Source organism: Zosterops lateralis, assembly GCF_965231275.1.
Source record: "Zosterops lateralis genome assembly, chromosome: 7".
Lineage (NCBI taxonomy): Eukaryota > Metazoa > Chordata > Aves > Passeriformes > Zosteropidae > Zosterops > Zosterops lateralis.
In genome coordinates, this window is record NC_139767.1 from 11,262,169 (window position 1) to 11,334,257 (window position 72,089).

At 40.0% G+C, this 72,089-nt stretch overlaps 3 protein-coding genes across 3 annotated transcripts; 2 read left to right on the forward strand and 1 right to left on the reverse strand.

Moving 5' to 3' along the window:
• Positions 1-1,833: 1,833 nt before the first annotated feature.
• On the forward strand, positions 1,834-7,516 carry LOC310911816 (mitochondrial protein C2orf69 homolog; the record flags this gene model as incomplete). Its single annotated transcript, XM_083865799.1, has 2 exons — positions 1,834-2,142; positions 3,808-7,516. The coding sequence occupies 2 exons, from the start codon at positions 1,834-1,836 to the stop codon at positions 4,645-4,647; spliced, it is 1,149 nt and encodes a 382-aa protein (XP_083721925.1). The 3' UTR covers positions 4,648-7,516.
• A 4,631-nt stretch (positions 7,517-12,147) lies between these two features.
• On the reverse strand, positions 12,148-21,534 carry TYW5 (tRNA-yW synthesizing protein 5). The gene is made up of 8 exons (XM_083865370.1): positions 21,439-21,534; positions 20,437-20,591; positions 17,398-17,467; positions 16,754-16,798; positions 16,137-16,274; positions 15,459-15,546; positions 14,868-14,984; positions 12,148-13,166 (listed from the first exon to the last, which is right to left on the reverse strand). The coding sequence occupies exons 1-8, from the start codon at positions 21,523-21,525 to the stop codon at positions 12,910-12,912; spliced, it is 957 nt and encodes a 318-aa protein (XP_083721496.1). The 5' UTR covers positions 21,526-21,534; the 3' UTR covers positions 12,148-12,909.
• Positions 21,535-22,290: 756 nt separating this feature from the next.
• MAIP1 (matrix AAA peptidase interacting protein 1) lies at positions 22,291-29,676 on the forward strand (the record flags this gene model as incomplete). Its single annotated transcript, XM_083864820.1, has 5 exons — positions 22,291-22,602; positions 24,521-24,592; positions 26,379-26,505; positions 27,482-27,632; positions 28,908-29,676. 5 exons carry the CDS (start codon positions 22,291-22,293, stop codon positions 28,984-28,986), a joined length of 741 nt encoding a protein of 246 aa, XP_083720946.1. The 3' UTR covers positions 28,987-29,676.
• Between the last annotated feature and the right edge of the window lie 42,413 nt (positions 29,677-72,089).

The window sequence follows — 72,089 nt, forward strand, 5'->3', positions numbered from 1 at the left end:
CTTCATATGAAGAAAGCAGAGCACTAGCTTCTTGTGTGTGTGCATTTAATAGATCTTATTTAAGTATTTCTTCAGCACGGTACCTAACAGGGGACAGAAGTGAGAAGGTTCCATTAGCCCACCTAACTAAATTTTAGTATCAGCATGGACCTGAACTGCTCAAAATTAGACTGAGAAAATCTGTCTGCATGAACTGAAATAAATAGTTAAATGAAGGAGCCAGAGATTTTTTCCAAAAATAATTTTGCTTCAATAGCAGAGGCATTGTGAAAGTTTCCACTCGGATCACAGCCTTAGGGCGCGCTCACAGAGAAAAATCTAGAAAATATTCTACAACAATATCTCAAAAATTCAAACCAGGAGAAAGAGTACGTGCTTAGGAAAATTCCAAAGGAAACACCTGAACTTTTCTGGCTGTTCTGAGTCGGACTTTTCAAACCCCGCCGTACAACGCCATCTTCTGGTGACCGAAAATTGGATTTTTTCCTAGTCTTCGAGAAAAAAGCTGTAACCATATCAAAGGTAATTTTCATACAAAAAAAATTAGTAGTGTTAAGCTTTGAAAAAAACCTATTTTAATAAATAACCTATAAAACTTAAATCACCAAAAAATTTAATTAATCTCTGTAATCCCCACAAACGTGCGAAGTGAAAAAAAGTTTGAAAACGTCTTTCTCCCTTAATCAATAGAGCCACACACCAGCCTTGTTCTGATTTCTACAACTGAAGAGAAATATGTATTTCTTTCACAGCAAAGGGTGAAATCTCAAGTATGTATCACAACACAAGTTCCTTCTGGGCTTCTAAGGGGACCTCAATGACACGGTGCAGCTCCACTCTCTGGAAGAGCATTTGGAGGAGCTTTGGGATATAAGAATTATTGACCTCCATGAGCCCAAAGACATACTGAGTGTGCCAAAGAGACCATGAGCACATCACAGCTGGAACTGAACCTCCACGGGCAGTTCACACGAAAACACACGGACTAGAATTTACACTTCAAAAAAAATGAGGCACTCTAAAGTATTCTGCTGTTTTATGGCTTGCTACACTAACAATTGACCTTAATGCCACTGTGTTTCCTTTAACTCGTTAAATTTTCCAACAAGAACAAACCAGTCAATGGTTTGGTTAGTTGACTAAGCCTCTCTTGAGTGGCTCGGCTAACGGGACACAGGCCTGGTGTTCGGTAGGTTTTTTTAGGTTTTCAAGCTTTATTTGGGTCATAGAGTGTTTTTAAATAGAAAAGGAAAATAGAATAAAGGAATAAATAAGCGAAATATCAAAATTCTAGAAAAAGGAACTGTGAATGCTTAGAAATAAACTAAAAGCTCTGTTTCGTGCTTTGTTTGCCGTATAAATACAGAGTTCTCACCAGCACACGTGAAAGCTTTTCTTCCAATGCAGCAGAAAGTGTAACCAAGGCTAGTATTTCAAAGCTACCTTTTTATTTACTTTTTTAAAAATACATCTTCAGGAGCCAAGGGAAGACACGTACCTTCTGGATTGGAAATTAACTGCTCCTACTACTACTGTAATTTCTACAGCTCCACACTGAGGGGTTTCGCGGCCCCGCTCCCGGCTCCCCTCAGGCTTTGGGGCCCGGGGACAGCGCTGAGGGCGGCGCGAGCGCCCCCGCCCCCCACGGCCCGCGCGCTTCCCGCCGCCGCCTTTTGAACGGCCGCGTGACGTCATCGCGGGGCGTGCGCACCGTGCCACGCCCCCTGCCGGGACCCCCCGAGGGGGCGGTGGGCGCGGCTCGTGGGCGGGGCGGTGCGCAGGCGCGGCGTGCGGGCGGGCGGCGCTGGGAGCGGCGCGCGGAGCGGCGTTCCCATGAGCCGGCGCTGCCGCTCGGCCGCCGCCGCGGTGCTGCGGGGGCTGGCCGGGCCCGCCGCGCTGTGCCTGGGCAGCGCCATGAGCCTCTGCGGGGCGCCGCCCGCCTGCGCCGCGGGGCCCGCGGGCGGCGGCGGGGGCGGGGGGGTCTCCGCGGGGCGGCCGAGCCCGCCGTGGGTGCGGCTGGCCGAGGTGCCGGGCGCCGAGCCGCACCGCACCAACGAGCTGCTGCTGCTGCCGCCGCCCGCCCCGCGCCAGCCGGCCCCGCCGCCGCAGCACCACGTCGTGTACTTCCCGGGGGACGTGCAGGTACGTGCGGGGCGCGGGCGGGCGGCGGAGCGGCCGCAGAGGGAGCGGGTGCAGGGACGCGTCCGGGAGGGCTGTGAGGGTGGGCACTGCCTGCTCCCGCCGCGGCCGCCAGAGCATCCCCCTGCCCCGCACGGGCGGGCACAGCGCGGAACGCGCCTCCCGAAACCTCAGGGGAGGAGAGTCGTGTTCACAGAATCGCTTGGGCTGGAGATCACTGAGTCCAGCCTATGACCAACACCACCGCGATAGACGCTGGCGATGAGTGCCGTGTCCGTCCAGTCTTTCCGTAAACACCTCCGGGAGCGGTGCCTCCACACCTCGTGGGCACGCCATTCCAGTATCTAATCACCTTTCTGGGAAGGGTGCTTCCTAATGTCCAGCCCTAACCTCCCCTGGCACAACCTGAACTCTGTCCTGTTCTGGCCGGGACAGAGACCAGCCCCATCTGCTCCAGCTCCTTTCGGGGACTCGCAGGGAGCGATGGGGCTCCCCGAGCCTGCTCTTCTCCAGGCTGGGCCCCCCCAGCCGCTCCTCACAGGACCTGTGCTCCAGCGCCTTCAGCAGCTCATTGCCCCTCTCTGGACTCGCTCAGCCCTGTGGCCCTGCCCGAGGGGGACGTCTGTGACAGGAGGGACGGCAGTGTCCGAAAGCAGGCAGGGAGTGTCGAGTGGAGACAAGACAAGACAACCCCGAGGTGCCCGGTTGTCCTCCCCGGGCAGAGCACGGTGTCTCTGTGCAGGTGTATGGACATCCCACACACCGTCCTGTGGGAATTCCACAGGCACTGACGCTTTCTCAGCCTGTCCTGGGAAGGCACTTGTCATCTCTTGAGTTGGCAAGACACTGCAGACGCTGAGGTGCTGTCTCCGAGTGTGTGGCCGTCCTCTCTAACACAACGTGCTCTGGTGGCCAGCTGACCTCAGCTGTCATTACTGCTTCTCAAAAGCTGGGTAGTGCCTTCTTCAAGGGAAAAGCCTTTCCCTTCTGTCAAGTGAAGGTGCAGAATTTTGTGTGTTTTTATTTTAAGGATTGGGATGGCCTACAAAGACTTGTCTGATTGCCATTCTTGCATATGGCTTCATTATTCCTTAGTAAAATAAGTGAACTAGTATTCTTTGCCATTAAGATTTCATACATGAGGTTCATTCATGACTTGGGGGTTAATTTCTTTCCATCTATGCCCTGTATGAGTGTGAATAAGGCAATAGAAATTTTCTACAGCTGAATGAGAGGGGATATTTTTTTTTCTGTATAAAATCCAAAAAACTTGCTACAAAGTTTTAAGTGTTTTTGTTTTGCAGTAAGATAATCAGTATTTCCGTAGATGGAGATAATACAGTAAAATTATGTATTCTGTGTCATACTAAGTTGAATAATATTTTAATTTTATTTTTGTGTAAAGTCAAACTATTAGTATTTTCATGTGCTGATTTTATTGTATTGATCTTGGGGGTATTAAAAACATGTGGTAAAAAATATTAAAGTAAGCAAATCAAAATATACCAGTTTCTTTAACGTGTTTCTTGTTCTGCAAACCTAAAAAGTGAGAGCTTTTAATGCATGTTTTTCTTTTACAGTCCTTTCTTATAAATATGAGTACATTGGAGCTGAATCTTTTCACAATGTAGTAATGCATCTTTTCTATTTTGTTTTCTAATTTTTCAGAACTATCATGACGTCATGTCTTGCCACCCAGAAAACTTTCAGTGGGAGCACTGGAGTTTTGAAAACGTTGCTACCATACTTGCTCGCCGATTCCCTAATAGCTTTATTTGGGTCATAAAGTGTTCTCGAATGCACCTGCACAAATTCAGTTGTTACGACAATTTTGTGACAAGTAACATGTTTGGAGCACCAGAGCACAGCACTGACTTTGGAGCTTTCAAGCATCTCCATGCTTTGCTGGTTAATGCATTCAGACTCTCTCAGAATATTCTGCTGTCCCAGAAAAGTGTGCATGGTGTCAGCAAGGATGCAAAAATAGCTGCTTGTAAATCACAGCCCCAGTCTGTTCCAACAACAAATGGCTGCTCATCCAAAGAAAGGGAGAGAGATTGTGAATGCTCTAATAATTCTGCTGTGAACTTCATGGTACCGTCTGCTGTAGGTGCAGCGTCGTTTACTTTGATCGGCTTCAGTAAAGGTTGTGTGGTTTTGAACCAGCTGCTTTATGAGCTGAAGGAAGCCAAAAAAGACAAGAATACAGATGCCTTCTTAAAAAACATAAAAGCAATTTACTGGCTGGATGGTGGTCACTCGGGAGGAAGCAATACTTGGGTTACTTACCCTGAAATTCTGAAAGAACTTGCAGAGACAGGAATTGAAGTTCATGCTCACGTTACACCATACCAAGTGTTTGACACAATGAGGTCATGGATTGGGAGAGAGCATGAGAAATTTGTACAGATACTTGAAGAATTTGGCGTGGAAATAAATGATCAACTGCATTTTGCTGATGAAGTTGCCTCCTTAGACAACCATTTCAGAGTTCATGAAGTATTTTGAGACTGTATGTATATGAACAGTATATTCTTTGTAGAAGCTCTTTTAACAATGTTGTCATCTAGATTTTCAGCTTTGAGCAGATGCTTTCTAAACAGAATACTAAATCAGTTCTGTGTTGCTAATAGATACTATATATAAATTTCTGTAGCTTAAAAAGGCATATTGGGACCCCATAACTATAACAGATGTTGTTTTTTGATTCCTGGAAAAAAAGTGTTATGAAGAACAATCCTATACATGTTTTTTTGTTAAATGTGAATGTTTATTCTTAAACTGTTGGCAGAATTTTTAGTCCTGGATTTCTAATATCGTATACTATATTTAATGGGACTTTAAAGTACTTGAGAATTTCTGATGTGTAGATACTTCAGTGGAGTGGCTTCCAGGGCTAAAAGTATTGGGTCTTTATCAATCGCAGGTATAAGTTTAGTTTTTTGGCTTAAGGAAATTGATTGTAAAAAGAATGTTAGTTATATATTTTGCTGAAACCTGTTTTATTAGGTAATTAAATCTTCCAGTTTTGTAACATTTCTCCTGTTTGAAACAAAGTCACAAATACTCACCTTTGGAATAATAGTGCCAATGCATTTCTCTTCCTTATGTGCGCCTTGCCATTTCTGTCACTCTGAAGCTTGATTAATTAATTGTGTAGTATCTGTTAGTGAACAACCATTTCACCTGGGGGCATGAAATTTTTGATTTAGCCATGTTAAGTAACCAAGAATGTTGATTAGGGTGTAGCTTGTTCCTGTTTCAACATACCTTGCTGTTGCTTTGCTAACTTCTGTAAGGAGCAGCAGTAATACCTTTATTATTACATCAAGAGGTGATGTCCCTGCCTTGGGGTGGCAAGGTTTTTCTTAATAATTGCTGCACTGATATTGCTCTAAATCGAGCCATAAGCACATGATCTATTACAAGTTGCATAAAAAATTCAGACTGTTGACTGCAGGTCTTTCAAAATGTCTCACTTTTAAAATCTGTTATCTCCTTTAAATCTACTGCAGTAATTTCTTCTTGAGCCATCCAAAAATCTTATTTTTGGAGCCTAATTTTTCCTACAGAAAAAAAGAACCTCTAATTAAATAGAAAGCCAGCTAGATTTGATACAAAAGATGTAATCTGATTCAGACACCAAACCTGAGTGTTCATAAGAAAGAAATACCAGAAGAAGGACAATGACGGTATTAATGGAACTCTTCTACTGTTGTGAGCAACTTCCCATTTATCTACAAAGCTTAGAATCATTCTTAAAGACAACTGCAGCTATTAACAATGAACCAGTAACTCCAAATGGTTTTGGATTTCCTGGAAGTATAGGGATACAAAAGCAAGTTAGCAGAACACTGTGAAGACTACACAAACAGTTTTGGCTAAGTTCTGTAAGGAGGCATTTTATTCAACTTTGTTTCTGTGTTTGATGGCTTAGTGACATCTCTACCCTGCTCCTTGTTTCCTGTGACTTACACAGTGAAAGTCCTGCGTGATCTTTCTTCTGTTGGCATCATTAAAATTTAGAAGGTTCCCTGTAGACAACTTCTAGGCAGAAATTGTGCACATCAGTGATCACTGAACAATGAGAAAAGTGTTTTGTACTCCTAAGAAAATTTTCTTAACTCTCAAAATATTAAAGGTGATAGAAAGGCTTATGCATACAGTATGCACCTTACAATTTGAAAACTCTATCACTAATAATTAAATTAATGTACCTAGTTCATCAAAAGAAATCTATTTTAATTGATGGAGAAAAGTGCAACATGCAAACAAACTCTAAAAAGCCTAAAATTTAGTTCCATCTGCTTTTTTTATTTAAGCTGTTTCTTGGAGATTTCATTCAATCCTATTTGTTGATTGCCATCTTAATAGGCTTATAACAACTTTTTACAGTGTTTCAAGGAACATTTTTCCCCTTTTTGGTCCTTTTGATAACATTTGCAGCACATGTGATGACTTTTTTCTGTAAAGGAAATATGGGTTACCTAAAGAAGTGGTTTTAATAGAAAACCTGCAAATGGCTTGAAATATATTTAACCATCCACTTATAAAATAAAATTTTGAAAAGTAAACCAACAAAACCCCCAGAATATTCTATTGCTTTTGCTCCCTCAGTTTCAGGCTGACTAGGCTAAGTTGGGTGGCTAACACTTGCCCAATCCAATAACACTGCAGATCAGAGACCAATTTCTGAACAATTCTGTGCCTGCCAAAACAACAGGACTACGTTGCTGCAAGCTTTTGGAAATAGCTATTAAAATATTGACATTGTCTTCAAAAGTTTCTGGATGGCTGTCCTATGAAAATAATACTAACCTGTTTGATGGAGGCTGCCTACAATAACTGTTAAATGGGCTCAAGTGTTGCTGCATTACTTTGAAGAATAGGCACTTTGTTGTAAAACTAATCTTGTTATGAGACCTCCTGTTGTGGAGGGAAAACTGACTGGTTGTTTTTCATTCTTTAAACAGCTGTAGTACTCTGTTGGAATGTGCCTCTGTCATTCACTACAATGCATGCTAAAAATAAATTTTGCAAACTATGTAGAAAATAAACTATTTCTAATGGGTGAAACCACTTTGATGTGAGTATAAAGCCATTAAACAAGGAATGTGCAGTTTTGTGGATTAAGCTTTATCAGGTGCTTGGGGAGACCTAGTTTAAAAACTCAGTTTTATTTGATAACTTTTCTTCAAGGAGGCTTTGTATTTGTGTAGTCAGCATCCATAATTTTAAAACAGCTTTCTGGCATCTCACAAACACAGGAAAGCTGGAATGAAGCAGCCAAGGGTGGAGCATTTCTACATTAGCATGAAATGAGTCATAGTTTGCATATGCTCATTTTTCAACATTAAATGTAAAGGCAGTTTTTAATAAGCTTAGATGTAAATGCCTAAAGTTAAGTGGCTCTCCTGCTTATACTGGTGTAGTTCAAGACACTTTGTTTTTTAACGGAGTGAGCAACATTACACAGTCCTTAGTACAACCTAGTAATGACTGGTGTTCTTTGTATTACATGCTTGTTTCTGGTACAATAGACAAGATCTTTAGATTTTGAGACATACTAATACGTTCTAAACTGTGACTGCTAAATTCTTTTAAAGCAAGGCTTGATTCTTTGAAATTGTCCAGATGTCTTAAATGATTTTATTTTGTGTGAATCTAAAATGCTAGAAAGTTTGGTAAACTTCTTCCCATCTGGGACTGATTTAATCACATCTCTGCAAATGCTGATGCACTAATCAGTATTGGCCCCTAATTATGGAAGATGGTTAAGGGTCCCATCCTTAACATGTGGCTGAAAGAAGCAATTTTCTCTGTCCTCCCTTTGATAAAATCCTGCTGCCTCCCTGCACAAGCACTTTTATGGTAAGCTGTTCTATTTTTCTAAACAAACATGAGAGAGGTAAGTAACAGCAGTGCTATATATTTAAATAGTCATAGAAATTATTTTAAATATGACTGCTAAGTCAGTTCAGGTGTTAGGCTAACTGTGGATATGCACAGATAAAAATGATTGTGCATGAGCCTGCACTCAGCTTTTCCCTGGAGGTTCTTTTTGAGCTGTAATAGTTACTTCATCTCTGCACAAAACCAATATTTGTTGTCTTGTACAGACTGAAATATGAATCACTGAGGTTAATTCTGTACCCATTCATTTACCTTAAATGCTTATTTTAAATTACATGGGGTCTTATCAGTTAATACGAGAAAAAATTTATTAACAATGAAAATTTTGGGATGTGTGTGCTCTGTTGTGAGTGACACTTTTAGGTCCTTTGCAGCCTAGCAGAATCCACAAACACGGATATGTGTCTGGTGCCCTTGTGCAATACAAAAGCAAATGCAGGTGACTCAAGACTGCAATCCATAAGAGACAGCCTCTTTAAATCCCCTTCAAAGTTACTTCACAAATCTTATATTGAAATCTCATTTCATTTTTATAAGGATGGTAGATTAAATAAAGGAAGTTTAACTTTTAATGATCATAAACTGATGAAACATTAGACACATTTGAATATTGCAGATGGAGAACCTAAGACCAAAGCTGGCTTACTGTTGGTGTTGTTGATCTCTTAACTCTGTTCAGATGCAGGGTGACTGTTTTTAACTGGAATAAAGTAACATGAAGTCATTAAGCCAGTAATGCAAGATCATCTAACACCTGTGTATCAGACGGGCCTCTTGCAGTGCCAGACATACTGTTCCTGACTAACTTCATTCTCTCGGTATTAACAGCGTTATTCACTCCTCCTGCTGACAAAAAAGCCCCACTTGTACTGGATTAGCTGTTCCACATCACCCTGGAAACCACGGACGACTGATTCAGGCAGTCATTTTGGATATAGTGTAGTGTGGGTTATAAGGTACTAATGGCTTTGTCGTTTCCTGTCATTAGGGCTTGATTACATGTTTCCAAGTGACCTAAGAAGTGTCAAATTCTACTTAAGCAAATGACCAGAAAAGCAACTGGTAATAAAAAAGGGAAAAATAAATTACCTGGTTTTAATTTATGTGCACAAACACCTTATGTACTTCAAAAGGAACAGAGTGCCATTACTTCAAGATTCAGAATAAATTTTCTTTCAGTAGGCTCTCAAAAGAGCACTTTCAGTCATGATTGCTAGTTTCTTTTGTTAGACTTGGCACTTCAGAGCTGAGTTGTTTCTAAAGAAAGCACTGCTGCAAGACATAAAAACCAGTCAAGAGACAGATCAGTGCTGAAGGGCAGGACAAGGCTCTTCTCCCACACCAGAGTTTATGCTCTGAGCAATACTCCTAAGCCTGGATGTCAGACAAAGCTGTTGTATCCCTTACAGACCATGTGCTTAGCTCTTCTTTCCCATTCCCCATCATGAGAAATACATTAGGGTTTTGTGGTGGAAGTTTAAAACGATTCATGTCCTGCTTGACAGCTGAAGTATAAATGTTTTCACAGCAGAAATTGTCCATTGCTATGATCTGTGTTATTACTGCAAGCTACAGCTTCTGAGCATTTTTGTATGAACGTGGCACTGCACGTGGAGCTGCGTGTTTGACATGGTTGAGCAGTTCTTTTAATGGCTTCAATCTGCCACAAGGAACAGACCTGAACAGTTCGAAACAAAAGTCATCTGCTATTGCTGCTTAAGAGAGATTGTTGCTCCCAGAAATCTATCCCACTATAGATAGCTCAGAATATATCCCCACTATAGAGTCCAAAGTAAAATAGGAAATCTTAATGTACAGCTTTACTGCAAACTTGGGTAACTAAGAAAATGTAAAACTTCATCTGTCGTTCATGTAACACCAGAATCTTCCCTTGTAAAAGCTACTGGCTCAGAACGTGCACCTTCAAAACCTGTATCACTTGCAAGAAGATATCAGCTTTGGGAAGATACATTTTAGTGAGAGGTAAAAAGAACCAAGAGTATACAGGAATTTCTCTGAAGTTGTGAAGTAATGGATATTGGGATCACATCATATGTAATATCACCTCTACTGTGGTAAAATCATTATCATCTTAGTCAAATCAGTCTTGTGAAATCAACAGTGTGAATGAGACAAAAAGTTTCATCCTGCATATTTTAAAAAAATTACAAATGTATTTCTGATCCTTTATGACCAAGTCAAACTCTATCTCATTAGGCATTTAACTTGACACTTAACCTAGACCCTGTGTAGCTACTGGAGAGGAAAATGTTCTAAGTACATCAAATTGTCAGCATAAACACAACAAGCAGATTTTTAATTATATGTTTAATTGTTTGACAATAAAGAATATTTTGACATCAGTTTTTTCATTTGAATGTTTCCACAGGAAGCACATTTTAAAAAATGAAATCTGAAATGATTTGTGATCCTTTATATTTCATATGGCTAAGAATAAATAATTCTGTCCAGGTGTTGACTTGCAATGAATTTCCATTTTAGATGCCTGAGTCACCAAATTTTTAGAGTAATTTAAGGTTTGGGGTTGGCCAAGTATAAACTTCTGATTTCAGACATTGTGTTTATGTAACTGTCAAGTCATCTTTCAGTCCTGGGCAGTCTGCATCACCCAACTCCTACAAATACACTGTTTGAGTTGGCTGCTTTGAATGCTTAAGATGGTCAGTGTTTATTTTTCTAATACCTGTTGACACATCTTCATCTGTTTGATGGTGGCAGGATCTCTTAACAGACAAATGTTCACAAAATGTCAGTAGCTCTAATTCTTTGTGTGATTTCAGTAATGGATTTCTAAGTGTGCCTACTTGTAATCTCTTACTATGTTATCTGAAAGTTATTCCTTTAATGCTCTCACCATTCATTCATCACTTCATTGCCTGCTTCACACCATGTTGTACAGTGGTTGCGAAGCACTAAGTAACTTAATTTTTTTTTAAACACAGTAACTTCAAGATTTTTATCACTAGTCAGATTACATCCAAATTAAGAAGATACATTTTAAAATGCTTGTATTCTTCTTTTATAGCATTTCAGAACAACTGTTTTACAGAAGTTGCTAAATAACAAATTGAAGAAAGCCTTTCAAAGTTAAATAAAAGCTTCATTTTAAAGTTGGCAGCATGAAGATTAAATTTACACTTGAGTGTTGAAGGGGCCTGAAAATACCAAGCTGACACCTCCCTTTTGTGAATGGAGATCCGAGGAATGGCAGAAGGAGGCATCAGCACAGTACTTCTCTGTACCCTTATCTTGAGAAGCTGCTGGCAGTTAGAGTTGAAAGTGATGGCTGTGCAGGCACAATGCTGGAACACAGCTTTGTTGAGCCCTGCAGGCTCTCTGAACCTCTCCATTCAGTCCTAATACACAAAGAATATGTTCTGTTCACCTCTGCAGTTCAGACTGGGCCCTTGACATTACCAGTCCAACAAAGCCAAGAGGTTACCCCAGCCTAATGGGCAGAGAGATTCTGTCTCAGCAGTATGCACAAGCAATCCTTGTTCCTTTCTGCACCAAATTTTGGGAGACCTATTTGTGATCTCAAATTTAAATTCTACCCTCAGAACGTACAATGATGCCCGTCAGAATCGCTTGGCTGGTTCCATTCATGCTTATTCATTGAGGTGGCTGGGTGCCCATTCACATGGTACCAGACTATTTTCACTGTGTTGAACTGCCAAGAAGAACAGGTTTAGAAGAATAATCTGCACAGTGTTCAAGCTCCTGCTCTTCTGAAGAAAGCCTTTTTCCAGCATTTTTTTAACACTACACATTTATTTAGTCTAAGAGCTTTTGACAAGTTACAATTCTCAAAATACATTGCTAGAAGTAACAGACTGACCTAAGTCAGATAAATGTTGTATTCCCCAAACAGCACAAGTAATAATATCAGGGGCGTTTCAAAGTCAATGACTTTTTGTCAGATCCCCACCTTTATTTCACAGGGTTTTTGTAAGCACCACAATTTGCTGAAAAAGTAACCTACCATGCCTAAACAATAGGCTCCATCCCAAAAGGTGCTATGCAAACCTCTTTTGATAAGGTAACAAAGACGACATCAAATACAGCTCCCAACAGATTCTGTGTCTACTCCACTGCAGATACTAGGCCTGTATCTGAATGGATTTGTGGGCACATTAGTGGCAAGTGTGTCACAGCTGCAGGAACAGCAATGCTGTCTGACTCCACTGGGGCAGTGACCAAACAGATTTCCTCCCCAGTCATCCATTATTGAGCTAGGAAAAGGGTAAATCATTTACCTTGCAGTCAAGCTGCTGCACAATTCTAAGTGTAACCTGACATGGTTAGTTTTCGCTCTTTTTCCCATACCCTCTCTGTCTCACTACAAGGGGGAGAAGAAACTCCCTACACTAACTGCCAGGTTATAACTTGAAAAGAAACTGTGACCACCACAGCTACCACCAATGGCTTGTCTGGACCTCCTTAGAAACCACTATGGCTTTCCTAAAATTTAATGAAGTTGCATTCACAGAGATGTGCAGTTACTTCGAGGCATACACACTGTCAGCCCATGTACCAAAATTTTGTTCAGAAAAATTAAAGTAGAATATTCCAAAAAAGTACAGTTATAAGTGGAGGCACTGCAAATGTCTGCCTTATTGTAGAAAAGAGACCATCTCCAGATCAAGCAGACTGTGACCTCACTGCACATGAAAAACTAGAAAGAAAATCTAAAAGATCAACTTTGTTATAGATGAATGTTTATTGACAATTTTTATTGGTCTCACAGAAAGTGTATGTAAGTACATATGGGCAGTTTTCATACTAACATACAATTTTCTGCTTGCAAGGGACCTTGCTGAATTGCAACGTGTTACTTTATCCATAATCATTCCTATAGGCTTTTTCTTGGATACGTAACACCATTCTCCGAGCATAAAAATCCCTATATTCCTCAGGTAGTTCTTCAAGTGTTTTCAAGGCTCTGTCCAAGATCTGTATAGCTCTAGAGGCTGCCATGGGATCTTTATTTCCATAAGTGTCAGTCTTATCATAGGACTCAGCAGGAAGGTGCTTCCAAAAGACATTCAGTGCCACTCCAAATTCCTCAGAAATTACATTATGGAACCACAAAGCTGTAGAAAGAACAGTGTCTAAAATCAAAATAATTGTCCAAAACTTCTATGTGACTCCAAGCAAGCGAGAGAATTGCCCAAACTAAATCTAGTTGAGGAAAAGCTTCAACTACTGTTTTTTTTTTTATTTATAGACAAAAATATTAATATCAATATATTGCATTGTACCAAATTTGAGAAGCTTTTCAAGACATTTATGTTGATCCATAACTTCTCATAAAAGTAACAATTGCTGAAGTGTAGAGGTACTCAAATGTAAGCAAAGGAGAAGCATGTGTAGGATGAAAGAAAGGCACCTTCCCTCGCTCACCTCCATTCTAAATGCAGATATCTGTTTTCACTTAGTCCCTAACCTTGCACATACTGTCCAGCATTAATGTAAACCACCAGCATCAGCCAGGTCATTTAGGCAAGTTGCTGATCTTCTCATAATGAAGACATGAGGTTTCTCAGCTATATCATCATGACTGTGGTAAGGAAGCCAAGACATCTTTCATTGAGTACATTTAAAGAATTGGTTTAATATGGTATATTTAGGATATTTGAATTTTAAACTAAAAGTCTGAATGCTGTGTTTATTGCATCTTACTTGCTTGTAGGTGGTGAAGACACAGAAAAGTTTATTCTGAGAAATCAACATGAAGTTTCTTTAAGGTTAGAAAGAGAGGCTATTTCTACCTTCTTCATAATAACCACACACATGCCTCAAAAAGCATCCTTTTTCTTTTTTTAGTGATATGGACTGCAGGATGCTGACAAAGCACCATTCTCTGGACTCAAAAATCCCTATACTCCCTAGTCAGTCTTAGGAGAGCTGAGTATGTCTCACCCACTGGCAAAGACAAACAAGTATCTGGACTTCATAAACAGAAAACAGGTATACTGACATCAGCAGCAGTGTGACATCCAACTATCTAACCATAACCAAAAGTTTATTTAGGAAGAAACATAAAGGTAAGTTCAAAATTAAGTAACAAGTCCAAGGCTAAGAATCTATTATAAAATAACTTCCAAAAAAACTATTACCTTCTTGTTTACTGGCCTGTTTATATTGCCCACATAATGTAAAAGTGACAGGATAAGTCATATCTGCTGCAAGCCCACAACAAGTTAAAATAAAATCAGTAACAAGGAGGAGTAGTTCAATAGGAGTAATTCAAATGCCTTTCCCTGATTACCAGGATTTGTCATGTCAGCTCAGGAAGCAGCTCTCTGCTTATGCAGAAAAATTATTAAGACTTGTCTTTCCATTCCCCAAAGATGATTATAAACCTTTAGAAGGTCCAGTAACTCTACCATACATAATTCCCATCAGACCATGTGCCTCACAGTGCTTAAGTGACAGAGCTACAGAAGAACAGAAATGGTATTTCGCTCAAATTCTGTCATTAAAAAACTCAGGTCACTGAAGTAATTTCAGATTTCAGAAAGTAAGTTTATAGTATTCATCTATTAAGACACAAATTCAGGATCATAGAGTGTACACTTGAGGGAAAGTAAGATTTGTAGGTAGATATAATAATAATGTTTTTCAGGTTAATTGTACAGTTGGAAGAAGTAAATGAGTTTTGCCAACATCTTTCAATGCTCTTACTTATAACAGAGAAATGCTTTAGTAACCTCTTACCATCTCCAGAAATCATAAATTAGAAACAAGACAGTTTAATACCATGCCATAGTCAGAAACTATTTACTACTTACCTGGAATAAATAACACATCTCCTGCTTCCAAAACACATTGATAGCGCTTGGCTTTCACAAAAAGGGGATATTTCTCCAAGTCTGGGTTATCCACATCCAGCACCTCTGATTTAGTACCTAGGAAAATTTCAGTGAATAAATATTCCCACTCTTCCAGTAGTAACCAAGCATTATCATATTGCTGGAAATATATTGCAGTTCTTGAAACAAATTTAGTACTGGTTTATTTCTCAAAACCAGGGAAACCTGATGGCACCCCTCATTTACTGAAGAGATGTTCTCCTGTTGTCTGTATTTGTTCTGTAACTGCAACCTTATTAACACTAAAACCCACTTTTCCTGACATTTAAAAAACCATTTTGAACCCAGACAGAACATTTTACTCTTTCAGTTAAGTGTGAAAATAATCAGGCAAAGCTGCTGTTCTCCTTAGCTTTGACTAAAGCACACAGAATCAGAGTTCAAAGAACAAATGACTTCTTTTATACTAAGTCATCTGTTAGTGATTATTTTCTACAGCACACTTGTGAACGAAGTGTAAGAAAAGCTAAAATCACCAAAATCTGAACTAGATACCTATGACATACATACCTGATAAATATAAATATGGAGCATCTCGAGGACTGTACAAAACAACTCGTTTTTTCCCTGTGACTTGGATTAAGAAGTTGTCCATTACCTGGGATGAGTATAACAATAGAGATGTCAGCCAAAAGTTGAGTGAATAAATATATAAATTTCAGCTAAATTAATAAAACCTTCACATGTGAAGAATTATCTTATAAATAAATTTATTCAGAACTCACTGCACGATGTTAGATGACAACTTTATTTGGAATCTATTGCATTGCAGCCAGAAACCACTACAATCATTGCACAGTTGGCAGTGTATTGTACAACTAGAATTTATCCTTCTCTGGCCATTAGAGTGAAAAAAAAAAGAGGACAGTTATGTTAAAGACAAAAATGTTGAAAGTTACTGTGTTTCAGATTTTCCACTGAAACTCAAAACAGTTAAAAAAAGGGAAACAAAATAAAACATCCTTTAATCTTACAAATCTGGAATTAGACATAAAACCAGTTAAGATATTATGCCCAAGCAATGCAAGATTTAAAATTGACCATACCACTGAATGTGGTTCATCTCACTATTTCAAAATATGTGAAGTTTGTTACTATTCTCTAATCTTTGACAGAGATTTGGACCTTATTATCTCAACTCTGTAATGCCATCTGCAACATTTTATGCCAAACCCATGTATTACCTACATCATAATGTGTCCATAACTGTAATCCAGCTGAGCTGATGCGGAACACACTAGAGAAAAACTGTTCCTTCTCAAAATACTCTGGAATATGAACATCTTCTGCTAAAACAGGAAACTGCTTCCTGATATCTGCAATATCCTGAAACAGAAAGGGCATAACTGTTAGAGAACCATCTATGCACATTTAAATGGGGGAGCACTTCACAATCATTTCTAATCATATGAAACAGGGTTATGACTTCAGCATTGGCAAACACCTGAAATCAGCAATGCTTTTCAAAACTGACTTGCTCAATGTTATTAATAAGAACAGCCAGAGAGCTGCTTTTAACCATGGCTGCTAGGAATCACACTGAAGGAGCAAGACATCAGCATAAATCCTTTTATAAGTTTACAAAAAAGGCTAAAAAAAGGGAGTTTAGCAATGTACTCCTCTTCAGTGATCAACTAAGCACCCATGCAACAGCAACTATTTTAGACACATTGAAGCACTCTGACCTAAATCCAGTCAGTTTCACAAACCATGTGACCTTAAGTAAGCTGTATGACAACAGGCTTTAAAAAATATTTCTAAACTGCAACTGTACAATATTAGAACTGTAATCTCCAGTAACTTACCTTCCTAACATCCTCACCCACTGATCGCAAATAGTACTTTTCATCCTGAAGAGAACACAAAAAGAGAATTGTTTGGATTTTTTAAAATAAGAATTACCAAAACACTTAAACAAAGAACTTGTGTTTTCTCATTTATCTAAGGCAGAGTTTCATTAAAATATGGTACAAATAAAGAACATCTATAAATTCAGCTACTTTGTTATACTGCTCTTTACTGATCCCTGCAGCTCATCTTGAGAAATGGGAAAAATAAGTTATCTGAAAGGAGAAGAGTAAAGTGTGGGGAGACTGGTCAATTGCTTCAACACTGCTGTTACTGAACAGACTCAGAGCAAATGCAGATTATAATTATAAGTTCTTCAGTATACTGATGCAGAAAACTATTTTGATTGGCTTCAAAACTTACAGTATTCTATGCAGCATAAAAGGTAAAAAGCATGTCTACATTCAAAACTATTTGCTTCCCAATCACAGTTATCTGAAAAAACTTCTCATATTTTTTCCTTTGGCATCAAGCCACAAGAAAGTTAAATTGAAGATCAAGTCTTTTACTGAAGTAAGACTTTAAATTACAATTCGTCACTTTCCTCTCCATATACCAGCAAAATAACCAACAGAAGAAACTGTGACACTAAGGAAATCACCTCAGTAAGAAAGTACTCCTTGTGCTTGACTTCAGCTGCTCTTCTTACAAATACATCAAAAGGCAGAGTTCTGAAATATAAATATTTGAATTTATACCATGAATCAGTGTAACAACACACAACTTATAATAAGCTCTCTTACCATATCAAGTATACTGGAAGATGCAATAGGCTGCTCTCTTAGTTTTTTAACTTAACATGGTGACTAATTAATGTTTGTAGCAGATGTTTGAAGAGTTCTCCCAAGACAGAAATCCTACACTTAGAAACTTCTGTGCTTTAGTGAATTGTTCCAATATATCTCCAAACAGAATCCTGTAGTAGGTGAGGAAGCACCTCTGGAGATCCTCAGTCCAAGCCCCTTGCCAAGAGCTGGGTTCACCACAGCAGCTTGCACAGGACAGCATCCAGTTCAGTTTCATGGACCTCCAAGGGTGGAGACTCCATAATCTCTCTACCTGTTCCATTTGTTCCATTGTTTGACTATCCTCACTGGAAAAGAGTGTGTGTCTGTGTGTGTTAAAGGGGTTCACAGAATTTCCTGTATTCCAGCTTGTGCCCATTGCCTCTTATCCTGTCACCATGAACCACTGAGAATCCGGCTCCATCAACTGTTCATACACTTTGTTAAGATCCCCTCTTGAGCTTGGGAGTTCTGAATGGTCTGAGTCACAGAACAAAACATTTTTCACAGTCAAATTAAGACTCAAACTGTGGCAGTACTTGCTTAACTGTCTTTTTAAGTGTGTCATTTTTAGGCTTGTTTACTCTACATTTTTATAAATTTGCAGAAAAGCTCAGCATGAAGAAAACTTCAACAGGGAAGATGCACATGTTTACATCTATGCATTTTCTCCTATGAATTTGTGCAGGAACACAGGTAACTACCTTCATTTGTAAATCTATAAAATTTATTTCAGTTATATGGATTTTTTTTTAAATATATGCTTTCTCAGCTCCTCAAAACACAGGAGTTTTGATACAAAACGCAGGAATCTTGATATTTTCAAATGTTTCTTTGCAGTTTTCCTTAAATTTACTAAAGACAGGGTCAGAAGATTCAAGAAGAGTCACTGGGCATTAGAGCTGGTCCCTCTGAAGTCAGTTAGAATGTCACATATTTATCTACAGAATGGGAGCTTTTCATGCAGATTACAGGTTTTGGTATCAGTTGACAGCTGAATGGCAAACCAAGCACAATCAGCACCAGGACATGTATTCATTATTATGAATTCAATGTTACATTCATGCAGCTTGCCCTCTCACACTATGTGTCACTGGATAAGGAATTATTGCATGTAAACATCACATTTAGAGCAACCATCATGTACCCAGGGTTAAGAAGAAACCTTTCTCAAGCAAGATTTTTTCTTGATCCTGTTATCTTTTTTACTAGAATATGAACCTGCATCTGACAGTACTTAAACCAATTCTCTAAACATTTTAGGCTTGTTTGCAATAGGCAAATACAAAACCCACTGAAGCCAATGGAAAAGCAAACAAAACACAATGCTCTGACTTCAGCCAAACTGTTTTATCATGTCCACTTACATTTGCTGCTGAAGAAAGTGAGAGCACAGCTTAAACTGATGCATTCTGCTGCTACCACAGCTCTGCCCCTGCTATCTGCCCTAATCACCCCATCTCCCCCCTTACAGCAGCACTGGCACTCATCTGACCTCTCCATGAACCTGCTTACAAAGCTAAAACAGCAGAAAAACATTCAGGTTTCTGCAGCATGTCACAACCTGGCTGAATGAGTTCCAGAACCAACACAAAAACAGGGGTAGGAGCATGCAACTTACAACAGAACTGCAGTACTACTAATGTTCATCAGTTTAAACTAATGGAAGTGCATGCTAAGTCCTCAGAGTTTCTATTCTTTTGTTTCTACTTATTGTCTCTTCAAATTAGAATGAGGGGCTTGCTTGGAAAACATCAAAGCTTCCTGATTTTCAAGTGAAATATGTGAAAGTCCTGACACCTGCTATATGAAACACCATCAGAGCATCCACATGGCTGTCTACAAACCTGCTGAAACTAAGACTCCAGAACAACTGCATGTGAACTCACAGCAAGAGATACTAAAAAAAGCCCAAAACAGAGCAGGGAAAATGACATATGGGGATAAGTTAGTCAAGTACAACCTAATTTCAGGGATTCAGAAGTTCATTTTGCAGTGAGCAGAATGCACCATGATTGTAACTTGTGTTTATCCCCTGAACAACAGGCTCCACTCAGAGACTTGTAGCTTGTTTACACCTACAGCATGCACTCCCACCTGCTTAGGGGTTTAACAGACTGAGCACATCCTGTTCCCACTTGGGGAAAACAAAGGGCTGCAAAAAAAAGGAATTTAGCCTTGAAGGACAACACAATGACTCAGATTAGATGAACTCTGAAGAAATGCTCTGGCAGTTACATAAGAGAAGCTCCAGGGGAGATTAAGGGGTTTTGTGGCCCACATCAAGATTAAAGAGCTGGTGAAATGTGTGGTACCCAGTGGTTTGAACATTCTGAAAGCTGCACATGCTAACTCTGAAAGGAGCTTGGATTTAATTAGTTACACTCTATCTGGAATGGAATACCATGGCTGGCACACACACCAGCATTCAGTGGGGATCAGTGAGTCAGAAATCATCACTTTCAGTAACACTGAGAATGCACCATATAACTAGAACAAAATACCAGGTCATCGACTGGAGATACCAAGGGTGTTTTGGGTTGTTTTTAATTAACAGCAGCAAGTGCCAGGCTCAAATTTCCTACAAGAGTGCTCTGACAAAATACCTTTACAACATTTCTCCATGACATCACTTTTAAGGTGCTGCTTGGCCCCTCATTTCACCCATTTGCCTATTTATTCAGGGTGTAGAATTAATAGAAAAGGGAGAAATCTAGGACAACCCTTTGACACCTAATGTAATGTTTTCACAAACTGTCTTCCTATTCCCACCCTCAGCTTCAAACAGATGAACTATATGTCTGTAAGTTACAAGCACATGCCTTTAAAATACAAGAGGCCTTGGAGTGAAGTACCTATACACAAAGTTCTTACTGAGAAAGTCCATCTGTGGCACTGCAGAAACATGAATCTTTACTTCTTTAGATCCTTCAGCCTGGCTCAAGTAATCTGTTGTCCATTTGGTGGTGCAAGTGCCCAGTTCCAGTCCTGTCAGCACTACTGGCTTTCTCTGAGGAACAACAACAACAACAACAAAAAAAAAAATCAATGGTGAATGATCACAGAATCAAACAAAAAAACCCCAATTACTTTTTCAAATTACATCCAAGCAAACAAGTCAGTTGAATGCCAGACCCACTACACAAGGTCACAACTAATCTGTTCACAAGCAATGTAAATCAAATGCTGAATGCTGAAACAAAATGCAGTAAGTTATGGAACTGTTTCTCTATTAACTATGTGTTCTTTCCTACCTGGGTAAGGAAGGCTATGGAGAAGCAAAGACAATTATAACACACACTTTTTGCTGGGGCCATTGAGGAACCCAGCCAGACAAAGGAACAGATTTAATCTTTCTAGCTAAGGCTTAGCACAAAACATGTAAAAGCCCACACAGTTAAGGTGCAGGCTGTGAGCTGTGGTGATGCTGTTATGTTATGAGAGAAGCTTTCCCCACCTATATCAAGGTTCCTTGCTGCTCACAACCACGAACAAGTTTAATCCAGGCCACACACAAAAAGTAAAAAGACTTTTTCTTTTAATTGGCACCTCGGAGGGTGGGGGAATAAAACAAGAGATGACAAAGCAACAAAACTAATGATCACACTTTTTAACCACTGCCAAGGAAACTCTGTGGACTCTCAGAGACCACCTGTGGGAACTGGCCAGCAGCTGACAGGATCTGCCTACAGAGCTCCTTGCTCCAAAACTCCCATTGCCCTCAAGGGACCAGGGCACCTTTCCGGAAACACACAAACCCAAGCCCTGAGGTTTGCCCGCGCCAGCAGTGCCCGCTGAGGAGGGGTCCCCGGCCACCCCCCGCCTTGCCCGGTGTCCCCGTGCCGCCCCGGCCGTACCCGCGGGTAGATGTCCCGCAGGAAGCGCTCCCGCGTCACCCGCTCCAGCCGCTCCACGGGCACCGCCGGCTGCTCCCGCCGCGCCATGGCCCGCACCGCCCCGCCCGCCGCTTCCCCCGGAAACACGAGCCCACGCACAAGCGTTCCTGCCGCTCCGCGGGTCACGGAATTCAGGGAATTGTCAGGGCTGGAAGGAATCTCTGGAGACCATCGAGTCCAATCCCTGCCCCGTCAGGGTCACCTGGAGCAGGGGACACACGAACACGTCCAGATGCGGGTTGAATGTTTGAACTCCATGACTTCCCTGGGCAGCCTGTTCCCCGCTCTGCCACCTCCAGTAAAGCAGTTCTTTCTCAAGCTGAGGTGGAACTGACTGTGTTTTAGTTTATGGCCCTTACTCCTTGTCCTGTCAGTGAGCACCACTGGCGGTGTCTGGCACCATTCTCACGGCACCCGAGGCATTGATGTGCATTCATGAGATCTCGGCACCCGCCTTTGAGGGATTTATTTGCATTCATAAGATCCCCTCTCAATCTTCTCCAGACTGAACAGGCCCAGCTCCTCATGAAGTGAGATGCTCCAGGTCCTTAACCATCTTTGTGGCCTCCGCTGGACCCTCTCCAACAGCTCCCTGTGTCTCTTGCACGGAGAGGCGCAGACCGGACACGGCAGACCGGACAGGGCACTCCTCACCGGGGCGGGCAGAGGGGACACCGGGGCCGCTCTCCGGAGCTGACCGGGCCCCACGGCCCCCGCCCCGCGCGCTCCGAGCCTGCGCCGGAACCAGCGGCGGCCGCGGCCGCGTTTCCGGGGAGCGGGAGTTGCGGGCGGACAGGGCGGGCCCGGGCCATCATGGCGCTGCGCTGCGCGGCTCCGGGCCGTGTCCGCTGGCTGGCCCGGGCGCTGGCGGGCCCCACCCGCCTCCTGCCGCCCGCCGCGGCCGCACCGGGCCCGCCGGGCCCCGCCCGCGCCCGTCCGCCCCAGCCCGGCGTTCGGTTCGCCAGCAGCGCCGGGTCTGGGACCGAGGGCCCTCAGCGGCGTGTAGTGGTAGTGAGGATCACCAGTCCTATCGCATGGCTCCGCAGCCGCTTCTACTACCTGCTCATCCGCCTCTACTTCGACCACGAGTTCAGCATCGAGGAGTTCACGCGGGGGGCCAAGCAGGTGAGCGGGGCTGGGGCCTCGGGGCGAGGAGAGCGGCCGGCCTGAGAGGAAAGGTCCTGCTGACCCTCCCCTGGGGCTGCCGCTCCTCGCCGTTATGTTCATGGGGTTATAGAACCAGTCAGGCTGGAGAAGACTAAGGAGATAATCACAGATTCACAGGACAGGTGAGGTAGGAATGGAGCACAGCGGGTCATCTGCTCTGTCCTCTCTGCTCAGAGCACACGGCACTGGGTTGTGTCTGGACAGGTCTGGGATATCTGCAGTGAAGGAGACTCCACAACCTCTGGGCATTCTGTTCCAGGGCTTGGTCATGCTGACAGTAAAGATGTCCTTGTTTGTGTTGAAGTGGAACTTCTGTGCATCAGTTTCTGCCCATTGCCTCTTGCCCTGTTGCTTGGCACTACCGAGCAGAACCTGGTCCATACTCCTGGCACTCCCTTCCTTTAAATGTTCCTACACATTGATGAGATCCCTCTCAGACATCTCTTCTTGAGGCTGAACGACTCCAGTCCCATAAGCTTTTCCTGTGGGAGAGATGCTCCAGTGCCTCAGTCCTTGCTGCTGGGCCCACCTCAGGAGCTCCGTGTCTGTTGTACTTTGAGTCCAGCCTATGACCAAACACCACTTTGTCAACCAGTTCCTGGCCTCAATGCCACGTCCAGTCTTTCCTTAAACACCTCCAGGGATGATGAGTCCACCACCTCCCTGGGCAGCTCATTTCAATGTTTGAACAACCCTTACCACGAAGAAATTCCTCCTGATGTCCAGCCTGATGTTATTACATGTGGATATCATTGCACTAATGTGCTCCTGTGTGTAAAGTACACAGAGTTCCCCACTGCTGGCTCCAAGCACCAGGCCTTGAGGCAAATGATAAAAGCAGAGCTGTAGTTTTCTTCAGGAATTTCTTGTTATCCCAGATTCCACAATTAAAATGAACTGGTTAAGCCACCCCCCAAAGCAGTGTGAAGGAAGGTGCTTTCAAATGTTACAGAGACTTCAGGGAGAAATGTGTCTCCTCTTAGCAGGTTTTCCTGAAATGATAAAGCTTAGACAGGCATAGACCTGGTGCATATATTTATTTTTACAAATTTATGAGCCCAGTAAGCTTTGTCAACAGAATATGTCAAAGAGGTAAGTATCTCAAAGCTAGTCATATGAAAATTGCAGATTTATCTGCTGGGAAACTTTTTTTTATTATATTTACTTTTAACAAACCAGCTCAAAACAACACATCAGGGAACAGAATGCTAAAATTATTAGGACCCACAATCTCCACCAAATAATTTGACACATGTGCAGAACCTGTTTTTTGGGGGTTTGTTTTGGTGTTTGTTTTTACTTAGTGTAGAGCCCTAAATACACTGTCCTTCACAAGAGCACTACTTGAATATGTAGAGGCATAATTGTATGTAAATATACCTGCAAAATTGAGGGGAGAAAGGAGAGTTGAGCTTCCTGAAGTCTAGAGACTAAACCAGATTTCTGAAGAGAATTTGTAAATTGGACATCACTTTTGACTGAAACTAAAAGATGAGTTGGAGAAGTGGCAGGGAAACAAAATCTTTACAGGGAAAGATACAGACTGTTCGAATTATCAAAAAGAGTAAAAGCAACATACAAAACACTGCAAAGCTTTTTTTTTCTTTTGTAAATTATGAATTCACTTACCTATTGGAAAATTTGATGTTTTAAATAAGAGATTGAAAAGAAATCATATGTTTTTATCAGTTCACGAAATCACTCCTGTAATGCTGGAGGGATTACCTTTCAATGGTGATACCCTCTGCAAATACTGAGATCTTAAATCATGGAATATTTGGGTAGCTTGTCACATACTTATGGATTTGTCTGAAAAATAAACCAACCTAGAGTTTCTTGTTCACGTTTGGGCTTTGTTTCTCTTTTATTTTGGTAGGCCTTTTCTGTTGTTTCAAAGCTGCTGTCTCAGCGTAAACTTGACCTGCTGGAAGAGCTTGTGTCAGCAGAGGTAAATGCTTTCCATCTCCTGTTCCAGCCATTGACTGTCTGTTCTAAAGTAACATGGATGCATTCAGCCTGTCATTATCTGCAAGTTGCCAGTGTGGTTTAACTTGGGAAAAACAGTGTAATGCAACATAGGGTGGGCAATTTTTTGTCCTGCAGCTTTTTTATGTTTATTTTCAAGACATGAAACTTAGTTTCAAGTTGTTGTATTTAAAACAAAATAAAATGTATTTTAGCTGGTGGGCATAAGGACCAAATGCCAGAAAGATTGCTGGTGTAGCAGGAAGGATGGAAAGGCAGTGGGCTCTGGTTGGCAGGTGGAATTGTGTGTCTCTAGGTGTAGGCAGGTGGCTGAAGCTGACTCAGTCTGTGCACTAAAATTCATGTGAAGAAAGAAACTGGTTTGTGCTCATCCCTGTGCACTGATACATCCCCACACCCATCAGATCATACAGCTGATTACTGGTTTTGGCCGGAAGGTCTCAGTCTTGTGTCATGGTCTCAGGGATGTGACTGACCTGGTTAAACATCAGTGCTGTGTTTTCTGTGTTTTTATGAATTTTTAATTGCTGAAGCTGTCTTGGCCTTCCCAGGGCATGGAGGTAGCAGATGCATCAGAGTCAAGTCATCAGAGACACTCCAGGTCAATGTCTGCCTTGTTACAGGATGTCAGCGTGGCCTGTCCTATTGCCACCCATGCCTTTGCAGCAAAAACTCTGCTGTCATAGTGCATCCCCTCTGAACAGTCTTGCCTCCTCTCTCTGAACAGAGATAGCAATAAAACGTGAGTTTGCTTCTTGCAGTTGTTTTGTAAGGGCATCTCCTCTGCTTCCTCTTGAAAGAACTTGCTCTGGTTGCTGTAAATTTTTTAGGTTTACATTGATGCAGAGACTTCATGTAAGCCAAGGATGTGCTAGATGAGGCTGTGATCCTACACATCTTGTCATTTCTTTGGCCAGTGAATTTTGTATCTGCAAAATGTACTAGAAACCAATGTTTCCTTGTGAAGATTGACTCTTCCTTCCATGTAACCTCTTCATTTGTTTGTTATTCAAAAATGGTAGATCAAGTTAGGGTAACAAAAAAATGAGTGTTAGTTTAAAATAAGTTCTGCAGTTTCGTCCTTCCTTGTGACTTGACTTTCTCATGTGGTGTTTGAGGTGCTACCCCTGTGCAGTTTTTGCACCCCACTATTTTCTACTTAACACAGCTGTGTGGATCATAGGACACTTAGATAATATGGATGTGAGCGTCATAAGGACATTAATTACCAGGGGAACAATATTTCAGTCTGTTCTGATTTGCAAGTGTTTAAACTTTCTCTAAATGGAGTGTGGATCACAAAATGGCAAAGATAAACTCATTGGTAATGAAACTGATTTTCAAAGAAATTTGTGAAAGAGAGCTAAAAGATACTGAATCAAGAGCTTAAGAACCTGCAACAGGGAGAATTCAGCGGTGAGAAGGCAGAGTGTGACTGTGGGAGCAGCTTCACTGGGCTGCTCTGGGCTGACATGGCTTGTGTTGCTGCTGCTGTTTTGACAGTACCTTTTCTAAACATTTTTAAGATGCTTGGTTTTCATTTGTTTTGAGCAGTAAATGGACCTTTTTCAGTGCTGCTGAACTGGGGTTTAGGAGTGCCCAAAGTTCCCAGTGCATTTTTCACTTTAGCCATTACATGTGTTAGACAAATGTTTTAGCAATATAGCTCCTTTTATGAACTGCAGTAGAAATAGATTGTTACTTAAATTTCCTAATGAAAAACTAAGCAACAGTTTTTCTGAATTTAGGTACTTCAGGTGCTGAAGGAAAAGATTTCTTTGCTCCCTGACAGCCACAGGGATGCTTTAGCAGCTGACATTGATGCAATCATGTACACAACAGAAGGAGATGTTCGCATTTACTATGATGATGATGGTATGTTTAGAATCCTAAAATGTTTCAGCAATAAGCAGTCTTATTTCCTGGTTTTGCTACTAAACAGACATTTTCCATGCAGATGTGGTTTTGAGTACTGTTTCTCATTCCTTGTTTGTAATTCATCCATATAAAATTTCTTGATTTCTTTTTAAACCAGAGACAGAGACTATTGTTAATACGTCATGGCGCTGTTTTGACTTCTGTTTGGGTTTTGCTTATTCCTCTTGTTTTGTACAGAATTTTATATTATTAGTCCTCAGCAATGTGAAACCACTCAAAAACAATTATTCTAATATATGCTGAAAGCTGTTTGCTTCAACAGTGAAAATGCATACTGCAAGAAGAATAATGAAGGCTGGATAATGAAGTAAATTTTGCTGGTTTAGTCTTTCTGTCAGGAAATACGCTTTGTTCTAGGACTCCTTGATTAGTTTGGGTTTTTTGAAGCTAGTGATGAGCTCAAGCAAGTTTTTCTTTTGGTTGGATACCAGCATTATTTGCTTTGTTCACTATCAGACACAGTGAAGATGATATGTGGGTCTAACCCTGGGTCTTCAGTTGAGCATTTCAAGTTGTCAGACCCAGTAAGCATTTTTCCTGATTTAGGAAATAGGAAAAATTCTTTTTCCCCTCTTAGATTGCTCCCATGTTTGATACTACTCTATGTATACATTTGTTGTACCAGTAGTTAGCTTTGGAATTTGTGGGAACCAACTTTTTTTCTACAGTTTCATTATATACACTATCACACCACAGTCATAATAAAATACATTTTTTTTTTACAGTGTATTTCAATTAATTGCTAAAAAGCATGAGTAGGGCTTTATCACTTATTATTCTATCCTGTATTCTTTGTAGCTGAAGTCAGCTGTCCTTCCAGGGTCTCACTAGAATATATGCCAGGTAGCAAATAGGAGTATTTGACCAATGAGAAACATGAGATCTGACTTAAGTTTTGATTTGTTTCCAACAGGAAGAAAGTTTGTTAGCATCCTGATGTGCTTCTGGTACCTGAATGGTGCTAATCTACCTGACGAAGTACCAGGTGAAGCCAAAGTCTTCCAGATTGTGTTTGGAGATGAAAACACAAAAGAAAAGAAACATCTTTTAACAGCAAACTATGAGTAAGCTTGCTTGTCCTTTTCTCTTCCCTTGTCCATGAGATACCTGTGGGGTAGACAGTTCTGCAAGCACTCCCACTGAGCCACTGCAGAACCCAGTGTTTTTAATTTACCTTGATTCTAATCTAAGTTAATTCTCATCCAGCTTTCCAGTTTTGGTCTGAGGGCCAAATTTTTTTAAGTACTCCTAAGGTCATTATGTTATTGCCTTGCTTCTGAATTGACATTATTGGGAACTCTTTCTCTGTAAGGAAGAGCAGTATTTGGAGCACTGAATGAGGTTTCTTGTCCTCAAAGCACACATTAGGAAGGTGGATTTTCATAGAAACGCTTATAAATAATGTCTGTGTTGGTGTACTGATGTCAGAGCAGTGCAGAAAATATCTACACAGTTGGCAAAATGTATTGAAAATAAGATTCTCAGAAGCTGAGAAAAGTGAGGATGTTTGTGTGATAAATGCAATGATCAAGCATTTCTACACCCACATTTGAAATTGAAAATATAGAGTCTAGGTGATGAGGAGATCTGAAACAAAGGTAACACTCCTGAGGAGACCAGTAGTTTTTGCCTGCATAGATTGTTGTGGATCCATCTCTTAGCTGAATTCAGCATCTTCTTTAGAGTTGGAGGCTTCTGAGGTTCCTTTAACCTTGAGAGCCTTCCCTTAAAGCCTAGGTATCTTCCCAATCCCGCTTTGCAGGAGTGAATTTGCACATGATTGCAAAGCAATGATACTATACTGGTCTTGTCCATGACACGCAGGTTATTTAAGAATATGAGAATTCAACTTGAAGCTCAGATTTATCCTTAGATAAGAGAGACTCAGTGCTATTGTTAACTTGGTCTTTGATGTAGTTCTGAAAATATATTACCTTTTAAACTACACTTCAGGAAAGATGAAAATTTTCAAGTAAAATATGGAGCACGTGATTTCCCTTCACTTACCATCCCATTAAATGGGATCTTCCATAAAGCTTTATTCCTATTCCTGCTGTGAAAACTGAATGCTTTCTTGATATCAGGGTCTCTGCTGTTGCTGCTTGATCCTGTCTGTGGGATCTGAACCAAAACACTCTGAAGTCAGTGCATTTTGTTTCTTACTATAGAAATAATTTTTATCTTCTGTTTTGGGGCATAAGCATTAAAGTTTAAGTAGATTTTACAGCAATAAGTTCGAAGTAAAATATTTCTTCATGATTTCTTGTTATTAGTATTAGTAGCTCCTTAAGATCAAGTAAATTTTAACAACTCTTCACTTATTATCTTTCCTTTTTCAGGTTCCAAAGAGAGTTTACAGAAGGAGCAAAACCAGACTGGACTATTACACGGATTGAACATCCAAGGCTATTAGAATAAATGCCTTCTGCAGCCTTTTTATGTACCACTGTAATTGTTTTGATGTAACAAATACCAGGCTTTTGGGGGTCTTTTTTCCCCTTCCTGCCCTTTCCTCCAAAAGAAGAATGAATTTTCTGTGTATGACTTCCAAAAATTCTTTCTGAAGCTTGCATTGTGCTGCAGCATTACAGCAAAGCCTTTTCCCTGGAAGAGGCTGGTAGAAATTTAATTGGTTCCAGTGCTCATCCAAGGCATTTAGACAGCACAGTTTCATTCAGGCAGGCGTAATGGATGTGTCAATTTCTTATATTCTGAGAAGAAATGGTACTATTTGAAAATAAACAACACTTAAATGACTGATGACCCTTCTGAGTTACTTTCTCGTGTTTCTTTTTTTCCCTAGGGACTGTACAATATATAACTGAATAATATATGCAAGATGAAATAGAGGTAGATGGACTTCTTAGCTTGTCTAGCCTCAGCAGTTCGTTTTGAGGTAATCTTACTTTTGAATATATTGAGGTCAAGAAAGTTAGAGTTGCTATTAGTATTTGCTACAGGATGGGAGAAAGAAAAAGCTTTTAGCATTGCACTGGGAAGATAGATCAAACAGATAGGTTTTGGAAAATTAAAAAAAAAACCCAAACATTACTTTCAATTCAGTAATATATAGGTAATTCCAAGTTTAGAGAATTATGGAAGAAAAATCAGTTGAAAACATGAATTTAAAAGAAAACCTGACAGTGAAGTTAAATGAAGTCCTCTTTTTGAAATGTGTGTTAAAGAAATTACCAAATCCTTACAATTAGATGTTGCAACTGCACAATTTCCTAGTTGTCACTTTATCTCTGGCTTCTGAAACATGAGAATCCTGGTGTAAGTAGCTGGGGGCTTTTCTATGCAAATCAACAGAAGATCATAACGGGTTTCTTCATCCCCTATATCAAGTTCAAATATAAAGCTAACTTTCTACCAAGGCATGTTGTAGACATTCGTGCAGTGTTGTGAAAGTGTAGTGTAATTACTGTGATTCACAGTAATTGTAATTGAAGGTATAAATTAAATTTTCCGTAGTTCAGCTCTTTTGATCCAATGGCTTAATGAGAGGAACATCTACAGCTTATCAACTAGTTGATAACACCTTTGCTGCAAAAGATGTCATTGGAAATTTGCATGCACTGTTTTATTCTTTTGAAGTTGTTTGTGTCTTGTGGGTTGGAGCCAAAGGGGGGCAGCAGTTCGATGTTTGGGGTTTCTTCCCCACTTCTGCTTTTCAATTACAAAAATTATCCTGGAGACTGCAAATCTCCAAAAGTCTGCCCATGGATTTATTGCACCATAAATAAATCAGAAAGGCATACAAATTGCTAAGCTTGCTGTATTGGAAAATGGCATTCTCCCTTACTGAATAAAACTTGTGTAATTAAACTGGATTTATAGTCTACTGGCTTCAGAAGAAAAAATACCACCCCATTCCAGAAAAACCCTCACAAACCAGCCCTAAATCCAGCTTGTAATGGACAAATCTGGAAGGTTTGACTCCTTTTACCTGCCATCCATAAATTCCCTGTCATAAATCTGATCTTCATAGCAATTAATCAGACTGAAGTGTTGGCCACTGATGGGCATTTGTTATTTTATGGCATCCACATTTTCTCTTGTGGGAAAACTTTTCTTCTCTGTCATTTGTTCAAGCAAAGCAAGAACAACTGGTGTCTGTATTGCCATCCAAAAGTAGCAATAAGAAATTGTTTTAGTTCCTTCAAGCTATAGTTCCTAGTGAATATATTTCTCTGTGCTGTCAAGGTTGCCTGAAATTCTTATGGCAAAAAGTATGAGTAAAGAGTTAACTACTTCATCTCAAAGATGGAGAGAATATTGTCTTGTAACTTTGGGATTTCTAGTGCTGTCACTCAAATGCCTTACTCTAAAAATCATAATGCTAACTTAAGTGTTACAGAATTTAAAAAAAAAAGATCTAAAGGAAGTGTCTTATTAAAAACGTCATCCTGATTTGGGAATAATGGTGCTCAGGTAACAGAACAGTGTGAGGATTTCTGTGTCATAGCATGCCATTGCTCCCAGTTTCACTTGCTGATTAGTCTCACACATCACCTTGGAAATGACAATGTGTAAGGATATGGGTGTGCTTAATTTCCCCTCCTTTTCCTTGCCTGGTGACCATTTCTGTTGCCTAATCCCTGGGGAGAAATACAATTGTAACTATGGTGTGCAGCCAATAAATCCCCATCTAAAATCTCCATTTAAAATGTTTGCAGTTTTAGTCTACAAATGTTTCCCTTCGAACCCCATTAATTCTTGAAAACAGTGTTACCAGGTTTGGTAGTGATTTTGGGGATAAAATTGATACCTCTATTAGCAACACTGACATGTCTGATTCATTTTACATAAGCAGTGAGGTGACAGTGGTGTCTGGACTACAACAGGATGCAGATTCAGAGAACAACACTCTTCTCCCCTGGGCAACATCATGGTTCTTTAGGTCCATGTGGAGTTGGGAAGCCTTAATTTTTTATTTTTTCATCCAAAACTGTGATCATATTTAATAATTCCTGTCAGCTGTCTGGCACAATTTCAAAACATGCCTAAATCTTGATAAGCACTAATTAAATCTGGCCAACAAACCTCCCATTAATTCACACACCCCACTCACCAGTAGATGGCCTTGGTCACAAAGCTATTGTGACTGGGAAGTAACTGACATTAATGAGAGTGTAAGTGGAGTAAAGGATAAAATGGTAGAAGCATTAAGTGCTATTTAAATAATTTAGATTTGTCTTATTAAGAAGTCTGTATTTTTCCTGGCTTTCATTGCGAGTCAGCGATAGTGTCTTGTGTTCCCTCTGCAGTGCCTGCTCATTTTAAAGTGGTAATTTGTTTGCATTCCTAATGTGGGAAAGATGTGCTGTACATGTGAATTCATGTAGGCACCTCTGTGTCTGACAATACCAAAGCTAATTTATAATATTCACATTTTAAAATAGGTTTATCATGTTGATTGTTCCTTTCCCTCCTGTCCCAGCATTGTTTGCTTGTTTCAAGGGACACATTCAACTTTCTCCAGTTTTTAAGGCATGTTCAAGCTTGACCTTATCATCACTTTAGGTTATATTTAGTTAATTATTTTGAGGTCTTATGGCTGGAAATCTGTTTAGTAGTAGAAGTCATATTGTTTATCACAGTAATGATCATACTCCAAAAACTTCACAGCTCCCCTGCTTGTTTTGTTTGTGGTGTGGTTGAACTTGATTTCTGCCCCATGTGCTCTATTGGCTGCAGGTGGGGGCTTTGAGATTCCTCGCAGGCTGTAGTCATGCAATAGCTCACAGCTTATAAGGGGTGGGATAGAAGAGTGTAGTGCTTTTGGTTTCATTTCTCCCTCGCACATGGGTGTGATAGCTGATCTCTTGGCATTGGACAACATGTAGACACAGGAAGAGATATTTAACTGTTGAGAAAGCAAGCATTGCCTACACAGCCTTTGTTCTAAGGAAAATCAGCTGGGGTAAATACTGTTGCATGGTGAGTACTGACCCCACCCCAGGTCATAGGAGTTCCCCTCCTTGTCTTTTAGCTTCATTTTCCATTGCTGGTGTGCCAGCCTTTTGTATTTTTATAGTATTGCCATAGGATAGAGGTTGGGTAAGTCACTGTGAACTTGTGCAGCACTGTTGAAAACACTCCCGTAATCACAATGCTTCTCTTATGTGTATTTTGTCTGATTTCAGTGGTGTGTGCTTTTCCTAATATAAAATTCCGCTATGAAGTTGTTCAGGGGAAACTGTTCTGCATTTTAATGGGAGTAAACTGCAACTTCTTTGCTGCCTTTGAAGTTACTCCATCAGAAATAGAGGGAAGCTAAAGTTAGCCATGCTGTATTTTCTTGTGTGCCATTTCATCCCTCATCTGCTGGCACAGAACAAGGCTTTTCATAGTGAACCGGGTACTGTAGTGCCAAGAGGCACTATGAGGGAAAGGAACAGGACAGCAAAGAGAAGTGCAGGAGAGGTGGCATTTCACCAAGGATGCGTGCCTTTGCCTTAAGGACACGGGGTATTTGGAAACAAGTGGTGGCTTAAATGTTCCTCTAAATTACATTTTACAGTTCACAGTAACCTTTTGCATAAAAAGCTCTGCTTGTGCATGGGGAAGAAGTCTGACTTTTTCAATATTAGAGCTAAGGTCTTGCCTTAAGTTTGCAGAGCTTTCCTGGTCTGACTGGGGAGCTTTCAGAAGAGGTTACCCAGGGAAAGGTGGAGTACATCAGAGGAACTACAGGCTATTTCTGCCTTATGCTAATTAGCACCTGGCACTTCCCTAGAAATTGGAGTGAAAAAGGACAGGGGCAGTTCCTTTCTTCTGAACTTTTTGGAACCAGTTAGCAGATACAGCAGCTGTAAGGTCAGTGCCATTTGCCAAGCCTGGAAGTGGAAGTTTTAGTGGTGCAATTGTGTTAAGTGGGTACCTTGTTCCAGGCTGTGGGGCTGTCCCAGCGTGGGGTTCTGTGCTCACTTACAGGGCTAGTGCTGTTTGAGGACCTTCACGTTGCTCATCTGCCCTACAGCCAGACAAGGTCATTACTTGTAATGTGGTTTTTTTGTAATGTGTATTTCATTTCATAAACTGAGAAAAGATTAATATAAATAATTCCTTGAGGGATATTTTTAAAAATACTTTAAAATGGAACAGGACTGAGAGATTGCAATATAAAGTGCAAATTAATTTCTGTAGTCCAGAACTCATGTCATGCAAGGCACTGACCATTAACTAGGTGAAAATCTAATCACTCCTGGTGTGATTGAGATAGAAATTGCCATGAAGAGGTTATTGGAAGCTGCCTGGAATCTCTTATTCTGTATTTTCAAAGTACATATATTACTAAAGTCTGTAATCAGCTTAGTCAAAACTTTGTCCTTTTTAATTACCAATGGGGTCACTGTCCCTTAGGCCTACCTCAGTCTCAGCTCCCTATAGCAGAACCTTCTGAGCTGTTAGCCTGTTTCCTACATTTTTGTCATTAGTGTCATTAAGTCACTTTTGTTTTTTCTGAGATAAGATATTTTTCATGAGGTAGAACAATAGAGAGATTGCTGATCCTCTGGGTGCAGTGTGCCTTGCTTGTTGGTAATAGGAATCCTGCCTGGACTTCTGCTGAGATGTGCTCTTGGAAGGCATCATTCCTGCTGTTGTGAAGCAGTGTCTGCCTATGAAAACACACTGCAAACCCAGTGGTGTGAGTGTTAAATTGTGTGATTTCCATCTTGCCGTAAGATTCCAGCCCTCCATCTGAGAAGGTAGTGAAGCATTTGTAGCAGTAATTGTAAAGATGGTAGGACCATTGTGGCTTAAATTGGGAACTTACTGTGTATATACTTAAAAGTTTCAGCAGCAAATCTACAGGTCAGATGTTAAGTCGGAATCTGTATCAGCTGCATTAAGACAGTAATTATAATAAAATCTTAGCATAACTTCTGCTGTGAGTAAGGGAGGGCTTTTTCCTTTGTTCATGTTGTTCTGTGGTGGTTTTTCTTTGTATTTTGTTTTTTATTCTCTCCTAAACACCAGCAGTTAGTCAAGGCTAGAGAAAGTGTTCACTGCATAAGACATAGCACAGGCATCCAAGGGAAAATTAAATTACCAGTCATTTTTACATATTTCATGTTCTACTTTTGGATTCTATGTTGGAAAAAAGTGGGATTTTAATGCCAGATTGGTAAAATTCACTCACTTTCTCTGCAGTGAAGGCTGTTGTTTCCTGTTGGAATCATTTGCATGTGTTTTTGCCCAGTTTTCTGCCAGTGCAGCTTGTGCTGCAGGGTCTCCTGCAGTGTACAATTTAATCTTTTGCTTTCATTTCACTGAAGTATTTGGGTTTTAACAGGGGTAGCTGGGTGAAAGTTAGTGCCTGCATTATACTGGAGATCTGCTTAAGTGATCTAATGGTTCCTCCTGGCAAAATCTGTGAAATTATAATAGCAGAAGTAGAGAGAGGAAGGGAATCAAAGGTGGGTGGTAATGTAGGATTTATATAAAGGGGAAGCTCTATGTATTCTGTCTCTAGAGCTGAAGCAGCCCTGAAATGAAAGTGAGTTTAGAAAATGTGAGAAAAATAAATTGTGAGAAGGTTGGTGTTCTGAGAGGAGGTTTCTCAGATAAAAGGCTGGAGAACTCCCTCACACCTGAGGCAAGGAGAATTTGTTGTAGGATTCTGAGGTGGTATCCTGCGTATCAGGAAGAAGCAAATTCTAGAGGATTTATAGTGACTTGTCTCAGTTGTGAGAAAAGTCTTTGGAACACTTTACAAAGTGAAGACACACGTGCTGAAACCTTCAGTTGCAAGAACCAGGGATGACTTCTCTCCAGCAGCAGTCAGTGCCTTCTCATGACACTGTCTGATACATTCAGTCTGCAGCCAAATGGCCTTTGTGTCTGAATTTACTGTCACACAACCCTCTTCTTTCCTAACCTTGCAGATCCAGCACTGGATATTTGAGAAGATGAGATGGTGACACTCATTCACAGATGGATTAATCCCATTGCAGTCTCAGAATCAGTTGATTGTCTTTTCTTAAAAATCTCAGTGCCTTTAACAGCCTGAACTGAGCATGCTGCTGCAGAGCCTGCTGTATTTGTTCCAGTGTGTTGGAATAATTTCCTCTAATTTCATATTTAAGAATTCTCAAGCTTAGTTTGCAGGATCTCATTTCTTCTGTTAAGCATGGTAACAGAGTACTTGAAATTTCTCCACAGCATTATTTCTGACCCTGTGCATGACCAGAGGGGATTTCTTTCCTTGTTTAACTGGGTTCTTTTGTCCAATCACACATTACCACCACAGGTTTTTTTTCTCCCCTTATTTTTAAACTTGTGCATTCCTACTCTTTTTACTATATTCAGTATGCTCTCCCTTCTTTCTTGCTCCTTTTGCTTTCTTTATGGTGCATTAAGTGATTATTACTTTCATCCTGTGCCCAGAAAAAAGATAAAATCTATGTTTCAAAGATTATGCCCAAAGCTACTTAAAAAAAGATTTGCTGATTCAGACATTTAAAAAATGCCAGAGAAAGGCCAGCTTTAGTTTCCTGTACTCAGATTTTCATGAGCTCTTATCTTGCTGCCTGTCTGCATGTCTCTGTTCGGACAGGCAGAGCTGTGCCACTTGAAGCCAAGGCCTGTCTAGATGCCAGTGATTCTGAAAATTGGCCAGTGTACCATGTCACAGTTGTGTACCCCCTCCTGCACTGATCTCTAGTCATATTCTTCATATGTAAATTGATACCCCAACTCTCAATACAGTTTATTTCATACGTAAAATTTCTGTGTCCATTCAAGCACTAATCCAGCCAATTGTTTGAGCACAAAAGACCTAATTGTTTGCTCTAGCTTCCCTGCTGCTTTACTAAAACAGGGACCCTTTAACTTATATTTACATGATCTTTCCTTTTTGCTTAAATTTTTCTTGAACTTTCACTAGACATTTACTTTAAAAACCCTCCCCGTACCATTTGGGTGTAGAATGAGCTACAAAGCAAAGAGGATTTTAAAAGGATTCATTTATATACATAGTGTTGCCTGCTTGCTTCTTAGCTGGTTTGCTGGGCTTTGTGGTTTGTAAGAGCTGTTGTGGGGGAGTTTTGAATCACTTTCTCATCTAATCTCATGTTTGCATTCACAACAGGCTGCCTGTTTTAGTAGTCTTCTATATTTCTCCCCAGTGGACTATATTTCCTGTTTTCTTTGTGAACATCACCATATGTAATTGTTTTACCATTCTTGCTTTCTTCCTGAATGATTTGGGAACTATTTTGGAGCCTTTATCCAGATACACATCCCTCTCCCAAGTGTATGAGCTCTCAGATTAGTTCTGAACAAGACTGTTTTGAAATCCATATATGCACTTTCACATATTTTGTTTTTTCTTGCCTGCCTTTCTGTTGCATTTCCTTGTGGAGTCTTGACAACACTATTGCAGTGTCTTGCCAAAACAGCCACAGCTGTTTGGAACACACAGGTATCTGAGGGAAGTGACTTTATGCTGTCACTTCAGTTATTCTTAAACTGGTACTCCTGATTATTGATGAAGACCACATCTAAATATATGGTATTTGTGGGCTTGCTTGTGTATTGGTTTTTATGTTTGGGTTTACTAGTTATGATTTTTTTTTTCCAAATGGTGCATCCAACTTAATGTTTCATATAGTAAATCACTGAATAAATTTGTAACTTCTGTCATCAGAGCTTTAAATACCTGAAGTGCTTCTTGATTCATATTCACAGGGTTGAAGTTGCATGTAATAAAATCCTGTCATTTCAGCATGAATTATTTTATTGAATCATACTTTATTCACATGCCTTTTCTCTTTCAAGGTTCTCTGGTATGCATCAAACACTTGCACATTAGTCCTACAGTCTGCTATAGCAGCTTAACTTGGATTAATGTCTTATGCTTGTTAGTTTGTGAAACAGCTCTGGTTTAGAGTTTTAGCTTCTGTGTTTTCCATGCTTCACTTTCTCCTCTTCTGTTTTTGTTTTTTCCCCTAGAAATTGTCTAGAAATATTGTATTTTCAGTAGATATTTGTATGTCTGGCCCTAAATGCAGATCAAAATTCCTAAAAAGAATACACTGTACATGTTAGGGGATTAAATGTAGTGTGGTCATTATAATTTACTTAAATAGCTTTTCATTGTTCACATTCTGTTATTCTCAATGCCCTATTCCATCCCAGTATTCTTAATGGTGATTTCTGCCAATGCAAACAAGCAAGACCAAATAAAAGTGGAAAGAAAGTCACTTTGGAAATGTAGAAACACTGTCCTTGGTCAGAGAGCATTGATGAGAGATAGGGATTTGTTTTGTTTTGTCTTCCCAGGAAAGAGCAGACTGTGCTGCATGGAGTTTCTTCAGGCACTATGCAAGCTACTGCACAGTTCAGATTATCCTGGGATGGGTTTGCCAGAATTCTTAAACCATGGACTGTAGAGCTCTGTGTGGGCATTCTTAGGCAGTTTTTAAAATAAAAGGTACCAAGGTAAGTCCCCCTGTGACATAAGGCATAAACACTTCAGAAGGGTCAGAAAGCACATGTAAATATGTGCCATGGTGGCACAATAATCCTGGAGTTTAAAGTATTGTTTCAATTTTGCTCATGCTTAGTTCTCAGATGTAATGAGAGCAATTGTCCTTTTTCCTTGCTACACAGTTTGATGTTTTCCTGGTTATGACTGTTCAACCAGATCACAGAGAGTGATTTAACAGTGCATCTCATGCACCAACTCTTTAGTCTATTTGCAGTGAGGGTGAGGTACAGACACCTAACATATATATATATATATATATATCACTGCTAAAAAGGTGTTGCATTCATACAGAAATGTTTGTGTGTGTGCCCTGTAAGCTAACCATGGTAACTGGTCTTTCCAAACTACTGAGAAATCAAAAACCTATTTTGCATGCAGTTTTCAGAGTATTTTATTATGTTCATTTACATATGGAAATGGGTTGGGTGGAGGAGTTCTTGGCTATATCCAAGAGGTTCACTTGCTGAAATCAATGGGAGAATACAGTTCTCCAGTCTCAGGCTAATACAGTTTCTGTTGGGTCAGAGCCTCCCTGCCAGCATTTGTGCTTTTAAAGTTGTATTTTACTTGTTTGAGGCCTAGGACTCCGTTTCCAAAAGCCTCAGTACCTATTGATTTGCAGTGACTTCAGCAGTGCAACTGCCTAATACTATTCACTGAAGTCAGCTTGTGTAAAACATAACTCAAAACTTCTTATAAATGACTCTTTGATTTCAGTGTGCTTCAGAATATTCTGCAATTCGCTGGTGAGCCTGGGCACTCAACAAGGTGAGGTGCTGCTGTATGTACTAGCCTCAGTGCTACCAAATATTCCATAGAAGTACCACGGATTACAGAGTTTCACTCTTGCTTTTTAAGTTCTGTGAATTTCTAGGAATTTGTTGTTTGTGTAGGGTTTGGCTTTTTGTTTGGTTGGTTTTTTTGAATCAAAATTATTAGTCACATTGCAGACTTTATAATTCCAGTTTTAGATTCCTTTTATAAATCTGAGCCTCAGTTTCCCAGTTTGATAAGTTTTCTTAAGTACTGCTAGGAGCATGTTTTTGAGCCTTACTGTCCATGTGGCTTTTGTCTCAGAACAGGAGCAATGATATTCCTCTTTTCTCTGAGTGCAGTCCAAACCTCAGCTTTGCATAAAACCTGGCCTGTTCTACCCTATTATGGTCTTGGAGCAGTAAAATAGTCTCTCTGGTGTTCTGTGGGGAAGAGCCTGGAGCAGAGCTGTATCTACAGCACGGAGCAGCTGTATCCTGCTTTCCTCAGAGCAGCAGAGCTCTCTGAGCCAGCCCTCTCCATGAACCAAGCTGTCCAGTGTTTGTATTGCAAATACTACCCTGACCTATACACTAGACTAAAGCTTCCTGTTCTAATATTGATTTAAGACTTAAGTATCAGTGGCTTATTTTTTTACATTATCATTCTCTTTCTTACTTAATAGTTCCCTTCGATGTGCAGAGGGCCATAGTCAGGCCTTCTTAGCAGCTAGGATGAGGGGAAGGGAAAAGCACATGAAGGACACTTATGAAAAGAGGCAGAGCTTGAATTGCCATGCAACTCACAGAGTATTTTGGTTCAGCAATCAAATTGTGTACTGTACTATTTGCCAAAAAAGAAGAAACACAGCACTCATTCTCTTGAAAGCTCTCTCCTGCAGGAATTTGTTAGCTTACTTTAAGTTTCATATTATTTATAAGCTCTGACCCAGACTTCTCATTAACTGTTCCCAAAGCACTAGAAAAGGAAAGTAGAAGTACTTCCTGCTTCATGTATCTGGTTAACAGCTGTGCCTCTTAGAGGAAGGAGAAAATAGCCAGTAGTGATAAAAATTCAGCCTGCTCGCCCACATAGGGAGCACTGCTGCAGTGTGAGCTGCCTCTCCCCAGGATCCTCACATAGCAGCACTCACTACAGTGCTCTCAACTGCAGCTTGCTGAAAACAGTTTTATTGTGGGCAAAGAAAAGTTTACTCATCCTCCTTGCCCCACCATTGCCTACCTATTCCTTCTATTAGTTCTTTGTTGTTTTTAATTAAAAAAACAAAAACAACAACAACAACAAAACTGCTAGGCTGGGCTTCAAGAGAAGTACCAATTATCAGAGGTTATTGGATTCTTTGCTCAGATGTTGCTCAGGCTCAGCAGTTGTGAGTATTGTGAAAGTGTAAGAAACCAGTTTTATTGCATCGCTGCATGTGATCAACCCTGCAGTTCTGGGTTGCCTTCTTTCAGCAGCAGTTTTCCCTTGTGGAGCCTGGTCTCTGCAGTTGAACCAGTGCTTAGGCAGCCTCCTGTCTCCAAAAGAATCTTGTTACATCAGACCATCACCTGCATAGCTGCTGGCATCCTGAAACTACATACTCATCTTCCCCCTTAGTTTTTTGTGGTTGTTCTGAGCCAGTGTTCCTGAATACAAACAGTCAAAACTTACAGCAGTGGCTTAATATTTATTAAATTAATTAAACTGACATCTCACTGCTTTTGTTTTATTCTGACTTTCTGAGATTATATGCTTATAAAAGACACATTGTGGAAAGCTTTTCTCTGTGATATTGAAGACAAAGATGGTGTCTTCCAGTGCCACCAAGACTGTCCCCAGTTAATATGCTTGAAGGAAATCAGAATTTAGGATCTATGTGAGGCATGATGAGAATCCCAGGAGTTGATAGCAGGGTTTACTTGTGTTTGTGGATGGGAACAATACACAAGCATGAGCCAGCTGACCAGCCCTGCTTGTGGAAACTGAAAAAACATCCTCAGATCTTTTCATCTGTGCATTGGCACCTGAGATTCTCTTTTCCTAAGTGTCATATACATTGCTTCAAGGAGGTGGTGACATTCTTGCCCAAACTGTATTTTTTAAGGCAAAACCATCTAAATGCAATTCTACAGGTTGCTGTCTCCCAAGGCTTAAACTTTTCCACCTTTTCTGTTTTACAATACTGAAAGAAGTTTACTGTGTGTGCATTTTTCAGTCTTAGGAAAGGAAAGCATTTCTAATCTTTTCAACTCAGGAGAATTTTAATGCACTGGGAACACTGACTGTCTCTCAGTATTTGCCTTCAATATATATATATACTTAAAAACCCCTAACTATTAACAAATCTCCCCACTATTTACTAAAACTGCATCTTCCATAAGGCAAGGCCAGAATTCATAATAATCCCTCTAGTATAAGCAAGATCAGCACCCAACCATTACTTCTTTCAGGAAGAAAGGAGTGTAAAAGGGTGTTCTTGTATGGCAGACTGTTTCTCAGAATGTTTGATCCATATCCAAATGAAAAAAAAAAGGATGCCTTGGTATTTAAGTTAACCCAGTTTGTATTTCCCTGTCTAGAGTTTTACACTTTTAATGACAATTATGAAATTTACTTTTCACTGTACAAAGAAGTAGTCACACAATGAAACTGCATCACTTCTTTTCAACAAACAGGAAATCCTCTTGACCAGCTTAGTTCCTGCCCTAGAATATAATCTGTGTGCTTTCCCTCTACTCATACATGCTTGCATACATCTGTGGAAGGTTGGAGGAACTAACAAGTAATCCAGGGAATTTTTAATAAATTCCTAACTCTCAGCCAGTCTGTTACCTGGGATTTGTTAGCACTTCTGGAGTTTTGACTGAGAGAGACAGGCTCCAAACTGAAAAGTTGTGTATTTTGAACAGCTTTAGGTAATTTGGATCAAATTGTTAGGAATGTTACTGTTGGTCAATGTGACTGTTAGAAGATCTGGAAGGGGGTTATCTTGATGACCATAATGTAGTGCTCTTGGCTGCCTAAGTAAACATCCCTGTGTGGAGCTCCATGTGCTGCTTCTCAGGTGACAAATCTGTTTGGTGCCTCTCTTCGAAAGCTACTTTACTGTCTTTATTTCTTTTAAAAATAAGCCCTCCTATTTTCTGCAAGGCAGCCACAGGGGGGTTTTATGTACATTAATTACCTGGATATTGTGCATTTAAAGTACTTTAGGAAAGATGTTGCAGAGAAACATTGAATGGAAATGTTGGTTTGAAGCTATCAAGCAGTTGCAGTCCTAGGTTTTGAGATGTGAAGTATCAAGCTATGCAAGCCCCAGACTGTCTTCTGGCCTCTCTACCAGCTGGGTTGTAATAAAGGGGAGCAGAACAACCATAGTATATCTCTCCTCCCTAAGGTGACTGTACTTCCTTCACATGATGAAGCAGCAGAGGAAAGGAATGGAGCAAAAGGGCTTCAGAGAAACTGGCTCGTGCTAGGGAACCTTTCCTGGAAACACAATGAAGTACAGGATGTGATAAGCATAGCTCACAGAAAAGGAAACTGCTTCAGAAGGCTGCAAGGAACAATGCAGCATCACTTGAGGCAGACAACTCCCTGGGATTAGAATGCATTAGCTCAGGCTGAAGAAGAAAGATAATCTTGAAAGACAGTTTTGGAAAGTTTTCATTGTTTTTGTATGGAAAGCATATGTTCTTCCTTAGCAGTTGCATTTTGTGAGTCTGCATGCATTAGTAGAATTAACTGTTTATGAAGAGTGTGAAATGCTCCCTAGTGGTATCATTTATCCACTCCCTGTTTTCTTCCAGGGAGATATATTGCCTTTCTAGTAAACATTGTTCCTGGAGCTGGAAGTATCAAGGGAAAGGAGCTGTGGGTGGGCGCTTGGATATCTGCAAAATACCTTTGTGCCACAAGGGAAAAGGGAAGATTTACTGAGGAGAAAGGAAGAGTTCTGACATGGTTTAACCAGGACAAGCTCTCACAAGGGTGAGAATAATATCACAGTGTTAAATATCTCAAAAATGAGAAGACCTGGCAGTGAGACATCGATCTCATGATCCTTCGCAATGCCAGGATTAATTGCACAGGATTATGATGTAAAGGTTGCCCTTCTGCCAAGCTTGTTGCCTAATGCATTTGATGTTCCCAGTACAAGCTATTGCTACTGTACAGTCCCCAGCACTTCAAAGACTGAGGAGCATGAATGTCTCTAGTTACAGATGTGAAAGGTGGTGCTGGCATTGTGAACTGCCCAATGCCAAGTTGTTTTGTTCACTTACTTATGTGCATTATGAAGTCAATGAAGCTAATATACTTAGTAAAACATTTCTTTGAGTCAATCAGAAGGCTCTAATACAGTCTTTGATTTGAAATTTCAAAAATATTGAACTTTGGATGAGTGGATTTACACATGACACTTTCATTATTTTGCATTAAAATTCAGGTGGTTTTCATTTAGACCAAAATAATCTTTTTTGTACCTTAGAGATAACTTTGGGCTTGTATATTGGTGAAATTCCATGGCAGTTAATTCATGCTGCTGCTAGGAAGAAGTATGCAAGCACTGAAGTAGTTTAACCAAAACCAGGCAACATGGTTTGCTGTTTTGATAACCACCATCTTTTTCCATCACAGTGAAAGTTGTCTTATGAACCTCTGACATTTGATGATCATTATGTCAAGAGCCTTTTGAGGTAAGTAAAACAGACAACTTTTTTTAGTGGTTTCCTACTTCTCAGCTTATACTGAAAATGGAAGTGTAACTCAGATAATATTTTAACTTTAACTCTTTGTATGCATAGTTCTGCTTCCATTATGCATATTTGCCAGATACAAATACTATGATCTACATTATCAAGTGACATGTCACAGATGACAGATAATTGTTAGGACTCTTGTTACCATGATCAAATGGGTTTGTACGTGAACAATGCTGATAAATATATTTGTAAAAAGCATATTTAATTCAGAGAATTCATAAGCATATAACCCCCTTCTGCATGTTTTGTTCCAAGTGACTTGTCATAACTGTAGACATTACAAAATTGTTTTTAAATTACTATAAGCTAGTACTTCTTTTCTTACAAAATTTGTGAGGATAATCTTAGTTTGTTCTTGGCAAGTTTTGTAAACACTGAAGTTGATAGGGATTATTTCACCCTTCTGCAAATAATATCCAAAATGGTCACGCAAAGCAATGCAACTGTTTAGAAAAGGAAATGCTGTGTAATCATAGAAATCATAGGCAAGATTTAAGTTGGCAGGCAGCTCTTGATGCAGGTTGAATGTTGCAAGGTCACTATGTCCTTCCTGCCTGTTATTTGCTGAAAGAAGAATTCCTGGAATTCTTGATTATGGCTAGAAACACAAGCTTCTTATCTGAAAGCCACTGTGTCTGATGCCCTTAACATTATGTTTTAGGATTAGATCTTGATGAAAAGTGAGAAAGACCTGAATACTCATCTTAATATAAAAGGTTTCATGAAGTTTCATTTCTCAGATAGTTGGGTCGAGTAGATTGCAAAATGTCTCTTTAGCTAAAATGTATTTCCTTGTAATAATATATTCTAAATAAATTTTAAAATCTAAACACTAGGGAAGAAAGTAGACAACCAAGTGTCCCTTCCTTTTCTCTGTGTTTATGTGTGGAAGAAATACATCTGTGGCTCTATATTCATATACCTGAGATGACCAGTGTATGAATGTTTCTTAGGAATCCCCTCCAGAACAGCATATGTTACACACCAGCCTTGCCATAGTCTCAAAGCCTCACAAGCATAGGAAATAAAATGTACTTCCACCACTCTTAGGATTATGGTTTCCATCACAAACCAGGGAGCAGTTCCAGAGGCAGGCTCTGAGAGCAGGCTCAAGCATTGCCAGCAAGTTGGGAACACATGGTGCCTCTTTAGAATCCTTCTTGGAGAAGGATACTTAAAATAGACTCCTTTTCTGTAGCACCATATGTAAGTTATTATCAATCAAAACTTTTCCAAACTCATTGTTTAACTTTCTAAAAAGGGAACCTTCTCAAGCAAGAGGGAGCCCCCACCTTATGAAATGCAGAGGAAATGTGCTCAAAACAAAGGAGGACTCCTCCATTTTAAAACCCAGAGAAAGGTTTAGAGATACAAGCAGAAAAAGGGGTTTATGGCTGTCTTTATATTTTATATCTCTAGCAATGTGCCTCTTTAATCTAAAAGTATAAAATCACACAATGCCATTCTGAAGAAGAGGGTTCTCTTGTTCTGGTTATATTTTTTGCTGTGTTTTATAAGAAACTAGACGTGGCTTACTGAAAGCATAGTTAACCCTAGTAACTTAATAACACCAACTTTTGTTGTTTCATTAAGCACAAAGCAAGCTCTTCCTTTGCCTGCTCAGCATGAAAGCAGACAGTTTATGAAGCACCAGCCCTCTCACACTGTGTAGTGTGGTGTGAGCTGCACAGGGCAAGGAGGCTGTGCTGGGCTCTAGGCAGCAGCCCATGGCCCCCACACAGAGCCTGAAGAGCAGTTCTGGGCATGGGACAGAGCTTTGGGACCTTCAAAGGGATTTTCAACCCTCTATAACTATTGCTGCAGCACTTTTTTTCTTCATGGTTGTGGCAACAGTGTTTATTTCTGTCTTGGAGGCTGGCTGCAGGGGAAGCAATTTTAAAGCCATCAGGTAGATTAGAAAGGTTTCTTGCACTGTTGCGTAACCATCACTTATCTCTTCTTGACAAAACTTGCAGTGCAAACATGATATTACCTCCTAAAGAAAATTGTAGCTGAGTTGCAGGTTTAGGCTTTGGAAAAAAATGCAAGTATTTTGGACCAATGTTTCTTCTTTCCGCTTTTAGTCCTGGCTTTTTTGAGGTACTTAAATCCCCAGTACATTAACTTAGTGTCTTTTAAAGCTGTGTTGCTACAAACACAAAGCATGTCCTTACCTGAGCTGCTGTCCCAGAACAGGGCAGAGCTCCCACAAGCTAAGTGTTCTGAAGCTACCAGGAGCAATCTGGTGAAGTCATTTCCTGAAAGGGAACACATCTGTGAGGTTTCTAGGGTAAATGCTAGAATTTGAGTCTATATTGCTTCTGATATGCAGTTGTTCTTCAGTATGATCTCTGTCCATGTTACATACAGTGAAAATCAATAAAAAATAATAGACAGGCTTTGTCTGCACCAAATAGGTGCTCAGACTCTACATGGCTGGCCCATGCTGGAAAATAGAGTGTGGTTGTCTGCCACACTCATGTTTCCACTCTCTGTTTTGGACAGAAACATGTTATCAAGACTCAGAGCAGCTTTTAGCTGTTGGACCAGAAATTGGTCTTACACAATATAGGTCACTGAAGCTGATAATTGATAGCAAATATTTCAGATGTTCTCAAACTGGGTAAAATCTTAAAATATTTTCTTTTTTTTCTTTTTTTTTTTTTTTTTTTTTTTACTTGAGTACAAAACTGGGCTAGGTGCTCTTGAAAGTCTCAGAAGATACCTGAACAACTTTGCATGTCCAAGCCCCTGATCTTTGGTTAGGGCAGAAGGGACTTGTGCTTCTGTATTCTGTGATCCTGGGCTTGGTCTTCAAGAGATGCCATGATGCCATCGGGGACTTCAGAGTTTAGCTGCTGTGAAGTGGCTTTTTTTTATTTTTATTTTTTTTTTTTCTTCTTAAGCTGTTATATTGAGAATTGATGTGCCTGTTTTCAGCATTTTGATGCACAGAATGAAGCTGTTAGTCTTATTAGCTCAGTTTTGTAAATACTGCATTAGCTTCCAAAACTCAGGGTGTATTTTCTAAAACTGCTCAGCACGCAATGCCTTTAGACTGGTGTGATTTATGAAGTAATCTATGTATATCAGCTAGCTCAGTTCTTTCAGTTCTTGATAGATGCTTACTGAGATTAGTTATATGGGCTTAATGATCCTCCAGAAAATATGCCTAATCCAGGAAAAGGGCAAGAGGTGTGAGAGGCTTTGTGCCAAAAACTTCTGGCTAAATTCTGCCATACTTCCAGTGCAATGTCCCATTACACACTAAAAATTGCATACACTGCAGTTGGGAACAGCATTTAAAAAATAAAATTGAGGTTTTCAAGTTTCAAATGATTGACTGATTTAATCATGACTGCATAATAGTGTGTTGAGAACTGAACCCCTTAAATGAATAGCATGTCATTACTTTTGGAAATAGAGAATAACCGAAATAACAAATCTGGTCAGTGGAGAGCATCTGCTTCCAGAAAGTTAAAATGGGAAAATAATTTGAAGTAAGGAAGTTCTTTAATACATTACTTTGAACAGCAGCCCAGTTAAAAAAATTGGACCAGATTCACAAATCAAAATGTTGCATTTTTCCACAAAGCTGGGTCTCTGCAAAGAAAAGCAGTGACAGCTTGAGAGTACCTGTTTTCTCTCAAACTCTGCTAGTCTTTTGAAAACTCCAGGGCATGCTTCATTTTAGTGCAGATTTTTTGAGTCCCTGCAGGATTTTACTAAATTAGTAATACTACCTAAAGGGAATTTTTCCTTTCTGATCTCTGCTTTAAGCAGTTAAATAAAACAGGGGGTAGTAATGGGAGCTCAAGACTGATGGTAGAGCACATGATGGAGACGGGCTAGCAAGGGAAAAGTACAGATGTCCAGGATGTGATTGTGGCCCTGCTGTTTGCAGTGACTGTTCTCTAACCACGGCTGCAGGTTAGCCCAGCTGGCTGCTGTGGTTGTGGCAGCTCTGGGCAGCGAGGCTGGCTCGTCATGCAGGAGAGCACTGGACAGTCCTGTGTGGGCATCTGCCATTTCAATGACAAAGCTGTGTAGAGAGCAGCTGTGGCACAACCTGTGCTATGTCAGTTGCCAGATGTGCTCCCAGAATGAATCTTCTTCATCCCAGAGACATTCAGGACACTGAGGGGATGGCTTAGACTATTGACCTGGAGCTGGAAGTTTTCCCTGAATAATCAGTCTCTGGCACCAGCTAAGGCTATGTCTTGTAATCTTAAGGGACTCTCTTAATAAACTAGTTGAGAGGGGGGAGTGGGTTATGTTTGGCTTAATTTTTTTTTTTCTTTTCAATAATCCTAACAGGAGGTTGTTCCAGGTCTTCAGCTGTTGCCTATCTCATGCATAAATATTGCTGCCTACTTCACCTTGGCCCCCACTGTACAAGAATGAGTCTGTCTACTTGAGATATACTTGTGCTCCTTTGTGGAAACGCAGATGTTTGTGGGTCACAGATGATATGATAGGTTTAGTATAATTGGGACACTTGTTTGATGTGCACCAGAGAGTAATTTTAAAAAATCAAGCTCTTGTCTTTTTCTTCCAATCCTATCCTCATTGGAGTTGCCAGACAAAAGAAGGTACTTAGCTGAATCTTGACAAGACTGCACAGCACATAAAAATAGACAGGATGGGTAGCTATAGTAGTGGAAATCATGGATCCATACTAACCAGCCCATTTTGGACAAAGCCAATATCCTGACTTTCTCGTTGTCAAACATAGTGACTCTCCCCCGCCTCTGGCATAGATTTTTATACTGGACAAAATGATCATTTTGTCTATGGATTATATACTTTTCTTTAAGCTTTTATGTATCTTTCTAAGATTTTTGAATGCTTATCATTGGTCTATGTCTTTTTGAGCCCAGAAATACACTTTCAAAAGCAGGAAGTAATTTGCCTGTTGAGCAACTGAAGTCTGTGTTTTGCTGCAATGCTCTATACCAGGCGTACGTGATAATGGTGGTCACTTTTTGCCATTTCAGTCACTGTACCTTTTCTCTTTTCTCAACCAAGGTGTTTAGGATTCCTGTCAAACTTGCAATTATACAGGAGTAACCAGAGTAAGAAGTGTTTTTAATGGAGGTGTTGGATCTTAAGTCCTACCAAGTTAAAATTGTTATAGCTGTGTTTATCTGAATTCACTACCGTGTAAGCCTTTGATTGTTTAGTTTATTGAGCATCTCTAGTTTTAGGATTGACTCATCCCTGTATTCAGTCACATGTCCATATGCCCAAAACTGATTTTTTGCACAAGAAGTGGTTTGGCAGTACTGGTCCAACATTGTGTGGGCTTGTTCTGCCCACATGTCCCTACAAGTATGCAAAAAGCCAGCTGTTTACAAACTACTTTGTGTTATGTGTTCTGTTTTAAGGACCGTGTCCCACTGATGTGTCACTTCCACTCAGGGCCACCTGTTTGTCTGCATGGATCGTAGCTCCTCCCAGTAGTGATCTCAACGTTAGGTAGAAGAATAATTGTTTGATGTGACTTTTGCTGTCTTTAGGACAAATTGCTTGCTGTACTACTTGGAAAAAAAAAATCATGTTTGCCCTGCTTCTCTTAAGACTGTTTCTAGATAATTTGCACCTTTTTCTATTCCTGCTTATACCTGCAGGAATTTCAAGTAGCACCATAGGAAGCAGTGATGTAATTTGACAATGTTAGGAAAAATGGGAGTAAGGTCTGCACTGCAATGTGTCATCTTCTTGCCAAAGCAACCTGTATGGGCATTGATTTCTCTTTGTATCTTTCACTCTGATCCTGTGAAGTGCTTTTGCTGCACTGGTTGCAAGTGAGATTCTGTGAATGTGAATTTAGGTTGTGCAGGGCCCTTGCATGTCAGGAATGTAAACTGAACTCCTGTGTGCCTAGACATCACCAACAGAAAGTGAAATGGCTCAGGTTAATCCACCACCAGCAGACAGTAGTAATACCCAATATATGGGCTGTCATTCTTTTACCATTATGGAATCATACTTTCATGGGTTCTGTAACTGTTTGCTGTTTATTATTGCTTAGTTTTTTAATTTGCAGAAAAATGAGGAAGACATTAACTGGAGTCATGTATCCTTGCTCATCTGCACAGATTCCACCTTCTTGGTTGCAATTAATTTTGCTCTTTGTCTTTCAGCCATAAGATTTAGATCTTCTCTAAGGAGTGAGAAAAATATCCACAGCTGGACATACACTCACACTTACTGTGGCAGTCAAATTTTAGGAAAATGTGGCCATTAATGACATATGAGAGAGCAGACAAAAGAGAAATTATGTCTTCTTTTCTTCAGTCCCTTGATAAAAGCATGAAGGCAGTACAATCCATCTATCATCCTTGTCCTGGGACTTTATAGCCAGGCCTCCAGGCTGTAATTGCTGATTTTGTGGCAAGAAGTAACAGCTATTTTTGCTCACATAATCCTCAAGCCAGTCAGGTCTTTTAACTGGCTTTTCCTCATCCTTACTGCTACCACTGTAAATTAAAGCAGTCTTGAGGCTGGTTTGAAGGTACATTTACTACATGTATGGCTGTGGTTGACTGGAACACTTGTCCGCTGGATTTGATGGGAAATGTTTTGAGCTAAATAGAGTAGTAAATCCAAATCTAAAAATATGTTGATAACTTTTGACTAATAAAAACTGTACAGAGATCACCTGCCTTTTCTGAAGAGGTGCCACCAATGAGGAGTCAGCTGATGGTCTCTGTTGATGTGAATGTCAGGAATACTAATAAAACTTGTAGAGCTGCCAAATTTAAATTTTTGTTTCAAGTATACACATTTTTCTGTGTTTCAAAGGAGGCTGTTACTAGGTTTTTATATGCACTGAAAATTTAAAGTAATTTTTCTGCTTGTAAAAAAAAAAATTATAAAGAAGCTGACAGCCACAGCCAAGAAGTACATAGTGCAAAGTGCTTGTCCAAACACATTCCTTCTAACTTACACCACATCCTTTTAGTCCTTTAATAGATCTTGTATGAATGGATAAAGCAGATTAGAGGGTCACCAACACCCTAAGCTATTTCAAAAAGACCTTAAACTACAATTCTACCACCAGGACTATTCAGTGGAGTTGGCTATAGTGAGAGTGTGAATTCAGATCCAACTTTGGATATTTTTCTCATTCCTTAGAGATCTGAAGTAAGAGTGAGAGATTCTTAACTTCAAAGCAAAACAGACAAAAAGGACTCCCTTGGATGTGACTAAATAATATTTACATTGAAGTGATTGATCTGGGAGTGCTAGTAAGGCTAATTCTTGTGATTAAAGTCAACATCTGAGAAGAAACCCTGTCCAGTGTGTTAGAGGAAATAGGCTCTTAGCTCAGGCTGGAGTCAGAAGTTTGGTCATGAGTAGGCAAGATCTGTGCTGGGATCAGTGTGCCCAAAATGTGCTTTCCCATGGGGAGTTATGATGAGGTCAGTAAGGCAGCTCTGTGATAAGCAAACTCACTTCCTATCTGTCTGAATAGCCACATTTCCCTGGGCTATGCCTCCACAATATAAATGTGGCAGGAGTAACTTTCTGTAGAATAAGAAGTGCAAAATAAATTCTGCTCAGGTCCTTAGAAATATCTTTTGGGCTTCTTCCTCTTCATTCCCACCCTTCCCCAAATTCAGTCTAAGCAATTTATCCTCTCCTTTTTTTGAATGCTGTCTCTTCATTCACTTTCAGATGTAACCATCAGATGGTCACAGAGCTGTGTGCGTTTATCATTGCAGCATTTGAAAGTATGTAAATGACTTGCAGATGCTCTACTGGGCTGTAACCAAACTTGGCTGTGTCAGTTTTAACATACACATGACAAAACCACACTGGCTCTGAACCGGCCTCAGTGTAATAAGCTCTCTAGGTTCTCTTTCTGCATAAACACTTTTATGTTCTTATTAATTAGAAACAGCAGTCTGCTTCATTCAAAGTTCATGTGATAGCTATCAGGCCAAAGAATGAGGTACATGGAATATCAGAATTGTAATATGTTGATAATGCTGCCAGGGATCTGAAGTTTATTTTTTGGGAAATACATGTTTATGAGTGTGTTTGTGTATTGTGTGTGTGTATATATATCTATAAAAGTTAAACAGGCATAAACAGTAAAGCTCCTGGAATATTTGATGTGGTATATTTGCAGTTAATTCATTTCAGTATACATTTCACGTGGCATATCGTTGACCTTAAACTTTCATGAGTATTTTCTTGCCCTTATATCTTAATGTCTTTCAGCACAAACAGATCTTGAAGCTGCTTTATGAATTGGCAACAGCACTGTGACTTACTGAAATAAAAATATAAGAGCAATCTGGTAGTAATTATCTAAATCTCCACTCAAAAAGGTCTTTAGGTTGGCTGTAATTAGAAGTATATATCAGTAACTTCTGTTTTATAGCTCTGTTTCATAATATGGCAATATTTGAACCTGAAGTATTTTAAATAGCTGTGGCCAGTTTAACTTTGGGCAAATGGGGAATAACTCTGTTATTGATCACTTATTGACAGATAAACTTACACAAGTAAGTGAGGACATGGTTTGATTACAACGGTCCAAATACCTGAGTATTTTTTGTCAAGAAGTTCTTACCTGCTGTGCCAATCAACAAATAATTTTCAGGACTTCCTTTGGTCTTAAATCACCACAATCTGTAACTTTCTGTGCACTGGTGTCACATAAGTTGCAGACTGGTGGTGGTACAGAAGCCAGGAAATAGGATGGGAAGAAGGCAGATGGTAATGAAGAAATCCCCCTCTGGCATAAAAGGGTGTGTTTGCAAGTTGCAGTGATGATGGAGGTAATGAACAAGCAGAGATTTGGGGCCCTTAGTAGGCCCATCTCTTGGGGCTGTAATGTTATTGGAGAATAGTGGGAAATTCAGATAAATGTTGACAAAAATTCCCTAAGCTGACTGAAGAAGCCAGAAATGCTGATGAATTAGTTGATGCAGACTGCTTCATAAAGACATGGCCTGGCTTAGCACGTATCATCGAATCTGCTTCCCTTCAAAATCTCATCAGCATCTATTTCAGTCCCAATCACTTCCCATCTCCAATTTATACCAATTTAAACTCCCCCAGAAGAACAGTTTAATATTTTCTTGTTTAAATTTCCCTTTCCACCAGAATCCCACAAGTCTTGCTCCTTTTGTCCTGCTTTGTGTGAAACAGGCAGTAACATCTAAAGTGAACTTTTTCATTTAATTTTTTTAAATTACTTTGTGCCTTGAAAGGATTGTGTGAGTTTTCCCAAAGCCTTTAAAATTCAACCTATTTTGGTTTTCAGGAATATTATTCCTGAATGTTATATTTTGTAATTCACCTCTGTGCCTCTTGAGGAAAATGTTAAAATGGCTGTTTCAAGTAGTTGCTTGGGAGCTCCTTTCAGAATCTTGGTTTACTGCACTCTGCCCACCACTGATGTGAAGGGAATAATGTTCCTGCCCTTCTCTTGGCTGTAATCATGTACATGAAAAAGATAGGTATAAATACAGCAGGTTGTCTATCTTTCCCATCTTTTCCTTTCTCTTTAGAGAAAAAGTGCTCTAAGTATATTCTGGAAACAGGACTGTATTTCTGACAGTATAATTAAGAAATGCCAGCTCTGTTATCGCAACTCAGTTCAAGGTTTTCTTAGTCTGGATTGTGGCACGTATGAACTATAAATGCTTCAAAGTGAGCTATTTGTGGAGCTGTAAACCTGGATCAGAAGATTCCGAGTTCAGTTGATGCTCTTCTGTAATTTTCCATGGTCCTGGATGAAATGCTTTCGTTTGTATGCCTCTCCTGCCTCCAGACAGTAGAGACTGACTGGTCTGTTTTTCATCCGATGCTCTCTGCACGTGTGTGCTCAGACCCAAGCACCAGAGCACTCAAATATGTACGTGGCTTTATTGATACTGAAGTGCTAAAGGTAATTCTGTGTTTGTACAGCACCTAGCAGATGAAAAACAGAGCATCATTTGAGACATCTAAGTACTGTGGTGATACAAATAATGATGGTACATTTTACCATGTAACAGAGACAACATGCATACTCTGTCAGTGAAGTCTGTTTTAGATAATTAGCTGCATAGCAGATTGGGATGAATTGCAATTAGCAACAATCACTAATAAAAAGCATGACACTTTGACAAGGAAACAATTTAGGAGATTAATCTGCAGGATGGATGTTGATTGTGATTTCTAAAGGAAGTAAAAAGGTCAATACTGATACTAGAGTTTGTATGGCATTAAGATAATTAGGCTGAGGTATCTTTTTACTTTGAAAAAAATCTTTAGTAGCAAGATAATATTAGTTCTGCAAAAACTATCTTTCACTAAGGCTAAAATGCGATTAGTGATATCAGTTCAAAAACTCATGCTGGATAGAAATCATTTGGCAGGAGTTTTATATATTGTTCTGCTTTCGGGACATTGAACTGTAGCTGCTGTAATTGGTATTTTTCATCTTTTAAAATATCAGGCTTTGTTTTCCCAGTCAGCTTCTATACTGTTGCTTAAATAAACATCCATTCTGTGCAAACTGCATGAAGATTAGGCATTTCCTGAAATTGCTGGTTAAAGCAAAAAAACAGACTGCCTTTTTCCTTGGATTGATTCTGTTTGCTATTTGTCCCTGACTCCAATGGAGAACTGGAGAAAATGGCTTATGTGTCTAATGCTGGATGGCAAATTAAAGCCTATGTGTCATTAGGGTTTTGGGTTTCTTTTAAATTTTCAGCTGAGCAAGTGTCTGAACAGCTTTGTATCCATTCTCAGTCCTCTCCATCTGCATCAAAGCACAATCTTCTTGACAAAACATCTGATTCATGAGACAAGAGTTAAATTTGGAAAGGAGTGTTTCATATGTGGCTGTGTTGGATTCATCAGGTGTTTGGAGAAGAAAAGGTAGTGGGTGTTCAATGCAAATCTATCCAATGAAAACACTTCACAGCTCACATCATTTCTCATGCTGAGAGGGAGAAACTTGGGTGAAAAAAGCCTATTTGTCCTCTTTAATGACTTGCTTTGCTCTGTATCCATTTTCATCTTGTTAATTATGTACAGAACACAGATTCTGCAAGGGTCCTTGCACTCAGTCAGGACCCACCAAGATAGGCACCTTTTCCTCACAGGAAATTCTCCAGAGTGACTTCATACGCCTGGGGTTTTGACTGACTCTAACTAAGAGGAGGATGGAGATCAGTGAGTACCAGGAGAAAGGATAATACTTTTGCTTTTTAGCATCTTCTTTAAACTCTACCCCTGGCACTAGGAGAATGACAATAAAGCACGTGTCAGCTTCATATACTCTAGTTTGAGATCTGCAAGCCTTTTCTCAAGGTTGTTTCATAACCCTGAAATTAAATAAAAAACGTTATATTATTAAGACTGCAGAATGGCAATCTCTCCCTTATGCTTCCAGATTTCTTATTCCACCACAGCACCCTGAGCACTGTTCTCAAGTGGAAGCCATCAGGGCTCTGACATGTTTTCAGCCAAGCTTGAGATGCATCATCCCAGTCTGAAGAGTACATGGCACTTTCAGCACTGGAAATGCACAGTATCTGGTGGAAATCAGCAAAGTAACATTTTTCTCACCCCTTTGTGAAATGCTTCTGTTTTCCTCTTGCTTATAAAACTTCTTTATTTCTATAAAACACGCAGCCCTCTGTTATAATTAGGTGCCTTTATATGACCCCAGGGTTACACACTTCTGGCACATGAGTCCAGCTGTACTGACAGCAATATCTGCTGTCTGCTGGCAGCAAAATCCTCTGTTGGTGACACACCTACATCTCAGAGTGAGCAAAACCAGCAGGTTTCATTACTACAGGCAGCAAAGAAAATACTTTCTTCTGTATTCAATGAAATGCCATAAAAGTGAAGGGCAAAGTTAAAGTGAGAACTGAGTTAAAACAAGAATTCAAGGGAGAAAGGAAGCTGGTGCCAAGAATGCTTTAATAACCTTTTTCTGCTCCAGTGTTTGTACCAAAGTAACCTCTTAACTTCTTAAGTAGAATACTGTATTTGTTGTCTATCATTCTATCACTTAGAGGAAGCATTTAGTCCCCCATTTTATATGTGCTGTGATGTTGTAATAGGATTTGTGTACCACTGACAAATCAATGTGGGAATAGTATCCCATCCAGAAAAGCTTTGAACTTTTCCTTCAGAACAAAAAGAACAACTTAAGTAACAAATCTGGTTTCTATAGATCTCTGCTTCATGATTTATGCAAACTTTGACTTTTTTATAGTTGCAAAATTTAAAAGAGCAGCATTCCAACTATGTTCTCTGATGTCAAAGCTGTTCCCTCAGCCAGATGCTGAAGATAGTGTCCTCTATTTAGCTGCCTGTTTCCTCTTAACTCTGAATTGCCCATTTCTCTGTCAACTTGGTTTGAAATCTGTTAATAAATTTACAAGTCACACAGGACATGAGCCTACAAAAAATTATTCCTCCATTGTGACTGTCACAGTCTCATTGCCTTTGGGAACCAGCTGATTAACCCAAAACAGAACTACTTGAGCTGCCAGGAGGTGCTTTGTAGCCAAGGGCTAGACTTTGTCACACAGCTTGGCAAATCTGGGCTCTCATTACCAGTCAGTGACAGAGTCAGGGAGTCAGGTCAATCTTTTTTTGTTTGTCTGGAGGCTGGGTTACAAGATGTGTGGTGGTGTACAGAAAACAGCTCAGTGTTTGTTCAAATAGGTCTATATCCCGTAACACAGTCTCCCTGAAAAACATGGCTCCAAGAGAAGTTTGGAGTCTGACAGGCCATCCTTCCCACCACATAGTGGGCTGATACATGTTTATATCCTGGTTTGTAGTAATTTGCCTTTCTTATTCTCTAAGTACAATTCCATTATCTCTCCAGGTAAGATATTTTCAGAACTTCCTTTCTGCTATCACAAGATTGTGCTAAGAATTGAGCAACTTTTGAAGGCTGTAAGTTCTACTATCAGTTATATCCAAGTGAGAGTCTTTTGGTCCCAGCATCATAGAGGAAGATGTAAAGTATTCATTTATTAACTGTGTTTAATCTACTAATATATACCATTCTAGCAGGGCAAATATCAATTTCTTCCCTATAGTGAGGCCTGTGGACTGTCATCCAATTCCTGTTCTGTACTCCTGATTCTGTGCCTCTGAAGGGAAAGACTCTGAACCCAAGCTTTTCTGCCTGTGGAGGAGATTGTTCTTTTTCCTCTAATTTTTCCCACTCATCCTTTTTCTTGGCCTTACCAACACATTCACTACTAGAGCTCTGTTGCTTTAACAAAACAATTGGGCTAATGATTGAGGCATAACTGCACACTGCTTTAAGGATACCTTAATGTGAGCACAGTTACATGTGAAAATGGCACATGAAAGATCTCACTGGTTTCTCTCATAGGTTATTCTGCTTGCTTTACAAAAAACACCTCAGCTATGACATCTGATAGGAAAGCTGAAAGAGTAACAAGATCTCTTATAAACATCCACTGCAAACTCCACACAAATATCTAAGTCTTCTGGGTTGATCCCTGTACTAGACATGAATTTATAGGGGTGCAGCTCTCGGCATTTCCAGACCAGTTTCTTATAAGGATAACCTGATTCACAAGGGCATGAGAAATTTCCCTACTACCCCTGACAGCAACATCCATCCTGCTGGTGGAGGGACATTGTTTTCATTGGTCAGCGATAGATAACCTCTCCTAGAGCTGGTAATATTCTCCTAAAGCTCAGATCAGGCTGCTCTGAAGGGCCAAGAAGTTTGCTGCCTGCTGCTGCCCAGTAAAACTCTGTTCTGTGGGAACTCATGCAACTGGAGATCTTTACAAGTTGCCTGTCTGTGTAATTCTCTGGGAATCTGTCTGGATGTTAATCAGTAATCTGTCCCACGTCTCTGTTTGTAGGGGACTGTCAGGGTTCTTGCAGTCAGGATATACAGCTGCTGCTCTTGCAGTTTGCTGTGTCTCTGCACTGCTCTGCTGACCACCCCATGTACAGATGTGGACTCTCCTTTGTTAAGAAACAGTTGCTAATATTGTCTGTCTTGCATTATCAATCATAGCAACAACTAAGTTGCTCATGTATGGCTTAAATATTACTCTGAAGTGCTCTTTTGTTAACACTAGACAGATGCCTCTGGAAAATCCTAAAATCCCTACCTGTCTGTAGTGTAGGACTTAAGAGTTCTGGAGAAAAACAGAACAGGATCCAGTAGAACAGGATCTGAAAGACAAAATCCCTTGGTACTGTTACAAACATTGCAACAGACTTACCATGGATAGATCATTTTGCCTCTTGGGTTTTCTGTTTCACTTTGCCCTTGTGTCAGTTTAGATCATAATTTCTGAGGAATGTGGTCATGTATTATATATGTTCTCTGACTTATACCTCTGCCATAATGCAGTTAATAAATACTTTTTAGCAGCTGCAAATAATCCACAGTCTATAAGTGTTTAGTGTGATACATCTCAGTGATACATCTCTAGTGGTCACGGAAAAGCAATGTTAACTTCAGTTAAGAGATTTGCCAGAAGTATCTTTGCCTCCCTGTTCAGTCCATTGTTCTTGCCCATGGAGCTGCAAATGACACAAAGCATTCTTACCACCACTGCATCCTTCAGGGTGGGTAAACACGTATCTTATCATTTTGGCACTTGTAATCGGAGGCCAGCTTGCTATAAGCTATTAAAAAGAGAGGGTTTTGGTGCAGGTCTGTCCTACCTTGGCACCTGAGAAAATGAGACTGGTGAGTTCAGTGGCTTCTGGGCCAAATTTAGGACTGCTAGAAATTAGTGCAATTCTGTTAAGACAAGTGAAGTCATAGCTACTGGTTACTGTTTTTAATTTAACAGTCAGAGTTCATTATTGGAGTGCAGTAAGAAGTCTGGAAATGAAATAGGCTTGGTTATTAACAGGTTAATGACTTTTTAACCTAAAATTTGTGTGTCATTAATTCATATGTTACCTCAAGGTTACTGTGTTTTGATGCAGGTGTACTTCAGAGCAAAAGTTTTGTCCTCTGCAATAATTTAACTATGACAGCACTGGAAAATGAGATGACAGTGGTGGCTGATGTATGAACACTATGCTAGAGAGCAAGTGTGTAGAAAGCTGATACAAAGTGTGAAAATGTAAATCAGGTGCCTGCCAAGCCAGGACATATGTGAAACAAATGTTATCTCAGTGGTGCTGACAGGTGTTAGCAGCAGCCAGCATGGGAGGTTTCTGCTAGTGCTTTGTACTTAGATCTTTCTGTTAAGTAAATCCCAGGTCTTGTTTTTCCATGTGGAGAACTTCTGTCTTTTTATTGTTTTTGTATAACAACAGGTAGGTAATATGGTGGGTGGAGTGATTAGTTCTGGACTAGTTCAGGCCCTGAAGCCCCTGGAAAGGGCTGCCTGCCTCTGGCTCTGTGTGTAAACCTTGAGAGTTCATCATGCTTGCAAGAAGAGAAAGGGATGGAAGTGACTGAATGCTGAGATTAAGTAAGAGCTATGTTAGATCTCCAATCCTTGTGTTGTGTTCCTCTAGAATATTTTTTCATTTAAGTTTTCTTGCATTTAGCAAGGATTGAGATGGTACTTGTACAGGTGTTATTCTGTCCCCTAATGAGGGAGGAAGAGATTATACAGGTCTGTTGGTCAGTGTTACCAGAGCACTGCATACAGTAACACTGGCAGGGACTGGGGGCAGCTGAATGAGCAATTGCATGTGCATTCCCAGTGTAATTCTGCAGCTTGGTGGAGTGCTTGTAGGACATAAAAGCAATGAATATCATGTGGTTGTAAAGAAGACATTTAAGTTATAAACAGCTTTGGCAAAATCATTCCACATGTAACTTGCCTGGCTCTTTAGTGTCCACACATTAAAAAGTCAGTTGGACACTTGGAATACATGTAGAAAGAAAAGAAAAATTGAGAATGGGGAAGGACTTGAGGATGAGGGATTTAAGACTTACTGCATTTCAGTCTTGATTTAGAGAGAACTTGTTTTCTACTAACAAATATATAATTGGGGAAGGTAATTCTAGCAGCTCTTAGTTTAGTAGAGGATGATATGTAGCATCTAATATTTGGAAGCTAAAGCTAGACAATTTCAGTGAGGACTATATCACAAGATTTTAGCTGTGAAAGACCAATGTATTTCGCATGTGATAATTGTCAAGTGAGAAGTATCTGGAATCCCAGACTAAATTTCCTAAATGCCTATTCTGGCTCACGTGAAAGGTATATAGATGGAGAAAAGTACTAGAAAGTAGAACAATAAAGGATTAAAAAAGAAAACCCAAACAAACAGGAGATCCCAGATGAGGCTTTCTCAACATGAGAGGTACAGTGTTTATCCTGTGTGTCACGTAGACTGTTACTCTATGTGTCTTCATTGGGTGCATCTTATTGTCTGTTTTGTGTAGGCCTGACTCCTGTTGTTGGCTTATTGGATGGTTACTTCTTAGGCTGTTATCTACCTTTCTGCTTGTTGCCTTCCAGTTCCTCTCTTCAACTGGCCAAAAATATTCCCTCATTTCAGTAGGTGGGTATAGCTCTAATAGACAGTTTATGTATTCAGAACAACAGTGCTCCCCTTTACTCAGTTTAGTTATTTATTGCAGAAGGCTGAAACCTTTTCATATTCCCCTCAACAGCCAAAAAAAAAAAATCCATAAAAATGCCATTAAATCAGAGTGGAGTAACTCTTTTTGATATCCTCATATGTCATCTTAAATGTCTGTAATATTAGTTAGAGAGAGTTGACAGCATAAAGGAAGCCCTTATGAGGTCTCCTAATAAAGAGCTGCACCAGTTTTTACTGTGTGAGAATCTAACCTTTTGTATGGGAATCTATTTTTCTAGCTGTACCACAAGGTCTGGGTCCTGTGAACATGTACAGAGGCATAATTTTACTTGCTGGTAAGTGCCATTGCTCTGTGATTGTCTGTCCCCTTATTTAAACAGAATATGATTACAGAAAGCACTGCTGAATAAAGGGCTATAAAAATATATCTTGTAGGGGGTATCCAGGCTCAATTTCCTCTAGAATTAGAGAACTCATCCAAGTCATCTACAAAAATGCCCAAGGTCATAATTAAGTCTGTTACATGATCTGATGGATCAACACACACACACAGAGCTATGTATTTCATGCTATTTAATAGTCTCATTTTACCACAGCTTTTTTCCATGGGCACCAAACATTATTGTCTCAAGAGACTGTTTACACTGGGAACAATTTAAAAAGGTTACTGTTAGTGTTGAAATAGAGTTGATTATGTTGTAGCATGAACCAGATTTTTCTTCTTGTGGCAAGACCCTTCCAGCTTCAGCTTTAAAAACCTTATGTCCAGATCCAGTCTCTCCAGTGCTTTTGCTGACAGCTGGGATAGGCCTCCTGTGCTCTTGTATTGGCCCAGTCCCTGGTAAGTCCTTGGCTCCTCCATTTTCTGGCGTTTTCTGCAATAGATTAGATGATACAAAAACGCCTTGGCTTCTACTTGCGACTTCACATATGGTGAAATGAGCTCAGCCCTTAGTTATGGGGCTTTTTCCTCGATCCTCCCTCCTGGTGACAATTCCAAAAGCTTATTTGGAAAATAGAACTGGAAAATAGGAAAATTTGAAGCAATTACTGGAGATCTGAAAGCGTGGAGCTCTTGATACAAGCATATGTCAAACAAAAAGAAAAACACCTTAAAAGAAAAACATCCTCAAATAATCTCTGAGAACTCACAGAAGAAAATATGATGCATGAGTCTTGTGCAGAAGATGAAGAATCTGGAATGTTAATGCTCTGAGCTAATTTGGAGGCATCTGTACTGGCCTGATACTGAGGCAATATACAGCATGAATTAGAAAGATTAAAACCTTTCAGTTAGCCAACATTTGCTGGAAACACAGAAATTGAGTGAAGCACTAATGGAGCCAGTGGGACAGGAAACATCTGTCATACTGGCATAGTCAGCATTATAACTGAAAAGGAACTTACCTTGCAGACTTTGCTAGGGTGGGCTGAAGAATTTTAGGTTGAACTATAGGTAGTTAACATTTTAGAGAGCATATTCCAAGTTTCTGCATCAATTACAACTATGTGTTATTTTGTTCTCAACTTTGATGAACTAGAATTTACTTACTCGATCCTGACCATTTGGTGGGGTTTTTTAAGCTATCCTCTTGACAGATCACCATTAAATGTTTTCCTCACTTGTGCACATTTGCAGTTCAGCTGCTGAAATACAAAAAAAATAAATTTATCTGTAGTCATGACCATTACGTCAAAACATTTATTTCTTCTTAACTGCAGTATTTCTGAAGTTACTGAGTGTGGGTCTTATTAAGTGACAGAAAAAGCAAAGTTGCCACTGAAAGCCAGGCACTGGATTTATAAAGATACATCAAAGTACAGTAACCACAGGGTGCCAAAGTCCATCATCAGTTCTGCTCCTTAGGGTAGTGATAGAAATAGGACCCTGTGCAGGTGGGCTCACCAGATTACTTTACACAGGCTTACCCAGTGATTCTCTCAGCTCTGCGTAATTACCACTCAACTCCCAGCATCTGTCAGGACACACATTTTTTTGACAAAGCTTGTAACAGACATATATCTGCCTTTGACCTCTCTCTTAATTTCCTTTTCTTGCATAACCACTGCTGAAATTTTATATACTACAAGATTATATTGCTGAAGCTGAATGTAATAAAATTAGCATCAAGATATAATGCTGAAGACTCAAAGAACTTTAAAGAAGGGAAACATGAAAGAGCTAATAAATACTCCCTAACAAGCATCTCTGCTATGAAGCTTTGTTTACATGTTTAATTTAACAGGCAAATAATTAACCAGCAGTCTGTATCAAGAGCCCCCTTTAATCTGGCTTGCTCCTACTGTTTCTCTAGTAACTGAGGAGAGTGCTCCTGGCCATTTTGCAAGGCTGGTGGAAGAACAGACCCAAGAGATTTCAGAGATACAAGCAAGTTCTTAACAGCTGTAAATAAAAAATGGATTATAATGTCTTCACATTAGGTTATATTTATAGTTCCCAATATATCCTGCTGTGGTCTCTGTGGGAGATGTGCTCCTGCTGTGCATCTCCCCAGGGACACGAGGCTCTTCCAAGGTCACACAGTGCTTTCAGTCCTGCTCTGCAGTGTGTTTTCCTCACTGATGTGCAGCGTCAGCACTCTGTCCACAGCAGGCTCCAAATATTCCTGAGGGAGAGGTTTTGCTCCTGTACTGTGCCATATGGAGCTGAATGCTTTAATACAGCCTGGCAGTCAGAGTGCTTCAGACTTGTCTCCGAGACCATTAGGATTGATGCCTCACTCCTGAACTTGATGATCAAACAGCTTTTATTACCAGCTGAGCTGTTCTTTTGAAGAGGAGAGTCCTTGGCTCCTGACAAGACAGGGGGCTGTTGACTGTGGGTACAAACACCCTCTGTCAGGAGAAACAGAACTGGGTAGTTTCTCCTGTGTAGCTGTGGCAGGGCCACTCCCACAGGGGTCTGTGGGGCAGGTGGCTGTCCCAGTATCACTGCACTGGTTGGTGTGGATGCAGGCACAGGAGAGCTGTGTATTGTCACTGTAGCATGACCACCAGAAGCCCTGGGAATATGTGCCCCTGTGACAGGAGCTGAGGGGGGAGGGACAGCCTTCTCAAATCTTCTTTTTTAAGTCAGCCTCTAATAGGGGGCTCCAGCTAGATACTGTGGCTGCAGTGGATTTATACATGGGTAGAAATTAACCTTTAACCTTTACAAAAAAAAAAAAAAAATGGGTGAAGGAAGCAAAAGCTTTTTGATCCATAAGTTGAGGTATTCTGAAACCAATACCTACATTTTCCTGGAACTCCTAGGCCACAATGTCTGAGGATTTCTTCAAACTGAATCACATAAAGCCTTAATATTTGCTTTTTCTGGAATAGTATTACATAAATACATCCTGGGCCTATGGTACCTTTCTTACTAATGTGAAAAATAAATCAGACTGATGCTTTTTGCATGAATATTTTTCTCTGTGTTCCCACTTCCTAGTATAACTTTGGCACATGCAGTGGGTTTTTTACTAATTTTTATGAGAAGGATGGGCAGAAGCCCAGTGATCTGTGATAGTTTAACACAACTTTTGCATTCTTAAAGTACAGGAATTGCTCTTGAACGTTATGATCATTTTAGCTGCTTGAGATTCCTTAATTTAGTAAAATTTGTGCCCAGTTCTGCAGCAACACAATTAACTCTGTTGTTGTACATAAGGTTTGTTTTAAAGAGGTGATGTTAACATCTAAGAATTATTAAAGTTTTAATAATTGTTGAGGGTTCAGATGGAAAGCAAAATGCTGCCCTTGTAAATTGTTCTTTGAAATGAATTATATAACAGCTAATTGCAGGGACTTCATAGATTAGTTAAAAGAAGCGCTGGTAACACTAGCATTGAAGGATTTTTATAATGACCAGAGTGATTCAGTTTTGAGTGTTATTAATGTTCTTACTTTGAGAACTGCCAGTATGTTTGATGTATCTAACACCCTACTGAAATCAGTAGGGCACTGTTGGTATATAGGATGTGTTTTATGGGTCACCCAATAAGTTTCCTGCAAGGACTTGATGACAGCAGAAATTTTTTTGTTGCATGAGCTTACACAAGGTGTCTGAATTTTTGCAGTATACAGTGGAACAACTCTGTGAAATGAGTTCTGAGAATCTATGCAATTAAACTTCTAAGAGCTATAAACCCACTCTGCTAAAGTACAACGTGTACTTATTGTAAAGGAGGAGCTGCAAAGTTTCTGGAATAGAATCTAGCTATAAATTACCAGTAGTTTTTAAAACTCTTACACAAGTCACTCAGTTTTTCAAAATTTTCATCATTTGGTGTTGACAGTGGTTTCCTTTAAAAAATTATGGTCTATCCTCTCTTGATGCATCCACAGCCTCTTTTTTCACATTTATCCAATGAAAGTTAAAAGTGTGGAGCAAAAGAGAGATCTGAGATTGTTCTTCTTGTTTCTAATGTACCATAAGTTTTGGTACAACTAAACAATGAAGTATTAGTTCATAATGTGATACATCACAAAGTATTTAAAGCTTTGTCATTAATTGCTTTGTATATGGATTGTGACAGAGCTTCCATGGTGCACATATCTGATATGGAAAGGTGAGAGGGCAACCAAGTAGGACTTTCCCAGCCTGTGACTGTGGGTCTGTAGGGGAAGGCTGTGGAGATCATTGGAACCATCAGTACTTGACTGCTTAGCAAGTAGGGGAGAGGAGAATTCTGTATTCAAAATACCCTGATATAAACTCATACAAAGCCTAGTCAGACTTTTACACAGGGTGAAGAAACTGGATCATCAGTACCCATACAAAATTTTATTGCTTTTAACTGGATTTTGCTTCCTTTGCCTTCTACCCAACAGAATAATAAATCCTAGCCTTGCACTAAGTGAGCTCCTGGAATAAGACGCAATCAAGTTGTGTGTTATTCTGAATCTGGATAAAGGGTAACACATAGGTAGTGTAGCTGCCTGTTTTTCTCGAGTCTCAGAATTAGAATAACAGGACAGTTTTGTCATATTCACTGAGCTGCTCATTTGCATGTGGAATTCATTTGCATGCTATTGACATTTGGGGGGAAAGCACTGGGAAGGTTCTGGGAGGATCTGCACTTGATGCAGAACAGATCTCTGGCTGCAGTTGGATGGGAACAAAATTATCCTGGCCTGTGGGAAAAGTTGACAAACTTGGCTTCACAAAAATGTCTCAGTCGTGTGCATTTGGAAAAAATGCAGCAGTGCCTTTTAAGTAAGGCATAGATGTTAGGTATTTGTAGGAAGCAGAATGTCATTTCAAATCACCTTCCGCATAGCTTCCTTTCATCTTTAGGAAGTTCTTGTAGATTCAGTCTTTCCATCTTCAAAATATTTTTCTGGTTTATTGAAAGGCTCTATATAGTCCAAAGTTCTGTTCCTTACTGTGCCAACCAGGTTTGTGATCTGGTATGAAAGAGACTTTTTCAGAGATAGCCATTGATTGCCTTCTGGGGTTCTGAAATACACCAGCTACACACTTGTCAGCAAAATGATCCTTTGGTTTAATAAGTCCAGGAGCCAGGAAAACTCGTTCTGTGTTTACCAGGACCAAACAGTCTGGTGGAATGAGTATTCAAGGTAGTGAACCGTGGCTGGAATGACGCAAATGTGTGTGGACACACTCAAAGCTACTCTTTTGCTTGGGGCGAATGTTAATGACACTTCCATGTCTCATGATAAATTCATTCAGACATTAAGTCACTGGAAAAATTACTCTCTGAAAAATATGCATATGTTCCTGCTGACTCAAACCCTTGTAACAGCAGCATGCTTGGGAAGAAAAAAGTTTTATTTATTTTGTGATCTTAAGAATAAAAACTTGGCTGAAAACATCACGGATTCAGACTAACATGGTCATTTCAGCTTGTCCAGCACATCTAACTTCCCTGTGGCTCAATTAAAGACTAGGATCTGGGATGTCTGTGATTAAAGGAGGAGGCCCCTGTTGCCTAATAACTAAAGAGGATTTGGAGCAATTGGTGTACATTTCCACTGGGGAGAGGATTTTTGTGTTCAATTATTGTGTTTGGTAATTAATTATTTTAAAAAATATTTTTCGAAGATGATAACATGATTGTGATCTGATTTATTTACTTATTTCTGTAATTAATTTCTGGACTGGTACTGAAATGTTGATTTGAATTAGTGAAGACTACTGTCTGAGCAAACAAAGCAGCACCTTTTGTGACATCACCTGAGGTGAATGCAGAGCATTTTCTATGCAGTCAAGCAGTAAAAGTAATTGTTCAGCTTGTGCAGTGGTGATGTGAGTATTCTTGGCAAGGAATAACCAGTTCTGGACTTGATGAGCCTTCCTGTGTGATTTTGGTCTCCTTTTACTTCATCTTTTTGTGCCTCAAGTACATCTGTTCAAAAGGCTGGTCATTTACCTTGATTTGTTGGTTTGGTTGTTCTGAAAGGATCATATATATTCTTCCAGGCAGAGCTGTCTCCTTCCTACTTGTTATGTGTGTAGCACCTGGTACAGTATGTCCTCAGAGGTGCTATTGTAATACAGAGCTCACTCCTATTAATAGTTAAAAAGCATTTCCTTTCATGTGAGCAGTAACTGGGCCTTGGTAAAACCAGGGAAAAGGCTTTACTGGGTGATTGGAGGGTACACTGGCCTCTTGCTCGTGTCCCTCAGAGGAACATTAAGTGTCTGCAGCATGAAGCAGGGCTGGGCATTGTGTATGCCTCCCTGGTGTTTCTTCATGTGAGAAAGTTTCAGGATGAGCTTTAAATTCTATATTTAATTCAGGCACCTGGAATGTTTGCTATATGTTGCATATAGTAGCTCTAGAATGAGAGTTTAAGGGAGTTCCATTTAGGATGGAGAGGAAAAAAAAAATCTATGGAAAAAAATCCTCTACACTTCTACAAAGATATTGTCTAGATGCCCAGTGGCAGGCATCTCTTGTATAGGGAATACTTGCATTCATGCTTATATATGAGCAACCCACCCCCACTAAGGTGCTTTCTGCTAAGAAATGCATAGCAATATGCATAAGCCAGGAACTGATAAATCAGTCACAAAACAAAGGCTTGCCATTTTCTCCTTATAATTTTTTTTTTAAGAAACATTTATACATGTTCTTTATGTGCAGGAATGTGTAAGCTTGTGCTATTTTTTAGTGCGTGGACAATACACACAAGCTTACAAATCAGTTCAAAACTACGTGCTTAGGTAATGTCAAGCTGGAAGATGAATTTGCAGCTGAAGTTGCTGGTAGGTGAACACTGAAAGGAACATTAGTTTCCAGTTTCTCCTTCAGTGGCTACTAATAGGAACATGGATCCCTCAAGCCTGACATTACATAAAAATATTAGTATATGGATTCCAAATTTTGTGCCTTTTGGGTTCTGAACTTTTAGATTTAACCAGATAAAGACAGACCTTGGAAAGGTCTGATGGGCATTGATTTACATCAGCTGAGGATCTGATCCAGGGGCTGCGTCATCACCCAAACAGGCACAAATCCCACTGTGAAGAGTTTTCATCAGTTCCTGTCCTGTCAGGACTAACTTCAGTTTGCACAGTGCACTGTAACTGAACTGGAGTTCACAGCTCACCCAGAGTCACATCTGGAAAACTGTTCCACAAGGGAGTTTATTTAGGTTTGAAAGATATCCAAGCACTTAGAAATGGTGGGTAAATCAATCGTTACATTAGAAAATCTCATTTAGTGCTTACTGCCAGTTAACTTCCATGGGAATTGAGTTTGTTTGTGTTTTTGGAAAATCCCTTGAGTATTTATATGAAGCTTTATCTACTCAAAATTCTGACTGTTGACAGTTTTGAAAGTACTGTCTGATGACTAGTAAAGTGGAGAGTTGTTTCGTGTTCCTGTCTTGGGATTTTAGTGATTGCTAACATGGTCCTGTCCAAAGGGTGAAACTTGTCTTTAGCAGGAATACTGCCTTCTGGCAAATGCCAATTAAATGATTTTTTTAATTTAATTTACATTTGTGATATTTCTTCTGCTGTGTTTTAAAATGTGGAGCTGCATGGGTCAGAAAGGATTTCTCTGCCTGGAAGTTAAAAGCATTCAACAGAAAACAGTGTTTCTGACCTTTAGAGTTGCCAGCACTGCATTTAATGTGCTTGTAATTTATTGGAAGGCTTCACTGATTTTTATTTTAGGTTTTAATATCTGACACATTCACATTATTTAAGGGATTGTGCCAAAAGCAATTCTAATCACAGTTGAAAAGGAAAAAGATGCAGAGTCAAACGCCTCACCCCTTATTCACTGTTCATAGAAAATCTCTGTGAATGAGGATATCAGATATCTGCCTAGTCTGAGAGATCAGTGATTTTTGGAAAGAGTATCAGCTACTTGCACATGCAAAAAAGTGTCTGATTTTTAACAGCCAAGTAAATAACTAGAAATGCAGAGTGAATTTCACCTTATGAAGTGTTGGTAGTGAAGAAACTGACAGATCATGAAAGTCATCCAGCAAAAACTAAGTTGGACTTGAGTAATAGATTAAAGTTTCAGTCATTTGTTCTTTGAGTGCTGGCAAGAAGCAGTAGCCATGGCTGTTTGTCTTGCTGCAGTGATAGTCTGCAAGAATAGGCAACCAAGCCAGGACCAACAACTGCAGCTGACACTGGCTGCTCAGTGAAAGAGCTCAGATGGGTTTTAGCCCTCTGGATAAAGTTTACTTGCAGCATCTCCAGACCCAGAACTGCTTTGAGACAGCAAACCTTCAGTAGAAAACAGAAAGGTACAAACACTGCAAACAGAGGCAATGGGCCCCACACTGTGCAGCATTTCTGACTGAAATGAGTTCTTTGGCTTCAGAGTTGAATAAGACTGTAAAAATACAGAAAAATACTGCTAGAAATGGAATTTCTGCCAAATTCAAAATTAGCAACTGTGAGTGACAATAGTTAGCAGATGTCAAGTTTCTATTTATTTACTTGTTTTATGGAATGTTTATAAGTTTCATTTTAATATTTTTATATGTTAGTCTTACAAATTTTCTCATGTGAGGTGCAGAGGATTTGTGTACCTGCTCTTTGAAATAGCATCATTGAAGCATCAGGGTGAGATTGTATAGGATAAGGAAATTTCTCTTTATGTTTATTGTTGCTGTAGATCTTGTTTGTTTACAGAGTGAAACATTATTAAACAACTGAGCAGATAGGCAGAATAACCAACCTACTCTCACTGGCCTTTTGTTGGCCATTATCACCCACCGAGCTCCTCTGCAGAGCCTGCTGATAAAATTAATATCCCTCCAAACACTAAGAAGCTGTCAGACAAGGACTCTGGGTCCTGGCAAGGCAATGACAAGACCATTTCCCTTCCCTGGAAGAGAAGAGCAAGGGCTTGCCACAACTTACCATGCCACAACTTACTGCAGCAGCTTGGTGCTCTGGAGTGACCCCAGGAATTGGCCTCTGCAGAGGAATTGCCACAGCTGTGGGTGTCTCCTGGGACTCTCCACACACACAAGGAAAGCATAAAGGGAAAAGGAAGACGTGTATAATTTTGCTTCCGAGGTAGTCCTTTCACTCCTGGCTGGCATTGTTCTTGGTACAACAGACACTGCAAAAATCAATGTTAGCAGCCGTTTTCCCAATCAAAGCGTTTGCCTTGGATGAGAGTGTCAACTGGCTGAAAACTGTCTCCAACCATCTGACTTTCCACAGTGGGCTTGGGGCTGTTACTTTTATCACCAATAAAATATGAGAACTTTTGGATGTGGCATTGCCTGTCTGACTTACACATCCTGGTAACATTTCCAACAGCTTTTTTTATTACTGTCAGCTTAATTTAAATCTCCTAATTTTTCTGTGTAGGAAAATGAGTAATGCAAGCTGAAGGGTGGATTTTTCAGTTGGCTTCTTCACCAGAAGGGCATATATTTTATATGTTGAAGAGGGTAGAGATGGAATCGGACCTAAGTTTTACTTCTCTGCAGTTTGGAGAGCATTTGAAAAATTATTGCCAATTTACTTCCAACTTCCTTGTGTAAGTAGCTAGACCTTTGGCAAGGACTTAGTGTCCTTCACTTCAGGAATGACGTCTTGGGAATCTTATGTCTTGACTCTCTGGTTTCAGTCCATTTTAGAAATATATGGAAGAGAAGAAAAAAGTTTCAACAGCCTACTTTAAGAAAACTGAAAGGTGGGCTGGAGAGAACAGAATTCTGAGAGGTCAGACATGTAGGTCCTATTCCCATAGTTATCATTTGATGCCAGACTACAGGCAAATCACTTTAGGTCTCTCTCATATTTTCTTCTGATGTTTTTTTCTGCTTGCATGTCATCCTTGAAAGTGCTGCACCTAACACAATAAAAAATAGAGGTCTGGGTGAGGCTGCTATTATTGGCAGTCATGATGGCAGTGTCCCTGCAGTGTTTCAGCTGTGTCACATCCTCCAGTCCTTACCTGTTCCTATTTGGCAGCAACAGCTTGCTTTACTTACAGGTATTGTCTGATCAAAAATGTACATTTCAGTGATCTGGAAAGTTCTACAATAGCAAATCCTTTGGCCAGCATCCGGGATTCATATAACTCTGTTGAGCCTTCCTGTGCTAGTTAAACTCTCCTCAGGCTTAATATGTCTATCACACTTTTTTTGACATCCTAGTTCTCTCCTGGATACAAGGTGTGGTCCAAAGATCTCCTAGGTTCAGAGGTGTTACTGAATATATGCCCAAATAACTTGGCCATTACAAGTGCTCCCATGTGTTTGATATTGCTGTAGAGTATACAGAGAACAAGGGTTATGCTAGAAGGTATGAAATCTTCCTGAAGTCTCTTCAGAGCAAAGCTACAACAAAAAAAGGCACATTATAATGCTATTTTCCTTGGTGGGCATTGAGAAAAAATGGTGGACTTAACATTCGATTAATACCTTCTTTCATCTTGATGAGTGAAATTTTAACTCCAGGCAAGACAGCTGAAAGTCTATTAAAGACTAAGTTGGGAAAAGCATTTGCCTTATGCGAAAAATAAATTTGGATTTGAGGCTGCAAGCTACTGTCTGCAGCTATTGCTTATTCAGAGTTCTAATATGTTGCAGAGATGGAAGATAGTGAAAAATTTTTCAAGGTACAGGTACTCAAAATCCTGTCTTCATTTCAGTGCTGGCATCGTCTCAGCCATAGGCAGGGGTGACATTGCTCAGCACTGTCTGCACCTGCCTGCAGAACAGCATCTTCCATCTGTGCTGTCAGACTGCTCTGCTTAGTTGGCTCTGATGGTTTCAGAGGCCCCCAGTGAGTTACATCAGAGATGGACTTTGTCCAGGGATTCAGCCTTAATTTGAATTTACCACCTCCCCACCCAGAAGCTAGGCTCTGAGGTTATTTTAGGAGTGTATGTGTATGTGTAATGATTTTCATGTGTTTGCCTCAGCAGGGTCTGATGGACTGCTGTGCTCTTTTCTTTATTTCCCATCTTTGGTATAATGAATTATAGCCACAATTGCATGAAGCCATCTACGAAGTAATTTTTTCCAATGGTGACTTTTTTTCCAAAAGGTTACAGACTACTCTGCTGCTCACTGTTTACTTAAAGAGAAAGAATGTAGCCACATATGTTCACATATATAAACCATAACTGGTCTGATATTGTACTGTGTACAATGCTTTTTTAAAAATAAGTGAAAACAGACCAGCACACAGCTTCAAAAGCTGAGTGTACAAGGGAAAAGGAGGAAAAAAAGCTGAGATTCTTGTTTCAACTTTTTTACAAAGTATTGTGAGTACTGTGCAGCAAATAAATGGGTAACTTGTTTGAAGTTTCTGTCCAGTCAGGACATAACTAACTGATAAAACTGAAATCCTGCTGTAAACATTTGGAAAGACTGTGATACTGATGTGAGATCCCCCGGTACAGTGTAACTGAAGCAAATCTAGCACCGGTGCTTCCAAGGAGGGAGGGAATGGCTTTGTGAAATCCTGCTTGGTTGGTGATTTCTGAAGA

Excerpts from the sequence above, each read along its gene's own strand:
- TYW5 (XM_083865370.1), bottom strand. The coding sequence starts at position 21,525 with ATGGCGCGGCGGGAGCAGCCGGCGGTGCCCGTGGAGCGGCTGGAGCGG. Across the intron at positions 16,799-17,397 it reads AGGAGTACTTTCTTACTGAG|GATGAAAAGTACTATTTGCG; the intron begins GTGATTTCCTTA and ends TGTTCTCTTCAG. Across the intron at positions 14,985-15,458 it reads TCCATATTTATATTTATCAG|GTACTAAATCAGAGGTGCTG; the intron begins GTATGTATGTCA and ends AAATTTTCCTAG.